This window comes from Nerophis ophidion, linkage group LG12 (genome assembly GCF_033978795.1).
Source record: "Nerophis ophidion isolate RoL-2023_Sa linkage group LG12, RoL_Noph_v1.0, whole genome shotgun sequence".
NCBI lineage: Eukaryota > Metazoa > Chordata > Actinopteri > Syngnathiformes > Syngnathidae > Nerophis > Nerophis ophidion.
The window spans coordinates 34610272-34682360 of record NC_084622.1 but is presented as its reverse complement, the minus strand read 5'-3'; the positions used below and the strand labels follow the sequence as shown (position 1 = coordinate 34682360).

Here is a 72089-nt window from a genome sequence, read left to right as displayed (position 1 = left end):
AGGCCCTCAGCTTGCTTCAAGGCCTCCTCGCCGCTCGGCACTCCCGACACCTCCTTCCACAGCTGCTGGTGGTCCTTAGTCGTTCTCGTCATCGCTGGCGAGGTGTTTTCTCTCCTCTAAGGTTCCTCCCAGTCAGGAAGGAACAGGTCTTGGATGCGACTTTGACCCTGACCCTCTCGGCGGGTGGAAGGGAATCTGGAGTGGCGGGCTGTCATCCTTAAATCTGCACAGAGGAAATGGCACACAAATTCTGCATTTTGTAAAATACCATTTTGGTCTCACGCTGATTCCTCCTTCCAAGGGAGCTGCTGGTCCGGGGACGGGCTGCTCTGTATGCAGTTCATAGGGTGAAAAATTCGAAAGCGCAAAAACAGTTGTATTCAGGGACATTCGAATGATCATTAATGCTAATGGCAACATGTCAATCAAATTACATTTGGTCTGTGCCCAGTTTTTTAGCCAATTTGTTTTGATGTTCTGGTTCATCCTTTCAACTTTACCTTGGGACCAAGGATGATAAGCTATTTTCCAGTCCGAGAGCCTTTTCGGCAAAGGCTAAGTGAGTATTTACTTTTAAATGTTGCTGTTGTTTGACGTAATCTTTTTTGGGGAAAATATGTCGGGGTATTAGGTATTTACCTTGTACCATTGATCATATCAATTAATTCTAAAACTCGACGCGCTCAAACTCACCTCCTCCCCCCTCTGTCCCTGGAAAAGGGACAGTGCCCTGCTTAGGCTGCTGGCCCTGCGACCCGACCTCCGATAAGCGGAAGAAAATGGAAGGATAGATAAGTCATTAACTCATATGATTTCCGAAAAGGAATTCTCATACACACCCGTAATTTGGACAAAACTTTACAGATTAGCGGGGAAAATACGGGGTGGCTGGTGAGTGGGAGTAATGATCAACTTTTTCAAGAGAGGGAAAATGAAAAATCAGACTTGCAGGTGCATAGACAATTCTTATTAAGTTACACATATATATATATATATATATATATATATATATATATATATATATATATATATATATGTATATATATATATATATATATGTACCAACAATAAAACTGAATCACTCCACATCTAACACACTTTTCAACATTCTCCAATACACACACATTAAAAGAAAATAGAAACCCACCCCATTTTGAACTCTTAATAACCATTATGCACGCGTGCTTTCTGTGGAACGACCGTCTCTTCTGAACGCAGTCATTTGGCTCATAATACGGTGATGATCTTGCCTAGCGGAGCAAACTCTACGTTACCACCCTGACCAACACGGCACACAGCCCAAAGCTCCTTAGAATCACTGGTCATCACCCGACGCCTCTACAGCCTTCGTGTTTCATCAGTTCCAAACAGTTTTCACCAGAGATCAACTGTATTCAGCCCGATCTCCATCCGTCTAACCGCAGCCCACTTTATCAGTATGCCGGGACAAAATATAATCTCAGTCAATCTCCCTTCTATCGGAGTCACTGAAAAGGTCACTGGAAATGGGCTTTTTCCGCTACAGCTCCCCCAAGACAGATGTGTCGCACATAAATAAACTTTTCAATACTTTTTTATAGTCAAATGTACCCCCAGCTTGTTAAACATGCCCTTACTTTAGCTGTATCCAAAACTAGCCTGGTGTACTTGCAGAAGAAGAAGAACTAGGTTAAGAAATGTTTTTGTCTCGAATAGTTCGACACTTCCTAAACCACCACAATCCTATTTAACAGTTCCCCTTTATCGTTAAAACAAAAACCACAAGTTTTTTTTATTCATAGACAATTAATGTTAGTGTTCAAACAAACACACGGACAATATGATCACATATAAATATCAATCCAATCCAACAATACACACCTCATTCCAGGTTGTTTTTGGGAGAGCTTGACTAAACCCATTTTTGATCAGAAAATAGGTTCAGAATTTAGTCTCACCAGTCCCGACCATCTCCAGACAGACAGTTTTTACACTTCTAAGAATAATTGCTTACCTTTGGTGCACCGTGAAAACCTGTGTGCCCCGAGAGACCCAGGTCCTGGATGTTGACCGCAGCGCTCTTACCCAGATGTTCATGATGCCAATTTTATGTGGTGGAAAAATCATCCTGTACATGACGCCAATTTTATGTGGTAGAAAAGTCGGGTATTGAACCCAGGGCCTCATCCTGTTCGTGACGCCAATTTTACGTAGTAGAAAAGCCAGGAATTGAACCCGGGGTCTCATCCTGTTCATGACGCCAATTTTATGTGGTGAAAAAGTCCAAATCTTAAGCAGGAACAATAGAGAGTTTGTTAGAACAGTTTTATTTACTCATAATCAGATGGTACAAAGTTGGATTGAATCAATGTTTACACAGACAATTTCTCCAGAGACGAAAGATGGTGGACCCTCGTGAAAGGATTTAAAAAGAGCGCACACCAGGCTTGGTCTTCCCTTCTTATTAATACGCTCCCTGATGGCCTGATTGTAGCATAACAACCCATGCAACTGTCCAATGTTCAACTATCACCCCACAACAGAACCAGCACTTGGTCAGATTGACTTGTCCTCTTATGTCGTGACCCTCCCAATGCATTCAGTTTAGAGGTAACCCTAGGACAGAAATTTTCCTCTACATTACCTCAGTAGAAGCATTTAAGTCCCATCATCAGGGACGGCGTGGCGCAGTGGAATAGTGGCCGTGCGCAACCCGAGGGTCCCTGGTTCAAATCCCACCTAATACCAACCTCGTCACGTCCGTTGTGTCCTGAGCAAGACACTTCACCCTTGCTCCTGATGGCTGCTGATTGGCGCCTTGCATGGCAGCTCCCTCCATCAGTGTGTGAATGTGTGTGTGAATGGGTAAATGTGGAAGTAGTGTCAAAGCGCTTTGAGTACCTTGAAGGTAGAAAAGCGTTATACAAGTACAACCCATTTATCATTTATTTATTTATCTTAAAATGTTATTTGTATACATTAGCTTTTAAATAGATCCCCTTTTTAGACCAGTTGATCTGCCGTTTCTTTTCTTTTTCTCCTCTGCCCCCCTCTCCCTAAAGGAGGAGGTGCGGGGGGGGGGGGGGGGCACAGGTTCGGTGGCCATGGATGAAGTGCTGGCTGTCCAGGATCGGGACCCAGGATGGACTGCTCGCCTGTGTATCAGTTGGGGACATCTCTGCGTTGCTGATCCATATCCGCTTGGGATGATCTCCTGCTGGCTCCACTATGGACTGGACTCTCACTGTTATGTTGGATCCACTATGGACTGGACTTTCATAATATAATGTTAGACCCGCTCGACATCCATTGCTTTCAGTCTCCCCTAGGGAGCGGGGGTTTGCCCACATATGCAGTCCTCTCCAAGGTTTCTCATAGTCACTGTCATAGACGTCCCACTGGGGTGAGTTTTTCCTTGCCCTTATGTTGGCTCTGTACCGCGGATGTTGTTGTGGCTTGTGCAGCCCTTTGAGACATTTGTAATTTATTGCTATATAAATCAACAATGATTGATTGATTCAATATTAATGCATTATGTTGTATTCAGACCAAAGTCTTTGTACAGAGAAGATACTGTATTATTTTGCTCATCACTGTGGAGGTCTTCCTCCCGTTGGTTCACCTGATGCCGACAAACCCCCACGATTACCCGGATATCTGGTGTTTGCATTGTCTTTTTATTTGGCAGCGCACTAACGCTAGGCAAAACACACCCAACTTTATAGTTTCCGCTCTGCGACTTTTCAGTCTCTCTGGTCTTCTTTTTGTCTCACAATGTCCAGTGCGCGTCTGCTCAGCAATTCCAACTCCAACAACTGTGTCTCGGCCCGGCCGCTACTAATAAGCATGGCAGGAGATTGGATAATTAATGCCAGCTGGGTAATCCAATCACCTGCCAGCTGTGCTTCGAGGCCGGTCCTTACACACCCCGCTCCTGCAGACCACGCCCACCTTCGCAGTCACTTTTAAACATTTTTTTCTTCTATGTCCCACTCTCCCTTGTGGAGGGGGTCTGGTCCGATCCGGTGGCCATGTACTGCTTGCCTGTGTATCGGCTGGGGACATCTCTGCGCTGCTGATCCGCCTCCGCTTGGGATGGTTTCCTGCTGGCTCCGCTGTGAACGGGACTCTCGCTGCTGTGTTGGATCCGCTTTGGACTGGACTCTCGCGACTGTGTTGGATCCATTGTGGATTGAACTTTCACAGTATCATGTTAGACCCGCTCCACATCCATTGCTTTCCTCCTCTCCAAGGTTCTCATAGTCATCATTGTCACCGACGTCCCACTGGGTGTGAGTTTTCCTTGCCCTTATGTGGGCCTACCGAGGATGTCGTAGTGGTTTGTGCAGCCCTTTGAGACACTAGTGATTTAGGGCTATATAAGTAAACATTGATTGATTGATTGATTGATTTCTGTTTTTGGACAATATAAACTTTAACACATGTACACATGTTAGTATCATCGATGTGATCACAGTTACAGTGTCAATCAAATATAAACGCTTCAAACCAGTGTTTTTCAACCTTTTTTGAGCCAAGGCACATCTTTTTCATTGAAAAAATCCAGAGGCACACCACCAGCAGAAATCATTAAAAAATGAAACTCAATCATCAATCAATCAATGTTTACTTATATAGCCCTAAATCACTAGTGTCTCAAAGGGCTGCACAAACCACCACGACATCCTCGGCAGGCCCACATAAGTGCAAGGAAAACTCACACCCAGTGGGAGATCGGTGACAATGATGACTATGAGAACCTTAGAGAGGAGGAAAGCAATGGATGTCGAGCGGATCTAACATGATACTGTGAAAGTTCAATCCACAATGGATACAACACAGTCGCGAGAGTCCAGTCCAAAGAGGATCCAAGACACAGCAGCGAGAGTCCCGTTCACAGCGGAGCCAGCAGGAAACCATCCCAAGCGTAGGCGGACCAGCAGCGCAGAGATGTCCCCAGCCGATACACAGGCGAGCAGTACATGGCCACCGGATCGGACCGGACCCCCTCCACACGGGAGAGTGGGACATAGAAGAAAAAGAAAAGAAACGGAAGATCAACTGGTCTAAAAAGGGAGTCTATTTAAAGGCTAGAGTATACAAATTAGTTTTAAGGTGAGACTTAAAAACTCAGACAATAAAAAGTTCTTATCGCAATTGTTGGACACTCAACCATAATCAAACATGCATCACTATAGCTGTTGTCTCAAAGTAGGTGTACTGTCACGACCTGTCGCATCAGGCCATGACTTATTTGGAGTTTTTGGCTGTTTTCCCGTGTGTAGTGTTTTAGTTCTTGTCTTGCGCTCTGTGGAGAGACGGAGCCGAGGAGCCGACAGCAGGGTCGGACAAATGCCGGTCCCACCCGCAATGGCGGCCAGGAGGCGGGGCGTGCGGCGGAGAGAGGAGGCGGGACGAACTCAGAGCGACGCTCCAGCCAGCCAAGTCAGGTGCGTTCACAACACACCTGTGCTCAATCTGCTCATTTGTTGATACGGCACAAAAGAGGGGAAGGAGGAACGATCGGGGAGGAGTAGGTGAGGACACGGCGGCAAACCGACAACGAGCACAACGATCAAGGACGAGAGAGTGAGATGACGACCCCCCGCAACGGACGCAAACGCCGGACGCCGAAAGGAGTGCAGCGGCGGCAAGCAGGAAGAGCCCGCGCGCTGAAAAGTGACTTTGATTGATTGATTGATTGATACTTTTATTAGTAGATTGCACAGTACAGTACATATTCCGTACAATTGACCACTAAATGGTAACACCCGAATACGTTTTTCAACTTGTTTAAGTTGGGGTCCACGTTAATCAATTCATGGTACAAATATATACTATCAACATAATACAGTCATCACACAAGTTAATCATCATAGTATGTACATTGAATTGTTTACATTATTTACAATCCGGGGGGTGGGATGAGGAGCTTTGGTTGATATCAGAACTTCGGTCATCAACAATTGCATCGACAGAGAAATGTGGACATTGAAACAGTGTAGGTCTTATTTAGTAGGATATGTACAGCCAGCAGAGAACATAGTGAGTTCACATAGCATAAGAACAAGTATATACATTAGAAGTACATTTGAGTTGTTTATAATCCGGGGAGATGGGATGTGAATGGAGGAGGGTATTAGTAAAGGGTTGAAGTTGCCTGGAGGTGTTGTTTTAGAGCGGTTTTGAAGGAATATAGAGATGCACTTACTTTTATACCTGTTGGGAGTGCATTCCACATTGATGTGGCATAGAAAGAGAATGAGTTAAGACCTTTGTTAGATCGAAATCTGGGTTTAACGTGGTTTGTGGAGCTCCCCCTGGTGTTGTGGTTATGGCGGTCATTTACGTTAAGGAAGTAGTTTGACATGTACTTCGGTATCAAGGAGGTGTAGCGGATTTTATAGACTAGGCTCAGTGCAAGTTGTTTTACTCTGTCCTCCACCCTGAGCCAGCCCACTTTGGAGAAGTGGGTTGGATTGAGGTGTGATCTGGGGTGGAGGTCTAAAAGTAGCCGGATTAGCTTATTCTGGGATGTTTGGAGTCTAGATTTGAGGGTTTTGGAGGTGCTGGGGTACCAGGAGGTGGCCAGAAGAAGACAGGTTTATTGAACTAATAAACACCAGTCAAACCTGCTATGATGCGTCTTGTGACCAGTGTCACGGCAACCCACACGGGGACGGCGGCTGGGAGTCCGCCACACGCTCCTATTTTGGTGGCTTTTTCTCTTTTTTTGGGGTATTTTCCTGGAGCAGTTTTATGTCTTCCTTTGAGAGCTATTCGAAGCACCTTCTTTTGTTTTGCTATCTTTTTGTCATGTCATGTACGGATGTACTTGGTGGACACCATCTCTGCTCCACACGCTGTAAGTTTTTGCTGTCGTCCAGCATTCAGTTTTTGTTTCGTTCTACATAGCCATCCCTAAGCTTTAATGCCTTTTCTTAGGGGCACTCACCTTTTGTCTATTTACTCACCTCTTGTCTATTTTTGGTTTAAGTATTAGATACCTTTTTACCTGCACGCTGCTTCCAGCTGTCGCCTGCATATTGTGATCATGACAAACCATTGTCGTCTCACACGACGTGTTACGGACATCTACAAAGCAATTAGCTACCGGTTTTCACCTACTGATATGGTATGGTATAACATGGTTACTCTGCCGAGCTCTAAACGGCACCAACACTCAACAACGGCACATTATTTGCAGATTACAAGTATTGCTTTGTAAAAAAATATTTTTAACCCAAATGGGTGGAACTGCATAATCTCCCACGGCACACCAGACAATACCTCACAGTGGTTGAAAGACACTGCTTTAAACAGACCTTTTGCGGGCTTTATAGTAGACATAGTAGACAAGGGACGGCGTGGAGCAGTGGGAGAGTGGCCGTGCGCAACCCGAGGGTCCCTGGTTCAATTCCCACCTAGTACCAACCTCGTCACGTCCGTTGTGTCCTGAGCAAGACACTTCACCCTTGCTCCTGATGGGTGCTGGTTGGCGCCTTGCATGGCAGCTCCCTCCATCAGTGTGTGAATGTGTGTGTGAATGGGTAAATGTGGAAGTAATGTCAAAGCGCTTTGAGTACCTTGAAGGTAGAAAAGCGCTATACAAGTACAACCCATTTACGTATTCATATTACAGGGTTCTTTGTGTGTTTATTTGACAACAGGAGCTTGACACCCCTGTGCTGTGTGGCGGAGACTGCATGTTACTGAGTCTTCTTGTCTTGTTTACTTGTATAGGTATGTCCATTTTGTTCATTGTAATTGACCTGACGTGTATTGAAAATTAGTTTTTGTTGATAATAACAGCTATAGTAGTCATGTATGTCAGTTTGCGCCAGTCAGACTGAGAAGAGGAGCTTGAAACCTGTGTACTGTGTGGAGGAATCTGCATCTTTCTTAGCCTTATCTTATCTTGTTAATTTGTACAGACAAATCCACCATCCGGGTATCTTTAAAAAAGCAACCAGTCGCCAGTCGTGGTACGGGTATTTTCCTCACACAACAAAGAACGTACAATACAAGGGTACAAGTGCATCCAACAAGAAATTAAACTAATAAAGACAATGCACGCCCGTTTCAAGGATTGGTCGGAAGATCGACGTCAGTTCGTTCATCAGGAAATGCTGCACCCATCTTTTTGGCAATTTAACAGCATCTTGGGGGTGAGGTACTGATGTTAAATTGATTACTACAGATTGATGTGATTATCCAGTTGTTGTCTTTTCTATTTAACCATTCAGATTGATTTTTTTTTTTTACATTTTAATATTGTTTCATTTTGTTTTTTTGTGTAGTGAGTGACTGTAATATGGCGGAGGGTTACACATATTTTGTTGAGGGTGAAGGTGAAAATGCTGGCGTGACTGTTGAGTACCAGTTTGGTGTGGAGAGGGGGTTGTTTACCCAACCCTTAGAATCCAGAACACCAGAGCCTAGTTTCAGAGCATTGTACACCCCACAGTTTACCTCTACACGTTATGTAGATCGTGCCATGCCAAGCCAAGTCAAGCAAAACCCAGACTTAGGCTCACACATTACACAGTTAGCTGTAAAGCTTGGTGAGACTGACAGGAGCACTCTCGAAAACAGCCAACACAGATGATGTTGCCTAATGTCAAAGTTATCATGCAGTCGGATGCAAAGGAGCCTCAGGTATTCAGGGATGATAGCTTAGACAAATTCACAGTTCATGAGTGAGAAAATGTCATGGCTCTGTACCTAAAGAAGCCAGCTATTCCAGTTCATGAGCATTCACATAGAAGTCCTGTCACGGATCTATTGACCACACTGAAAAACCCCATATGAATTTTAATATTCTCAAACAACAGTTCATTGAACTGTCACACTCAAGAATGCCCTTTACAATACACTGCCCATGCCAGGTGAAGATCCTATGGAATACTAGATTAGGCTAAACAAAACAGTTAATGTGGCAGATGAATGTCTGAAAAGACAGGGTCGCAACATTGATGACCCAGGTCATAAAGTCAGCATCATGTTTATCAAACACTGACCGGCATGTGAAATCCAGGAGAGGCTAGATGAGCACATGCAGGATAAGAAAGCTTGAACTGCTACTATCAGGCCACCTAAGCCGAGCACAGTAGAGCACAAAGTCCATTCCTGGTGTCATATAACCTTAGCTGATAATGTACGAGTACCAAACACCATTGTGTCGTCGGTGCCATGGCAAAGGTTAGGGTTAGGGTTAACTCTAACCCTAACCCTACCAATGACTACTGTTAGTGTTGACAATGACTGTATAAAGGGCTTAGTGAGCCTGTGTTAGATTCCGGTGATTGACGCACAATACCTATTGCTAGTCAAAATCCAGCACTCCGTCCTACGGGTAATGTCCCCTCGGGTCAACCGGTCTTACCGGCTGCTCCACCGACGTGGGCCCTACTCAGCTGGATGGCGAGGCGATGAGCCTAGTTCTACTACCCTGGGATGGTCCCGGTGGTCCGGCGTCTGTCCTTCTTCCTTCCGTGGTCCCCCCGGCAGAGTAGCCTATCTCCTAAGGCCAGGTCTAAATCACGGATCCCGCCGTTTATGGGTAGCTCACCTCTAATGAATCTTGGCTCTTGTTACTGACTAGGTTAAATTCGGGGGCTAGGATATGTAAAAGCCCTTGCAGGACATATTGTAAGTGGACTGCGTTAGAGTGACCCTTCAGAGCTAGGTGGTGGACACGTGAAAGCCCTAAAACATTACTTCTAGGACGAGGTGGTAAACAGGGACATGAAATTATTCTAGTTTTAGATGATGCTTTTTAATACAGGTTCAATAGCGTAAGCCTTGCACAACGTCAATAAATCATTCCAAATAATCATCAATAATCAAAGAATCATGGTTAAAATCATTGCAATAAATCATTCGTAATAACAGTTGAGGGGGGTCTTACTGTGCCAGGTTCTTCAGGGGATGTCGGGAGTGTTTCCAAAAAGAGGAGAGCTCGCATCGATTCTCATAAATCGGAAAAATCAAAATCAAGTCGGTTAACCGAAAACTACAAAAACCCCAAAATGGGAAAAAGTGCTTAAATTGGGAGGCTGTATCTAATGCAGCCTAAAAAGAGACTATCCCCAAAAATGGGAAAAATCCTGAATCAAGTCACAGTAAACCAAAAACTACAAAAACCCCAAAATGGGAAAAAGTACTAAAATGGGATACTGAGGTGTCAATAAATCAAACGCGTTAAAAACCCGAAAAGTGTCCCTAAAAGGGAAGGAATCGAAGCAAGCTTTCCAAAAAGGGAAAAAGTCTAAAAGTGTTCAAAAATGCAATTTGGAGAAAGCCAGATGAGTCGCCCGGCCCGGCGATCACATCCAGCTTTCGGCTGCGAGACAGAAGAGGGGAGGCCAAAAAGGAGAAGTGGTGGTGGCCGAGAGCCAAAGCCCGAGCGGCCAACGCCCTGCGTCCTCGGCTGGACAGAGCGAAAGTCTTGTTCCCCTTTTGCCTTCGTCGCAGGGGGAGATCGGAAATGGAGGAAAGTCTCTTCTTAGTCGAATTGAGTTCTGTTTGGAGAGCTGGGAATGTTCTTTTCAGTCCAAGCAGTTCAGAGGTCTTTCCTGTGGTCCATTCGATGCAACGTTGAAGAACGAAATCCCGTATAATAGCGAATTCAACATTGCTATATACCTTCGGTTTCGGGGTGGTTACCCCGTTGCTAAATCATTGCTATGGAGATACAACTCATGGCATTATTCTCATCAATACATTGGTTGTTACACATGTGACTCTTGCACCAACTCCCCATTGGCTCAGTATACTTGTTGCTATCCTAAAACTGGCTGCATCCGGAGTCTTTCGGACTCTTGCCCAACATCCCGTTATTCCCCCACATCAGCACACGCTGTGTCACGTCAACCTCCGCTACCGCGTGATGTTTATGGCTCCAAAAACATGTTCCTCATCAGTATCCTGTCACAACAAGTTCCTCCTTACTGCCTTGTGGCTGAGAAGGTTTTTTTTTCATTACACTTGTGCTGAGAAGGTTTTAACTAACGCAGACGGTTGTCTAGAGTAGCCTTCCACTTTGCCATACCTGAATGTTGGTCAAAGGTCACCTATCCTTTTCACATGTTGATTTATACATTTGATTATTTATACATCATCACCTTTTGTGAGTACTATCACAGATACAGTTTACATAAGCGATTACATTCCTGGCCTTCATTATACACCAGTGGGGCCCTACGGTCCAGCCTTGCTTCTAACCCCTAAAGCGGGGAAATACGCGGTTGAATAGGTCCTCTAAAGGGGGGTTTCTACTTATTTTGACACCTGTTAAACAGACCAGGTATGCAGCATACACAAATATCTGCCAACCCTTGGGCTCAAGTCAGAGTGCCTCGCTCCTTTCAAAAAGTTTGCAGGGTTTGTGGGGCATCTGATCAATCTACATTGTCTCACTGCAGGTGGTAGAACAGGTGTTTAAAGTACTTATGGCCAGGTCACTGGAAGAAGGACTGCCATAATTAGACCAATAGTGGAAAGACCCACCAGTTAAACAAGAAAACCAACACCTGGAGAAGGGTGGTGGGGGTATTGTGGATGAACTCCTCACTAATGTACATGACTCAGTTCGTTTATATGAGGGCTGCTGTGCCAAAGCACCTGAGGGGATCCAAATAGTAGCTCAAGCCAAGCAGAAGATCCAAGCTTGTCAGCATGACAATCACATTTTAGGCTGAAATATCATCAAATGTCTAATTTGAGTCCTAAAGGGTGATGATGACTACTAAAACATTGCATCCAGACCTGTGTATCAACCTGATCCCGATATTGAGCATTTCTTATCGATGTTTACCAATCACGAGCACTGGAGAAGGAGTGAGGCTCCTGAAAAAATTGGCACAGTCAAGTTCACCCAAGCAGTGACACTCCTACCCAGGCATGAAGACTTAGTTTTGGGCAGACTCCCGACTAATGCGCCTATGTCACCTGGAAGCAGAGTTGTTATACAGCCAACCAACTCCAAAAGCCATGCCACAAAGTGTCCTGTTGGGTCGTCTTTTCACAATTCTCTGGGGTGATAGATGGGTGCCTGTGACAGTTGTCAACCCATCTGACAAATCTATCATGCTGAGAAGAATGATAGCTTGGCAGTCAAAGACCTACATGTTTTTCAAAGTCTACATGTAGCTACAGAGAAACAATTAGATGCAAAATATAAGAAATCAGACATTATGATACAGCAATCTTATTCAGGAAACAAAAACCTGACACATTAAATCAGAAACCTGACACCTTGTACAGTCCCTGTACTGCTGGTCAGTTGGCTGAAGGTTTGTCAGAGGTGGGCCTAAATTACATCAATATAGACTCATGTCAGGTCAGTGATTACTGTAGGTCTCGGCACACACAGCTACCAACTAAATACTAAGACATTTTTTCCAAGCACTCATTAGACTGCGGTGATGTCAAGGGATACGAGCAGCGCATTGATCTCACCGGTAATCGGCCTTTTTGCTTACCACACAGGAGGGTATGCTTCGCCACTGGTCATGGTGTGGAAAAAGACGGTGGGTTGCGGATTTGCACTGATTTCAGGTGGTTGAAGGCCCAAACCTTAACGGACACCCATCCCTTGCCACACCGGTCTGATTGTCTGGCTGCTTTTTCTTTTTTGGCAACTGCCTCTTTAGCACAATGGAACTCACTTCTGACTTTGTTAACATCCCGATGCACGAAGATGACAAGAGGTACACAGCTTTCACAACCCCCTTCGACTGCATAAATATGATTGCATGTCGCAGGGACTGTTAACACAGTCCAGTGTCCTTTGTGAGGATAGATAATTAGGATCTGTCCAGACTCAACACAGTGTTTCAGAGGTTGCGTGAGAACAGCTTGAAACCTGTCCCTAAGAAGTGTGTTGCCTCTGTCACGATCCGTGACTCGGATCGTTAATGGTTTTGCCCTTTTTATGTCTTTGTTCATGTTTTGTTTCTGGACTCTGCCGATCCTTGTTTGAGCACTTCCTTGTTTGTGTTAGTCACCATGGGAACGTGTTCCTCCTCACGGGCTCCTGTCACACACCTGTTTCTAATAATTATTTGTGTATTCAAGCCCACCTGGTTCCTTAGTTCGTCCTCGGTCCATTACTTGCTTTTCGCAACACGTCACGTTTTGTATCCTTGTGCCCTCGATTATTTTGTGCTAAGTTCCACCTCAGCTTCACGTGCGTGTGGCACGTCGTTTAATGTTTTCTGTTTCCTGCTACGTTTTTAGCATTAGCTTTCCGTGCATTGGCACGCGCTTTGTTTTTCCCCTTTTTTGCACCTGTGTTCTTTTGTTTTATTATATTAAAACGTATTCTTACCTGCAATCCTGCTGACTGGTAGTGTGTGCATCCACGAAGTGGCAACTCCGCGCAACAAGTGCGCCGAACGCGTGACAGCCTCTGAGTCTGAAAAAAAAAGGCGTTTTTGGGCATTCACGATCTGGCAGGTCATCAGGGTCAGGACTGCACTCTCTTACTGGCAAGGCAGTGCTTTTACTGACCTGATATGGAGAGAGATGTTAGGGCACATGTCATGTGCTGTCAAAGATGTGTGCTTGGGAAGTCTCTGGAAACTGCTACTCGTGCACCTCGAGAAAGCATTAAGAGCTCTGCCCCATGATTTACATGATCATTATTCATCATACTCAGTTTCCTCTCACTTCGAAGCGTAAGGTCGAGAGCCTTTAGTGCGTCGGTATCCAATCCATTCCACTTGTTCACGTCACTTCCTGTTCGGAGTTTGCGCGCGTCTGACTCTGTAGTTTAATGATCACTTTGTGCCAAACCAGCACATCTTCTATGCTATTTTTGTACTTTTTTTGTACTTTTTCGTCTTCACTGTGTCACTGTGCCGTGACACTGCTGTCTATGTCGATCGGTGCTGCGGGCTAGCACACCGAAGCCGGCTAGCATTAGCAGCCTGATATACAGGTGTGGATTTATTGTGTTGCTGGATGCTTGGGCATATAGACCATCAGAATGCCTCCACCAAGGAAAAGATCCAACAAACCTGGGTAATGAACTGAAAGATCTTCATCAAACTAAATGGGACGCAGGAAGAGAAAAATAGAAGATTTTGATAAGTCTTGACATTGACGCAGTACTTGGTATCAATGTAGCTTTGTGACTTTGACATGATCTCAATGCTACCCACACCAAGAACACACACCACACCAAGTATTGATATGGACATGTTACAGAAGATCCTACAACATAAAAAAAAAATGGAAATGTGTGAGTATCAAGAGCAAGCCACAACAGCGACTGATATGGAGATAGACCCTGATAAGATTTTTTTCTCTGCAATTGTAAAAAACTTTAATTATTTTACCTGTGAACAACATGAAAACAGTGTAAAATCAGAAGATAGTCCGTCAATAATACATTTCAATAGTCGAAACATGTACACTAACTTTGAGGCTATCAAGAATTATTTGAAATAATTTAGTAATTCAAGACTTAAAGGTATGCTAGAGCAGTGGTCCCCAAACACCGGGCCGCGGCCGTGGCCCGATTGGTACCGGGCCGCAGAAGAATGTTTTATTCATTTTTATTTAAAAAAATATATATATATTTTTTATTTTTTTATTTTTTTTTTATTTTTTATTAAATCAACATAAAAAACAGAATACACACTTACAATTAGTGCACCAACCACAAAAACCTCCCCTTTTCATGACAAAAACGTCCCTTTTTCATGACAGAGAAAAAAAAATAAAAATAATAATATTTCCATTTTATCTAGTAGAATTGAATGATTAATGGTATCAAAGGCTTTCTTTAGAGCAATAAAGATACCAACTGCATATCTTTTATGCTCCAGTGCATTAGTCATTTCTTTAATAGCTTCAGTTATCGCCATTTAGGTTGTTCTTTTGGACCTAAAGCCATACTGACCGTCATTGATTATATGATGCTTCTCAAGAAAAGATTCAAGTCGAGAGTTAAATAGTTTCTCTAAGATTTTTGAGAACCGAGGCAAAAGAGAGATTGTTTAGTAATTGGTGAAATCATGTTTGCTGTCACTTTTGAAGAGCGGAGTTACCTTAGCCATTTTCATTTGACTTGGAAATCGGCCAGTCTGGAATGATAGGTTACATATATAAGTTAAAGGTTTTACAATATTCAGTATAACTTTTTGAACCAATATCATGTTGATATCATGGCAGTCAGTGGAGCACTTACCTTTACACTTCCGCACAATGTTTGTCACTTCCTGCTCATTTGTAGCTGAGAGGAAGAATGACCAAGAATTGTGTTCAATAGTGGATTTTGTAACTCCATTGTCTGGGATATCAACAGCCAACTTAGGACCATTTACAAAAAAAACTCTTCACTACATTACTCATGTTATAATCTTCACTGTTTTCTTCAATAAAATAATCAGGATAAGTTAACTATGAATATCCTTGTTTGATTAGACTGTTCAAAACATCCCAAGTTCCTTTTATATTGTTTTTGTTTTCATATAGTTTTTTTTAAATAATATAAGCATTTGTTTGTTCTAATAATATCAGTTAATTAAATTTTGTACTTCTCGTATCGTTGTTCGACTTCTTTTGTTTTTATTTTGATGAACAGTTGGGAGAGACTGTTTTTGTTTTTACAGGCATTAATTATACCTTTTGTGATCCTAGGGCTATTTTGATTTTTTCATTTTATAAAATATTCTTTCACAGGGCAGTATGTATTATGCAGGGAAGTAAAGATGTCTAAAAAATGACAAAAAGCACTGTCCACATTTAGTTCTCTGTAAACTGAAGTCCAATCCTGAACTGCTAAACTATTGTTTTGGGCACAGATAGTTTCCTCAGTTGTTATTTGTTTAAAGATGTTTGCCATAGTGTCTTTGGTTTTCTTGAGATGAGAGTCGTATAAAGTAAAAACAGGTAAATGGTCAGTGATATCAGATATAAATAGGCCACTGGTGTATTGATTTGCCATAATGTTAGTAAAAATGTTGTGGATGATTGTGGCACTATGTGTTGTTATTCTGCTTGCTTTAGTTATAGTTGGATAAAGAGACAAGCTGTACATTGTGTCAATATGTTTTTGCTTGGTTGAGTTTGACAAATCAATGTTAAAATCAATCAATCACCACAGATAAATATGGTTTTATGGATCACAGAGGAAAATAGTTTAGCCATCCAATAATTGAACGTTTCTATGCTTGAACCAGGTGCCCGGTATACACATCTCATGAAGATATTTGTCTTTTTGTCATTTAGGATCTCCACTGTTAAACATTCAAATAATCCATTGACTGCTATGGTCATCCATCCATTTTCTACCGCTTATTCCCTTTTGGGGTCGCGGGGGCGCTGGCGCCTATCTCAGCTACAATCGGACGGAAGGCGGAGTACACCCTGGACAAGTCGCCACCTCATCGCAGGGCCAACACAGATAGACAGACAACATTCATACTCAAATTCACACACTAGGGCCAATTTAGTGTTGCCAATCAACCTATCCCCAGGTGCATGTCTTTGGAGGTGGGAGGAAGCCGGAGTACCCGGAGGGAACCCACGCATTCACGGGGAGAACATGCAAACTCCACACAGAAAGATCCCGAGCCTGGATTTGAACCCAGGACTGCAGGACCTTCGTATTGTGAGGCAGACGCACTAACCCCTCTGCCACCGTGAAGCCCTGCTATGGTCATGTTTTTTAAAACTTTAACTTTATTAATTTGTAATTATTATATATATATATATATATATATATATATATATATATACATATATATATATATATACATACATATATATATATACATACATACATACATATACATATACATATATATATATATATATATATATATATATATATATATATATATATATATATATATATATATATTTGTTAGCCGAAGTTTTGTGCTTGTGTGCCCCTCCTGTCCTTAAAAGATAGTGACGCCCCTGAGTCTCAGAAAATAAAGTCTCTGCTGTGCCTTTTTAATGGTCACTGAGGTGTTCGCACTCCACGAGCGTTCCTCCTCGATCCGGATGCCCAGGAATCTGAAGTTAGAGACCCTCTCCACATAGTCCCCGTTGATGTACAGTGGTTGGATACTTTCCGTTTTTTTCTCTCCGGAAGTCCATGATTAGCTCCTTCGACGTGTCACCGATTCTGTTCATAACTTTTATGGGCAGAATTTCTAGGCGCAGTCAAGGCGTTGAGGGGTTCCGGTTTGGTAACCGCAGGATTAGGTCTCTGCTTTTTGCAGATGATGTGGTCCTCATGGCTTCATCTGACCGGGATCTTCAGCTCTCGCTGGATCGGTTCGCAGCCGAGTGTGAAGCGACCGGAATGAGAATCAGCACGTCGAAGTCCGAGTCCATGGTTCTCGCCCGGAAAAGGGTGGAATACCATCTCCGGGTTGGGGAGGAGACCATGCCCCAAGTGGAGGAGTTCAAGTACCTAGGAGTCTTGTTCACGAGTGGGGGAAGAGTGGATCGTGAGATCGACAGGCGGATCGGTGCGGCGTCTTCAGTAATGCGGATGTTGTACCGATCTGTTGTGGTGAAGAAGGAGCTGAGCCGGAAGGCAAAGCTCTCAATTTACCGGTCGATCTACGTTCCCATCCTCACCTATGGTCATGAGCTTTGGGTCATGACCGAAAGGATAAGATCACGGGTACAAGCGGCCGAAATGAGTTTCCTCCGCCGTGTGGCGGGGCTCTCCCTTGGAGATAGGGTGAGAAGCTCTGCCATGTGGGAGGGACTCAAAGTAAAGCCGCTGCTCCTCCACATCGAGAGGAGCCAGATGAGGTGGTTCGGGCATCTGGTCAGTATGCCACCCGAACGCCTCCCTAGGGAGGTGTTTAGGGCACGTCCAACCGGTAGGAGGCCACAGGGAAGACCCAGGACACGTTGGGAAGACTATGTCTCCCGGCTGGCCTGGGAACGCCTCGGGATCCCCCGGGAAGAGCTAGACGAAGTGGCTGGGGAGAGGGAAGTCTGGGTTTCCCTGCTTAGGTTGTTGCCCCCGCGACCCGACCTCGGATAAGCGGAAGATGATGGATGGATGGATGGACGTGTCTCCATCAGCCACAGCGAGGTTGTTGGATTTGTTGCCGGTGAAGTGCTGCACCCTCTGCAACACCTGTCTTGTGTTGTTGCTGCTTAGGTGTCCCTCTATTCTCTTCTGGTATGCTGTCTTGGCCTCTCTGATGCCTCCAATTAGGCTGGCTCTGGCAGAACTGTACTGTGCCCCATCACCACAACTATCGGCCTTGTTTCTCTCCTTCAGCAGGGTCCTGACTTCACAAGTCATCCAGGGCTTTTGGTTTGGATAGACCCGGATGCGGTTCTCGCTCATAGCAATATCCGTGCAGAACTTGATATAGCTCAACACAGACAAAGTGTAGTCCTCCAGGTCCTGCTGTTCAAAGATGCCCCCACAGTTTGTTCTTTCAAAGCAATTCTGGAGCTGTTGAGAGGCACCCTCAGGCCAGATTTTAACAGTCTTAGATGTCAGGGGTGCACTTTTCCTCAGGGGGGTGTATGCTGGGATTAACAGCACTGACAGGTGGTCGGACTGGCCCAGGTGTGGTAGTGGCTGTTACTCTTGATATTAGAGCAGTGTTTTTCAACCACGGTGCCGCCCGTGAGATGCAGTCTGGTGTGCTGTGGGAGATTATCTAGTATCACCTAGTTGGGTTAAAAATATCGTTTGCAAAGCAGTAATTATAGTCTGCAAATTATGTGTTGTCGTTGAGTGTCGGTGCTCTCTAGAGCGGGAGGCACTGTGCAGGTAAAAAGGTGTCTCTGTCACACCTATGGATCTTGTTTTGTCATGTTATGTTTTTGTTTTTGGACTCTTGTTTCCCGTTTTACACTTCCTGGTTTTGTTTTTCCATAGTAACCCATTAATTTCCACCTGGTCTCCAAGTCACGCCCAGCCCTCAGTCCCACACCAACTTTCATTCTCCATGCCTATGATCACCTGCCACGCACCTTGCTATTTTTGCCTCCTGGTTTTGTTGTCACAGTAAGTGTTTTGTTTTAGTTGTTTATAGTCATGCCATCGTGCTGTTTCTGTTCTTAGTTCATTCATGCCAATCGAGCAAGTGTTTTTGTTTCCTGTTTATATTTTGTAGCCAAGTTTGATACCTCCTTGTGAGCGCCCTTAGTTTGTTTATTTTTGTATTCAGAATCCCTAATAAAACATCATGTACCTTAATTCACGCCTGGCTCGTCCTGTAATCCCGCTGCGTCGAAGGAGCACACTCAATCCATGTCCTAGCTTGACAGAAAGTTCCCAGCAGAAAAACTCCTTCGCAGATGATAATTTGGACGAGGCTTCGTTGGCGGTGCTGCGCGCTATGGAGGAGGAAACGCTCCGCTATTCCTCCATGGTGCTCAAAGAGATGATGTGGGGGCCAAATGGTAAATTGGTGCCAATAACATCCATTTGGTCCGAAGATGACGCCATGCCGTCTTCCCGGAAGCGTCACCCTCAACGAAGGACGTTGGGGAAGGCTTCCAGGTGCGGAAAGGAAGCGTCGCGCCAGCAAGCTCCTCCCACTCAGGGCGGAAGTGGACCGCGAGCTGCCCGGACTCTCCACGACAACGTCACGCCACCGTCAACAGCCATCACAGACCAGGATTTTTTTTTCTAAACTTTCACAGTTAATCACCCATCTCCAACAGAAGACTCAGACCCCATAGCAATAATACATCATTACCAAAAAATGATTTTGAACATTAGAGCACATGAATCACAGCCATCCAAAGTTCATGCCACGCCCCCCAGGACTCAAGCCCTCCCCAAGCCACAATTTTTTTTTTCTGACCAAACCAAGACAATCAATGAAAAACAAAAATATGGACAACGTAAAGAGGAAGATTCTGCCCTCCTCCTCACCTTCCTCCACCCTCCCCAAAATACTTTTCCAGCTCACGTTGAGAGTGTCTGGGAGTCACTCCTTGAGGGGGGGGCTGGGGCTGGGAGTTTGTTGGTTGATTCTCCCCAGTGTATTACCAAGCCAGAGCGACCAGCAAGTTCCCCACTTCCAGTTTTTCAACCTGCCAAGCCACAGCGGCCAACACGGCCACCTCCCCCAGTCTTTCAGCCTGCTAAGCCGCAGCTTCCAGCGAGGCCACCTGCACTAAGACCAAGTCCACGTCCAGCTCCAAGACCAAGTCCACGTCCAGCTCCAAGACCAAGTCCACGTCCAGCGCCAAGACCAAGTCCACGTCCAGCGCCAAGACCAAGTCCATGTCCAGCGCCAAGACCAAGTCCACGTCCACGTCCAGCGCCAAGACCAAGTCCACGTCCTGCGCCAAGACCAAGTCCACGTCCAGCGCCAAGACCAAGTCCACGTCCAGCGCCAAGACCAAGTCCACGTCCAGCGCCAAGACCAAGTCCGCGTCCAGCGCCAAGACCAAGTCCACATCCAGCTCCAAGACCAAGTCCACGTCCAGCTCCAAGTCCAAGTCCACGCCACCAAGTGCCCCCAGTGGCAGCTCCAAGTCTAAGTCCACGTCCAGCTCCAAGTCCAAGTCCACGCCAAAGTCCAAGTCCACGCCGCCAAGTGCCCCCAGTGGCAGCTCCACGTCGAAGCCAAGCGCCGCCAGTGTCAGCTCCACGTCGAAGCCAAGCGGCGCCAGTGTCAGCTCCACGTCGAAGCCAAGTGCCGCCAGTGTCAGCTCCACGTCGAAGCCAAGTGCCGCCAGTGTCAGCTCCACGTCGAAGCCAAGTGCCGCCAGTGTCAGCTCCACGTCGCCAAGCGCCGCCAGTGCCTGCTCCACGTCGCCAAGCGCCGCCAGTGCCTGCTCCACGTCGCCAAGCGCCGCCAGTGCCTGCTCCACGACCAAGTCCACGACCAAGTCCACGTCGACCGCCAAGTCCACGTCCACGTCGACCGCCAACGCCGGCCACGATGATGACGCGCCCGCCTCCTTGTTGGCCACGGATGTGGTTGCTACGTGGTCGTCCGCCACGCCCTCCTCGTCGGCCACAGTTGTGGCTACTACGTGGTCGTCCGCCACGCCAAGGGGGTCGGCCACGGATATGGCCGTTCCCGGGTCGCCCACCTCGGTCCTCCACGCGTCGCCGCCACCTGACCTTGCCCCGTTGGATACGGGGACACGTGGTTTGGCGATCCACCGCTATGTCCCCCTCCCGCCCTCCCATGACTCTCGATCATAGTTTTGTTTTGTTTTTTGTTTTTGGACATCTGGGAGCTGTCTTTAACGGGGGGGGGGGGGGGGGGGGGGGGGGTTCTGTCACACCTATGGATCTTGTTTTGTCATGTTATGTTTTTGTTTTTGGACTCTTGTTTCCCGTTTTACACTTCAATCAATCAATCAATCAATGTTTACTTATATAGCCCTAAATCACTAGTGTCTCAAAGGGCTGCACAAACCACCACGACATCCTCGGTAGGTCCACATAAGGGCAAGGAAAACTCACACCCAGTGGGACATCGGTGACAATAATGACCCAGTGGGACGTCGGTGACAATAATGACTATGAGAACCTTAGAGAGGTTTTGTTTTTCCATAGTAACCCATTAGTTTCCACCTGGTCTCCAAGTCACGCCCAGCCCTCAGTCCCACACCAACTTTCATTCTCCATGCCCATGATCACCTGCCACGCACCTTGCTATTTTTGCCTCCTGGTTTTGTTGTCACAGTAAGTGTTTCGTTTTAGTTGTTTATAGTCATGCCATCGTGCTGTTTCTGTTCTTAGTTCATTCATGCCAATCGAGCAAGTGTTTTTGTTTCCTGTTTATATTTTGTAGCCAAGTTTGATACCTCCTTGTGAGCGCCCTTAGTTTGTTTATTTTTGTATTTAGAATCCCTAATAAAACATCATGTACCTTAATTCACGCCTGGCTCGAAGGAGCACACTCAATCCATGTCCTAGCTTGACAGTCTAATGCTTAAGCCAAAAGTAAACAGAAGGTGAGTGCCCCTAAGGAAAGACATTGAAGCTTACGGAAGGCTATGCAGAACGAAACTAAAACTGAACTGGCTACAATGTAAACAAAAACAGAATGCTGGACGACAGCAAAGACTTACTGTGGAGCAAAGACAATGTACGTCCAAACATTACATGACAATCAACAATGTCCCCACAAAGAAGGATGAAAACAACTGAAATATTCTTGATTGCTAAAATGGTAAATGTGTTATACTTGCATAGCGCTTTTCTACCTTCAAGGTACTCAAAGCGCTTTGACACTATTTCCACATTCACCCATTCACACACACTGATGGCGGGAGCTGCCATGCAAGGCCCTAAGCACGACCCATCAGGAGCAAGGGTGAAGTGTCTTGCTCAAGGACACAACGGACGTGACTTGGTTGGTAGAAGGTGGGGATCGAACCAGGAACCCTCAGGTTGCTGGCATGGCCACTCTACCAACCACGCCACGCCGTCCCCAAAACAAAGAAGATGCAGGAAATGTCGCTTAAAGGAAGACATGAAACTGCTACAGTGAAATACCAACAAAAAAAGAGAAAAAGCCACCAAAATAAGAGTGCAAGACAAGAAGTAAAACACTACACACAGGAAAACAGCAAAAAAGTGAAAATAAATCATGATGTGATGTGACAGGCGGTGACAGTACACCTACTTTGAGACAAAAGCTATAGGGATGCATGCTTGCTTATGCTTTAAGGCAGGGGTGCCCATTACGTCGATCGCGAGCTACCAGTCGACCGCGGGAGGTGTGTCAGTCGATCTCCAGCCAGGCTTTTAAAAAAAATAGACCTAAAAATTAGTGATCATCTATCTTCACCAAGACGTCACTTAAATGACATTCACGGTACCGGAGGGTCTTGTGAGATGACGCTGGCTGCTGCAAGATCATTATTATGAAAATATGACCGAGAGGAAGGCGAGAAACACTTTTTATTTCAACAGACTCTCGCGCCGTACCTTCCGTCAAAACTCTAAAGGCCGACTGCACATTTCCTATCTTCACAATAAAAGCCCTGCTTCCTGCTGCCTGCGCTAACTAAATACAGAGTCTCGGAAAACTGGCGTGCACAAGCGATCCCTCAGAAAGCTGGCGTGCACATCACTTGTGCACGCCAGCTTTCCGAGACTCTTATTTTGTTAGCGCAGGCAGCATGAAGCAGGGCTTTTATTGTGAAGATAGGAAATGTGCAGTCGGCCTTTAGAGTTTTGACGGAAGGGACAGCGCGAAAGTCTGTTGAAATAAAAAGTGTTTCTCGCCTTCCTCTCTGTCATTTTTTCATAATAATGAACTGGCAGCAGCCAGCGTCATCTCACAAGACCCTCGGGTGCCGTGAATGTCAATCAAGCAAGCTACGGAATTTGCCGCCAATGTTTTTCTTGTAAAGTGTATGGAAGCTGGATGAATTAGATGCCAAAAACCAACCACTTTCATGTGGTATTGTACAGAAAGGACAACTTTTTTTCTCCTCCATTTGAAAATGTGAGCGTTATCATCATTACTGTCTGATTCCAATCAATGCAAGTCATCAGAATCAGGTAATACACCAACTTATATTCTTGTCTTTGTGAAAGAAAGACATCTATATGTGTTACACATGCTTGTATTATCATTAAACACATTTAACTTGTTTACAAAAATGTCTCTTTCATAAATAAATAAATATAAATGATATATATAAATGAGGTAGATCCCCTCGAGTTGGTCAATTGAAAAGTAGCTCGCCTGCAGAAAAAGTGTGGGCACCCCTGCTTTAAGGTCATATCCAACAATTGCGACAACCACATTTTACTGTTAAGTGAGTTTAAATTTTAAATAATTTCTGCTGGTGGTGTGCCTCCGCATTTTTTCAACGCAAAAAATGTGCCTCAGCTCAAAAAAGGTTGAAAAACACTGTATTAAAGCATGCCTTGTCCGAAGTGTTTTTTCTCCTAGTTGCACATTTAATGTGCTGGTGGAATTTAGGGAGCACAATTTTCAGTTCTGCATGATTAAAGTCCCCAGCAATGATGTGCACTGACTCAGGATGCACGCTTTGTTGACTGCTAATGGAGTCATGTAACATCCTGAGGGCCTTACTAGCATTAGCAGCCAGTGGTATGTAAACAGCCGTTGGTATGACAACGTTAAACTCTTGTGGAAGGTAGATAGGCCTGCATTTCACAGTAACGTACTCCAGATCTAAAGAGCAGTGACTGGTAACATTCTGGGTGTTGGTGCACCAGCTGTTGTTGACATAGATGCATAGCCCCCCTCCTCTGCTCTTACCGGAGTCTTTAGTTCTGTCATGCCGCTGTGTTGTGTGGCCTGCCAGCTCGATAGCCGTGTCCGGGATGAGCAGAATGCAGCTGTACCCGACGATCTTATTTGTCACAATCTGCAGCTTGAGCTTGTCCAGCTTGTTGGTGAGGGATCTTGTAAATAGGGCTGGGCAATATGGACTTTTTTTAATATCTCAATATTTTTAGGCCATATCGCGATACCCATCCATCATCTTCCGCTTATCCGAGGTCGGGTCGCGGGGGCAGCAGCCTAAGCAGGGAAGCCCAGACTTCCCTCTCACCAGCCACTTCGTCGAGCTCTTCCCGGGGGATCCCGAGGCGTTCCCAGGCCAGCCGGGAGACATAGTCTTCCCAACGTGTCCTGGGTCTTCCCCGTGGCCTCCTGCCGACCGGACGTGCCCTAAACACCTCCCTAGGGAGGCGTTCGGGTGGCATCGTGACCAGATGGCCGAGCCACCTCATCTGGCTCCTCTCGATGTGGAGAAGCGGCGGCTTTACTTTGAGTTCCTCCCGGATGGCAGAGCTTCTCACCCTATCTCTAAGGGAGAGCCCCGCCACACGGCGGAGGAAACACATTTCGGCCGCTTGTACCCGTGATCTTATCCTTTCGGTCATGACCCAAAGCTCATGACCATAGGTGAGGATGGGAACGTAGATCGACCGGTAAATTGAGAGCTTTGCCTTCCGGCTTAGCTCCTTCTTCCCCACAACGGATCGATACAACGTTCACATTACTGAAGACATATCGCGATACACGATATATATATATACATCTCGATATTTTGCCTTGGCCTTGAATTAACACTTGATACATATAATCACAGCAGTATGATGATTCTATGTGTCTACATCAAAACATTATTGTTCATACTCCATTAATACTGTATATGCTCGTTTTAAACTTCCATGCAGAGAAGGAAATCACAACTAAGTCAAGTGACCAAAAGTGTATTTACTAAACAGTTATTAAAGGCCTACTGAAATGAGATGTTTTTATTTAAACGGGGATAGCAGGTCCGTTCTATGTGTCATACTTGATCATTTCGCGATGTTGCCATATTTTTGCTGAAAGGATTAAGTAGAGAACATCCACGATAAAGTTCGCAACTGGAGAAAAGCCCTGCCTCTACCGGAAGTCGCAGACGATGACGTCACAAGTGTGGGGGCTCCTCATATATTCACATTGATTTTAATGGGAGCCTCCATCAAAAACAGCTGTTCGGACCGAGAAAACGACAATTTCCCCATTGATATGAGCGAGGATGAAAGATTCGTGTTTGAGGATATTGATAGCGACAAACTGGAAAAAAAAAAAAAAACGCGATTGCAATCGCGTTGCATTGAGACGGATTCATATGTTTTTAGAGACATTTACTAGGATAATTCTGGGAAATCCCTTAACTTTCTATTGTGTTGCTAGTGTTTTAGTGAGTTTAACAGTACTTGATAGTCGGAGGTGTGCGTCCACGACCGGGTGTTGACGCGCAGTGTCTCAGGGAAGTCGACGGCAGCTGTACGGGAGGCACAATTGGAATGAAGAAAATCCAGCATGGACAACAGAGAGATAAGTCACTATTTTTGTCTCCTCGAAGAAAAAAAATACTTCTTAATCTACGATTTGGACTCCCTTGAACGACCCTGGCATGTGAACGGGCTGTTCTGAAGATAATCTCCCGAGGACTCTTCATAGATGGACGCTTTTGACCTTCCTTTTTGTCAACAACACCTGTAGCTGAACTTTATCGGCCTCAGGCATACAAAATCATTCATCATCTCTCCCAAAGTTATTTGGGTATATACGCACACACATGACCCCCACCCTTGAAATCAACGCCTTCACCACTGATTAATTCCTCTGGGGCTGTGGATGGCTGAGCAGCGCTATACAGCGGCAGCAAGTCTCCTCAAACCCACCCCCTCCCTCTGTTGCAAGTGGTGTGACATACGTACTATGTCTAATATGTGTGCTATGCTATGTGAGTTTTTTTTCCTTGGACTTAGTCTGGACCACTCCTGAGGGTCTAGCCTTAGACTGATATATTTGTACTCCCCCTCCTCTCACCCAATGTTACCCTTTTCTCACCTATTTAAGGAGCGCCGTAAAAATGGCTGATCTGTTGGCGGTCCTGTCTTGTCTCCCTGTAACGTATGTCTGCTCTTGGCGGGACTTGTACCAAAAAATCAATCTCATTGTACTTGTGCAATGACAATAAAGATCTATTCTATTCTATTCCATTCTAAATTGAACTCTGTCTCTGCATGATTCCTTGCTTCTTGTCTGATTAATAGATGTCATCAGTGTTTGAACCTGACACCTGCATTACTGCAAATTTGGCCATATTTTGAAACGTTCAGAGACAAAATATGGCTCTCATAACATTTTTTTTTTTAATGGGATGGAGTTAATTCATACACTTTTAAGAAAAATATATATTTTTTAATTCAAACCATTTATCATCACCAAAGTATAAGTTACTTCTTGCCTCGACCACATTTCCTTGACACTTACAAAGATCTAAAGAAGAAAAGATTAGAGGCAGATCACGTCTTCAAATCTGGAGGGGTCCACACATTTAGCATTAATCTATGAAAGAGGAAGGCGCTGGCTGTGGCAAACCCGCTGGAACAGATCATGACAGGTTGTTTATTTTTTGAATGCCTTGTCTTAAGCTATGTGCACATGGATACAATTTATCAAATTAAAAGTCTAACCCAAATTTAAAACTTTATGTAAACATGCCATTTTGGAATATTCTGACCCGATTAGACACGTTTGGATCATAATTTCATTCCGATCGAAACAGGTGGTTTATGCCGACAGTCATTCAGATTGGACCGAATGTACAGCAGAAATCACATTTCATTCAAATAGCAAAAAGTTTAATCATACATCCATCCATTTTCTACAGCTTGTCCCTTTCAGGGTCGCGGGGGTTGCTGGAGCCTCTCTCAGCTGCATTCGGGCTGAAGGCGCAGTACACCCTGGACAAGTCGCCCCCTCATCGCAGGGCCAACACAGATAGACAGACAACATTCACACTCACATTCACACACTAGGGCCAATTTAGTGTTGCCAATCAACCTATCCCCAGGTGCATGTTTTTGGAAGTGGGAAGAAGCCAGAGTACCCGAAGGGAACCCACGCATTCACGGGGAGAACATGCAAACTCCACACAGAAAGATCCCGAGCCCGGGATTGAATTCAGGACATTCGTATTGTGAACCGCTCGCCTATGTATCTTGGGGACATCTCTGCGCTGCTGATTCGCCTCCGCTTGGGGTGGTTTCCTGCTGGCTCCACTTTGGATGGGACTCTCGCTACTGTATTGGATGCACTTTGGACTTGATTTTCACGGTTACGTTAGATCCACTATGGATTGAACTTTCACAATATCATGTTAGATCCGCTCGACATCCATTGCTTTCGGTCCCCTGGGGGAGGGGAATGGGGTTGGTTGCCCACATATGTGATCCTCTCCAAGGTTTCTAATAGTCATCATGGTCGACGTCCCACTGGGGTGAGTTTTTCCTTGCCCTTATGTGGGCCCTACCGAGGATGTCGTTGTGGTTTGTGCAGCCCTTTGAGGCACTTGTGATTCAGGGCTATATAAATAAACATTGATTGATTGATTGATGATTGATGCACATGCACTAACCCCTGTACCACCGTGCTGCCCAGCTAAATAATCAATGTCTGGATTTAATATTTGAATATAAAATAGAAAATATGAGGAACACAGTTTGTTTTCGTTATGTTGTTTTTTTTTCAATTCTTATTTCACCATTAAAAATCATTCATGATATATTATTACAAGGGTGTATTGATAGTTTGATTCAAAACAGATTATTTTGAACTTCTTTGCAAGTATTTTATAAATATGCATTTTCAACCGGATAAATATATACATATATTTATTTTGTTTTGTTTCGTTTGTTTGCCTAAAATGTACATGCAATTTGTATTAATACTTTTCTTATTTCATTCTCCCAGGCTCGAAAAAGAATCGGTGAGCAGTCTCGTGCAAAGTCAGCATGTTTTTTTTTTTGGCCCGGCCCCTCCTGCCCATGCGCGGTGACGTCATTCACAGTCCGCCTGTAAACTCTCCTTAAAGTAGTGGAAGTGAAATGAGAGAGTGCGATAGTTTCTCACACCACTCAAATTGTATCCAGCTCGTCTGGAAGACATGGAATCTTCGTTCAGGTAAGAGCTGCTCGGACTCTGCATCTTGTTGTTTATTCGTCAAGGAAGTTACGGCTTGTGTAAGCAAATAGAGCGTAAGAATATTAGTGATGATCGAAGCGTAAAAGGATTAACATCACTAGGTGTTGCAGAGATAAGTCGCCGTAAGGCAACACTCGCTTCATTCGAGGAGATCAGCTTGAGGGCACCGACATCTACAAAGCAGGCGGCACAACAAGTGAAATGATGAATTTTATAATCGTTTTATAAAATACATGTATACATACAAATACATATATTTTCTCATCGACGGTGATCTTGCTCTTTTGCGAGCCGGGGTCGCAAGCAGCACCACGGACAGCTACAGGGCCGACCCCGGCTGCGTGACGTCATAAGGCTGTTTTTGTTTACAACACTTTACCATCAAGGATGATCCTTATAGCGCGTATAAAGTTCTCTTTTTTACGCCATTACAGATTATTTTAGTAGGTTGATGTACTGGCACAATTTAATAAAATCCAACATAAAAAGTTGAATGAGAAAAATCACGTCCAAGCATACTTGCCAACCTTGAAACGTCCGATTTCGGGAGGTGGGGGCGCGGCCGGGGGTGTGTCGTGGGCGTTTTTGGGGGCGTGGTTAAGAGGGGAGGAGTATATAGCTAGAATTCACCAAGTGAAGTATTGATATGTATGTATGTATGTATACATACATACATACATGTGTGTATGTATGTATGTATGTATGTATACAGAGGTGGGTAGAGTAGTCAGAAATTGTACTCAAGTAAGTGTACTGTTACTTTAGAGATTTATTACTCAAGTAAAAGTAAGGAGTAGTCACCCAAATAATTACTTGAGTAAAAGTAAAAAGTATGTTGTGAAAAAGCTACTCAAGTAGTGAGTAACTGAGGAGTAACCTGTTCGTTTAATGGTGACGGCAACAAATAATGCACAAAAACATAAAAATAGCAACGTGCAAATTCAGAGCCAGGAATATCTCTTAAGCAACTAAAACAATAATATATATTAAATAATAATACATTAAAATAAAAAGAAATTAAGGCAAATTGAGCGCCATAGGCTCAGTAGGCATTGATTGATTGATTGATTGAAACTTGTATTAGTAGATTGCACAGTACAGTACATATTCCGTACAATTGACCACTAAATGGTAACACCCCAATAAGTTTTTCAACGTTAATCAATTACTTAATAAATGACCAAGTCGAGGTGATCTACCTCATATATACATATACATACACACATATCATATATATATATATACATACATACCTTTTATATATACAGTATATAATTGATATTTATTTATTTTGCCGTTTTTGTTGACATATAAAAGGTGTTGTAATGAATATACATGCATCTTTAACATATAGATTCCTATCTTTCATGAAGACAAGAATATAAGTTGGTGTATTACCTGATTCTGATGACTTGCATTGATTGGAATCAGACAGTATAGTGCTGATAACGTCCCGGTTTTCAAATGGAGGAGAAAAAAAGCTCCTCCTTCCTGTCTAATACATCATGAAAGTCGTTGGTTTTTGGCATCTTATTTGTCCAGCTTCCATATTCGTTTTTATACACTTTACAAGAAATACATTGGCGGCAAACTCCGTAGCTTGCTAGTTTGTTTGAGCTGGCTTTCGGAGACTCTTATTTTGTTAGCGCAGGCGCGATGGAGCGGCGCTTTTATTGTGAAGACAGGAACTGTGCGATCAGTCTTTAGGCCTTTGACGGGAAGTACGGTTGAAATAAAAAGTGTCTTTTCTCCTTTACACTTTTGATTGATTGATTGAAACTTTTATTAGTAGATTGCACAGTACAGTACATATTCCGTACAGTTGACCACTAAATGGTAACACCACAATAAGTTTTTCAATATGTCGGGTTCTACGTGTGACGGTCACGTGACCACCTGGCTCTGTTTGATTGGTCCAACGTCACCAGTGACTGCATGTGATTGGTGAAACGCGGGCATGCGTAGTTCCTACTTTGAATGCGTGTCTGACAAAATCAAAACAAAAAAAGCGTGCATTAACAGATCGATTAAAAAAAAGTAGCGAGTAGCGACCCGATTGCAGATAAATGGAGCGGAGTAAAAGTAGCGTTTCTTCTCTATAAATATACTCAAGTAAAAGTAAAAGTATGTTGCATAAAAACTACTCTTAGAAGTACAATTTATCCCAAAAGTTACTCAAGTAGATGTAACGGAGTAAATGTAGCGCGTTACTACCCACCTCTGTATATATATATATACATATGTATGTATGTATGTGTATATATATATATATATATATATAGTGACGTGCGGTGAGGTTCATGGCTGGTGAGGCACTGACTTCATCACAGTCAGATTTATAAACATATGAACCCATGTTATGGACACTCGGGTGAAGAGAGGGGCGGAGCTTTCTACCGATCACCACCTGGTGGTGAGTTGGCTGCGATGGTGGGGGAGGATGCCGGACAGACCTGGGAGGCCCAAACGCATTGTGAGGGTCTGCTGGGAACGTCTGGCAGAGTCTCCTGTCAGACAAAGTTTCAATTCCCACCTCCGGAAGAACTTTGAACATGTCACGAGGGAGGTGCTGGACATTGAGTCCGAGTGGACCATGTTCCGCACCTCTATTGTCGAGGCGGCAGATCGGAGCTGTGGCCGCAAGGTAGTTGGTGCCTGTCGGGGCGGCAATCCTAAAACCCCTTGGTGGACACCAGCGGTGAGGGATGCCGTCAAGCTGAAGAAGGAGTCCTATCGGGTCCTTTTGGCTCACAGGACTCCGGAGGCAGTGGACAGGTACCGACAGGCCAAGCGGTGTGCAGCTTCAGCGGTCGCGGAGGCAAAAACTCGGACATGGGAAGAGTTCGGGGAAGCCATGGAAAACGATTTCCGGACGGCTTCGAAGCGATTCTGGACCACCGTCCGCCGCCTCAGGAAGGGGAAGCAGTGCACTTTCAACACCGTGTATGGTGCGGATGGTGTTCTGCTGACCTCGACTGCGGATGTTGTGGATAGGTGGAAGGAATACTTCGAAGACCTCCTCAATCCCACCAACACGTCTTCCTATGAGGAAGCAGTGCCTGGGGAATCTGTGGTGGTCTCTCCTATTTCTGGGGCTGAGGTCGCTGAGGTAGTTAAAAAGCTCCTCGGTGGCAAGGCCCCAGGGGTGGACGAGATCCGCCCGGAGTTCCTTAAGGCTCTGGATGCTGTGGGGCTGTCTTGGTTGACAAGACTTTGCAGCATCGCGTGGACATCGGGGGCGGTACCTCTGGATTGGCAGACCGGGGTGGTGGTTCCTCTCTTTAAGAAGGGGGACCGGAGGGTGTGTTCCAACTATCGTGGGATCACACTCCTCAGCCTTCCCGGTAAGGTTTATTCAGGTGTACTGGAGAGGAGGCTACGTCGGATAGTCGAACCTCGGATTCAGGAGGAACAGTGTGGTTTTCGTCCTGGTCGTGGAACTGTGGACCAGCTCTATACTCTCGGCAGGGTTCTTGAGGGTGCATGGGAGTTTGCCCAACCAGTCTACATGTGCTTTGTGGACTTGGAGAAGGCATTCGACCGTGTCCCTCGGGAAGTCCTGTGGGGAGTGCTCAGAGAGTATGGGGTATCGGACTGTCTTATTGTGGTGGTCCGTTCCCTGTACGATCAGTGCCAGAGCTTGGTCCGCATTGCCGCCAGTAAGTCGAACACATTTCCAGTGAGGGTTGGACTCCGCCAAGGCTGTCCTTTGTCACCGATTCTGTTCATAACTTTTATGGACAGAATTTCTTGGCGCAGTCAAGGCGTTGAGGGGTTCCGGTTTGGTAACCGCAGGATTAGGTCTCTGCTTTTTGCAGATGATGTGGTCCTGATGGCTTCATCTGACCGGGATCTTCAGCTCTCGCTGGATCGTTTCGCAGCCGAGTGTGAAGCGACCGGAATGAGAATCAGCACCTCCAAGTCCGAGTCCATGGTTCTCGCCCGGAAAAGGGTGGAGTGCCATCTCCGGGTTGGGGAGGAGACCCTGCCCCAAGTGGAGGAGTTCAAGTACCTAGGAGTCTTGTTCACGAGTGAGGGAAGAGTGGATCGTGAGATCGACAGGCGGATCGGTGTGGCGTCTTCAGTAATGCGGACGTTGTACCGGTCCGTTGTGGTGAAGAAGGAGCTGAGCCGGAAGGTAAAGCTCTCAATTTACCGGTCGATCTACGTTCCCATCCTCACCTATGGTCATGAGCTTTGGGTCATGACCGAAAGGATAAGATCACGGGTACAAGCGGCCGAAATGAGTTTCCTCCGCCGTGTGGCGGGGCTCTCCCTTAGAGATAGGGTGAGAAGCTCTGCCATCCGGGAGGAACTCAAAGTAAAGCCGCTGCTCCTTCACATCGAGAGGAGCCAGATGAGGTGGTTCGGGCATCTGGTCAGGATGCCACCCGAACGCCTCCCTAGGGAGGTGTTTAGGGCACGTCCAACCGGTAGGAGGCCACGGGGAAGACCCAGGACACGTTGGGAAGACTATGTCTCCCGGCTGGCCTGGGAACGCCTCGGGATCCCCCGGGAAGAGCTAGACGAAGTGGCTGGGGAGAGGGAAGTCTGGGTTTCCCTGCTTAGGCTGTTGCCCCCGCGACCCGACCTCAGATAAGCGGAAGATGATGGATGGATGAACCCGATAGAGTATTTTATTCACCATTTGATTGGCCGCAGTTAACGGGTTATGTTTAAAAGCTCATACCAGCATTCTTCCCTGCTTGGCATTTAGCATAAAGGGTTGGAATTGGGGGTTAAATCACCAAAAATGATTCCCAGACGCTACTGCTCACTGCTCCCCTCACCTTCCAGGGGGTGAACAAGGGGATGGGTCAAAAACAGAGGACAAATTTCACCACGTCTAGTGTGTGTGTGACAATCATTGGTACTTTAACTTCATGTAGATGGTACTTTAGCTATAGCTAGTATAGTAGAAGTTCTCAATATTTGGGCTAATCAGAAGTCTAGATTACGACTCGGAGAGAGTAGTACAGACACAATTAAATACTTTAAATGATACTGGTGTTAGGAGCAGAATTAGATGGAACCCAAGGATGCAGAGACGGATTGTTTGTAGACAAAAAGTTCTTCCTTTATTCTGGGCGGAAGGAGGATGTAGCCACAAAAAACATAAAGCGATGGTGGAGCCCAAAAACACACCATAAAAACTACTTAGATAAATACAAAAACTAAACCAAAAGCGCTAGTAAAGACTAGGAATAATACAGACAGATAAGATAAAAAACAAACTAGTAAAGTACAAAAATAAATCTCTAGACGAGGCTAGGAAACATACTTCAAGAATGAAGTAAAACAGAAACAAAAAATAGTAAACTGAAAGCGCTAGTCGGAGCTAGGTAAACAGGCAAACCTGCAAGATGCACGAGCAAAAACACGAGGGTTTAGCAAGTGAAACGAGAAACACAGTCATGCGTGACGAACAGCAGTTACGGGCCGTAAGCACCCAGTAAATAAAGGCACTCAAATCAACCTCAGGTGTGTTGGATTGACCAGCGTCAGCTGCACTCCAGACTGTGGATGAGAGAGAGAGTCAATCTGATGTGCAGATCGATTACAACAGAGATCCTGAAACTTAAGTTTACCACAACTGATGTTATTTAAACATGTACAGTGCAACAACTAGTGGACGGACATTAATAGGAATGGCCATTCAAAACAAAAGAAAAAACAGAAAGGAATCTCAACAAACAATGTTGGTTTAGTTCAGGTAATTCATAAAAAGTAATATCAAAAGTTCTTCAAGTTTATAGGAGCCATATGAGACTGATCGCAGTCCATATGTGCATTCGCAGTTCATACAGCCACACAGTGTTGTCACTTTGACAGGTGACAACGGCAGTGGTCATTCATTTTCTTTACTGTAGCATAAAAAATGCAGATGGCCTTAAAACGCCACGATACTCAGTCACCATATTAAAGTACCCAGAATAAAGACTCGACATAAATATAGATTCAATCGGATTAGAAACATTGGATGAAACTGGATTAAAAACCGATGCTAACCGTCCATTGAAAATACATGGGTACGGCTAGTAACTACTATTAGCAAACAGATAGACTTACCAAGTCAGCGTAATATCTCAACATCGACACACTCTTTCGTCGCAACTCGGCCCTGATGGTCGGCACCTATAAGTTTACAATTAGTTGTAAAATGTTGGACGGTTGTTTTTACGATGTGCAGGCAAACGACAACTTTAAACCCAACTCTACATGCCCCTAAAGCTGACCAACATGCCGGATTGTAGTCAGCTGGAGGCGTGTCTTAATGAAATTAAACAATGGATGTCCACTAACTTTTTGCAACTCAACGCCAAAAAAACGGAAATGCTGATTATCGGTCCTGCTAGACACCGAACTCTATTTAATAATACAACTCTAACATTTGACAACCAAACAATTAAACAAGGCGACACGGTAAAAAATCTGGGTATTATCTTTGACCCAACTCTCTCCTTTGAGTCACACATTAAAAGCGTTACTAAAACGGCCTTCTTTCATCTCCGTAATATCGCTAAAATTCGCTCCATTCTGTCCACTAAAGACGCTGAGATCATTATCCATGCGTTTGTTACGTGAAGTGAATTATATTTGTATAGCGCTTTTCTCTAGTGTCTCAAAGCGCTTTACATAGTGAAACCCAATATCTAAGTTACATTTAAACCAGTGTGGGTGGCACTGGGAGCAGGTGGGTAAAGTGTCTTGCCCAAGGACACAACGGCAGTGACTAGGATGGCGGAAGCGGGAATCGAACCTGCAACCCTCAAGTTGCGGGCACGGCCGCTCTACCAACCGAGCTAAAACCGCCTCGACTACTGTAACGTATTATTTTCGGGTCTCCCCATGTCTAGCATTAAAAGATTACCGTTGGTACAAAATGCGGCTGCTAGACTTTTGACAAGAACAAGAAAGTTTGATCACATTACGCCTGTACTGGCTCACCTGCACTGGCTTCCTGTGCACTTAAGATTTGACTTTAAGGTTTTACTACTTACGTATAAAATACTACATGGTCTAGCTCCATCCTATCTTGCCGATTGTATTGTACCGTATGTCCCGGCAAGAAATCTGCGTTCAAAGGACTCCGGCTTATTAGTGATTCCCAAAGCCCAAAAAAAGTCTGCGGGCTATAGAGCGTTTTCCGTTCGGGCTCCAGTACTCTGGAATGCCCTCCCGGTAACAGTTCGAGATGCCACCTCAGTAGAAGCATTTAAGTCTCACCTTAAAACTCATTTATATACTCTAGCCTTTAAATAGACTCCCTTTTTAGACCAGTTGATCTGCCGTTTCTTTTCTTTTTCTTCTATGTCCCACTCTCCCTTGTGGAGGGGGTCCGGTCCGATCTGGTGGCCATGTACTGCTTGCCTGTGTATCGGCTGGGGACATCTCTGCGCTGCTGATCCGCCTCCGCTTGGGATGGTTTCCTGCTGGCTCCGCTGTGAACGAGACTCTCGCTGCTGTGTTGGATCCGCTTTGGACTGGACTCTCGCGACTATGTTGGATCCATTATGGATTGAACTTTCACAATATCATGTTGGACCCGCTCGACATCCATTGCTTTCCTCCTCTCCAAGGTTTTCATAGTCAGCATTGTCACCGACGTCCCACTGGGTCATTATTGTCACCGATGTCCCACTCAGTATGAGTTTTCCTTGCCCTTATGTGGGCCTACCGAGGATGTCGTAGTGGTTTGTGCAGCCCTTTGAGACACTAGTGATTTAGGGCTATACAAGTAAACATTGATTGATTGATTGATTAAAACATACCGGTTTCAGATGTCCCCATGCAGGCCTGGCCGAGTAGCGAAAGAATGATGTCTGGGATCACTAGCTCCCTCTACAACCAGGAGGCCGGATTACTGCGTGCCTCACACAGTGCGATCTTCGCAGCCTTTTTATGATTGCCCAGCACAAGAAATACGTTACACACATACAGTTGTTGACAAAATACACTGTACATTATATACCTCAGCTAACTAAACTATGGAAATGTATAATATAATTCATATAACAATACGGCCTCACTGCACAGCAGCAAGCAGTTAGCCGAGTCATTGCCATGGTGACGGGGAGGCTCAACTGGCTGCTGACTCACCGCAAGTCCATCCATCCATCCATTTTCTACCGCTTATTCCCTTTTGGGGTTGCGGGGGGCGCTGGCGCCTATCTCAGCTACAATTGGGCGGAAGGCGGTGTACACCCTGGACAAATCGCCACCTCATCGCAGGGCCAACACAGATAGACAGACAACATTCACACTCACATTCAGACACTAGGGCCAATTTAGTGTTGCCAATCAACCTATCCCCAGGTGCATGTCTTTGGAGGTGGGAGGAAGCCGGAGTTTTTTTGCAATGTTTGGAAAAAATTTTTATTTGTTATAATGAAGTCCTTATTTTCCATGAGCGCCACATATCTATTTTGTTTAGGGCTGGGCAACGATTAAAATGTTTAATCGAAGTTAATCCCACTATTTCTCTGATTAATCACGATTAACTGCATTGTATACGCAAAGCCCAATAATGAATTCAAAAGTATTGTGTAGTGCACCTTTATTGGAATATTCTCCCACATGAACAAAATCGCCAAAACATTTGTTGTGCAAACACAATTTAAATCAGTCCTTGTTAAACAGTAGCAGTTAAATAGCATATTTTATGAAAATCAACTCAAAAAATGTAAATACAAACATTTAAGCTTATTGCCACTGCCAGGGTATTTAAGTTATCATGTTTGTTATGGAAAATAAATATAATCTACATACAAATCTCTGAGCCACAATCATAACATCTGAACAGGCAATTTCTGAGGTAACAGAAGAAACATTTTTTTTTATCAGGGATCTTATGTTTAAAAAAACCTACATTATAGGTAGTGGGCTGTTTTAGGGAATTTTTGATCAAATTACCTGTAGTAGCAATATTACTAATGTTGTGTTTATTCTGCGTAGTGCACTTAAAATAATTATGACCATATCTAGGAATTGATATGATGGGAATTTTCCGATTGTTTGCTTGGTGCTTTGATAAACTGAACGCATATACATGGTACTATATTGTGATGTTATGAGCCAGGGAAAAAAAGAACTACCCTACCCAGCATGCAACAGGTATAGGTTGTGTCGCCATGACATCATCTTGTATGTTGTGATATGCACGCTCTGAAAGCAAACGTTAAGAACTCAGCCAACACGCCTCGTCTGCATTATTCATAAATAGACAGACAACACATATACTCCGCTGCTTCACAGGCCGCTGGATGTAGCCGGCAAAGTATTCCCATGCTAGCTAGCCGGTCTAGCAAGCACGCGTCATTCAGTCCAAAACGGCCCGATCTATCCACATCCAGAATTGTCTGGCGGTCGTAAGTGATCCCGTAGTGACCACGCTGTAAGCCAGCCATGAAATTTGCAGAATTGTCCGGTATTTTTGCCAAATGTTCCATCTTTACCAACAGCCCCTAGACGCCGAAGTACATCCGGGCGACGCCATCTTGTTAAGAAAAGGCGTTAATAAAATAAAAGCATGTAAACAACATACGCAAATGTGCGATAAAATAATTGTCGGCGTTAATAGATTGATGAGTTAACGCGTAATTAACTCATTAATTTGCCCACCCCTAATTTTGTTTAATCAAGAACATGTACATTATATATACACTCTGTATGTATATTTAGATATGTATGTGTATATATATATATATATATGTATATATAGTGTAGCTGAGATAGACACCAGCGCCCCCGCGACATTTTTTTAATCAAGAACATGTACATTATATATACACTCTGTATGTATATTTAGATATGTATGTATATATATATATAAATATACATACAGAGTGTATATATAATGTACATGTTCTTGATTAAAAAAATGTCGCTATATATATATAGTGTAGCTGAGATGGACACCAGCGCCCCCCGCGACATCAATCTCCAAAGGATATCACCACATGGGCTCAGGAACACTTCAGAAAACTATTGTCACTAATTACAGTTTGTCGCTACATCTGTAAGTGCAAGTTAAAGCTCTACTATGCAAAGCGAAAGCTATTTATCAACAACATCCAGAAACGCCGCCGGCTTCTCTGGAACCCGAGATCGTCTTAGATGGACTGATTCAATGTGGAAAAGTGTTCTGTAGTCTGACGAGTCCATATTTCAAATTGTTTTTGGAAAAATTCGACATCGTGTCCTCCGGACCATAGGGGAAGCGAACCATCCAGACTGTTATCGACGCAAAGTTCAAAAGCCAGCATCTGTGATGGTATGGGGGTGCATTAGTGCCCAAGGCATGGGTAACTTACACATCTGTGGAGGCACCATTAATGCTGAAAGGTACATACAGGTTTTGGAACAACATATGCTGCCATCTAAGCGCCGTCTTTTTCATGGACGCTCCTGCTTATTTCAGCAAGACTGTCAGGTTCGTCCCTGACAGTTTGGTTATGTTTAAATTTTTTCCTCTGCATTTGTCTTTGTTTCTTCTGTGTGTGTATTATTTCCTGTCAGCGCTCTTATTTTGTCTGTTTCCTGTGTTCTCCCTGGGCGCTGTTTCCCCTTAGCTGCGGCTGATTGGCACTTGGCCACACCTGGCGTCAATCAGCCCACTCCTATTTGAAACTGCCTTCCCATCCAGTCTTTGTTGGATTAATGTCGCTAATACCTGTCGCTACTGTCGTGTCGTGTCTATATCAGTTCTACTTGTCGTTCCTACTGGTCTTGTCATTACAGCGTAGTGTTAAGCTATATTTCTTAGCTGTTTGTAGCTTACTGTTTTTTGTTCCCTGCTTCCAGTTTGTTTTCATATTACAAGTAGCGATTTCTGTTTCCTGCTCGCTACCTGCTAATTTCCACGTTAGGCTCGTTTTCTTTTAGCTCCCATGCTAGCTCTTTTAGTTTGTTATCTGCCTCGTGCGCGTCTTTTGTTAGTACCCTTTTTTTTGTTCTTGTTCTAGTATTTTAATTAAATCATGTTTTCCTATTCTATGCCCGCTTCCTTTTCTGCATCTTGGGATTCGTCACAAACTTAACTCTGACAAAGACAATGCCAAGCCACATTCAGCACGTGTTACAACAGCGTGGCTTGGTAAAAAAAGAGTGCAGGTGATTTCCTGGCCCGCCTGCAGTCCAGAGCTGTCTCCCATCGAAAATGTGTGGCGCATTATGAAGCATTGAACGACTGAAGCTCTACATAAAACAAGAATGGGAAAGAATTCCACTTTTAAAGCTTCAACGTTTAGTTTCCTCAGTTCCCAAACGTTTATTGAGTGTTGTTAAAAGAAAAGGTGATGTAACACAGTGGTGAACATGCCCTTTCTCAACTACTTTTGCACGTGTTGCAGCCATGAAATTCTAAGTTAATTATTATTTGCAAAAAAATATATAATGTTTATGAGTTTCAACATCAAATATGTTGTCTTTGTAGTGCATTCAATTGAATATGGGTTGAAAAAGATCTGGAAATAATGGTATTCCGTTTATATTTACATCCAACACAATTTCCCAACACATATGGAAACAGGGTTTGTAAAACTGAAAGGGAAGGAAGAAGTCCGGCCTCACTTGTCCTTAGCTTTTTAGAAATGTGGCCTCTAAAACAATTCAGTTGAAAATCCCTGATGTAGAATATCTCAAGTAAAAATGTATTGGAAATGACCAATCTCTATTCTGTGGTACTTAATATAGTACATTATATAGCTTTACGAGACCACTTTTAAAACTGCGTGATTAAGGTTGCACAATGTAGCAACTCAATTAACTAGCAACACACTAAACTCCCAATGGTACCAAACAACATTCGCAGACACATTTTCACAATTATTTGTGCGTATTAAAAAATAAATCCATGTGTAATTAAAATTCACTATTGATTGTGGTCAAATGTTTGTATACATGAATATAAGTGTTCCTTTATTAGTTACAGTATATAATAATAATCATTACATTTCCACTTGCTTTATAATCCAGTTATGAGGACTACAAGGAGACCGCAGACTGGTTGCTGGCCCATGCAAACAAGCAGCCGAAAGTCGCCGTCATTTGTGGGTCGGGCATAGGCGGCCTTGCTGACTTACTGGAGGACAAAATAGTTTTTCCTTACCAGAACATTCCACGTTTCCCGACTAGCACCGGTATGTTTTTTTTTTTTTTTTATAGTTTTTTTTTTACAAATGGCAAAAAATGTGTCTTTATACTGTTTGTATGCTGTGCAGTGACAGGCCATGCTGGTCAACTGGTCTTTGGGAAGCTGCAGGGCCAGGAATGTGTCTGCATGCAGGGCCGATTTCACTTCTATGAAGGCTACAACCTACAAACTGTAAGTGCTTGTGCAGAAAGGTTTTAGTAATTATACATAATAGTCCAACAAATGGATTTGAAATCAAAAAATATAAAAATGTTGTTCTGGCACCGTCATCATTATACCTCTGAGAGGTATTGTTTTCATCCCCTATTATAAGGATTGCCTTAGGCATGACCTACACCAAGAGGCTTATTTCGTGAGCTAGAACCAGAGCTGGGTAGACTCACCATAGGTCCTCTTTTGAAGGACTGTGCGGGGGGTTTCTTTAATGCCTCAAATGTCCGGCGTTTTGTGTCAAGGTCGCGTGTATTTTTTAATGTACGTACAGGGTAGTGATGGGTCCGGCAACACCGATGCATCGGCGCATGCGTCGAGCTCATAGAGCAAAACCCTAACCCTGCGTCACCGCTTTTAGAAAGTCACGTGACCGATCATGAGCTGTTTCGGTTACGTGACCAATACGCGACCTGTGTCGCAGAGAAGACTGCGCGCCAAACTGTGTTTATAAGGAAGCGCATCTGTCAACGAGATGCTACTGCCGACAGAATCGTCACACTTCTGTCGTTGGTCATTTGTAATTTATCGTCGTCGGAGATCATTTCCGCCTTGTGGGAAAATTTTGATCATACATCAGAAAAAAAGGTATTTGTGTTCATTTCCTTGTCGTTTCATCCTGTTCTCACAAAGTTTCTACTCAATCTGTTAGTAGGGCTGTAACGGTACGTGTTTTTATGTTGAAACTTTCGGGAGCTCATTTGGGAGAGTGGAGGGCTATAGATGCTCATGCTGAGTTCCTTAGGACAGTGGTTCAAATCCAGCTCGATTACATTTTTACCATGAATTGATCAACGTGGACCCCGACTTAAACAAGTTGAAAAACCTATTCGGATGTTACCATTTAGTGGTCAATTGTACGGAATATGTACTGTACTGTGAAATTTACTAATACAAGTTTCAATCAATCAATCAATCAACAGTGCGTATTCGGAGCGTATGTAAAGAAAAGAAAAACAATTCTCAGTCCACAAGGGTTGGCGGTGTTTGCTGCTAGAGGGGTGTATAAAATAGTCAGGAATTGTCATGAATACAAAGGATTATGGGTATTTGTTGTGTTGCGTTTATGTTGTGTTACTGTGAGGATGTTCTCCCGAAATGTGTTTGTCGTTCTTAATTGGTGTGGCTTCACAGCGTGGCGCATATTACTAAGAGTGTTAAAATTGTTTATATCACAACCATTAGTGTACTCTGTGTCACCCAGTATGCCTTGCAGTCGTGTGCATGTTGCCACGGAAGCCACACACAACATGATGCTGGACAGAAAGCCCAAAAAAAGTCTGCGGGCTATAGAGCGTTTTCCGTTCGGGCTCCAGTACTCTGGAATGCCCTCCCGGTAACAGTTCGAGATGCCACCTCAGTAGAAGCATTTAAGTCTCACCTTAAAACTCATTTGTATACTGTAGCCTTTAAATAGACTCCCTTTTTAGACCAGTTGATCTGCTGTTTCTTTTCTTTTTCTTCTATGTCCCACTCTCCCCTTTTTTCCTCCTCTCTAAGGTTCTCATAGTCATTATTGTCACAGACGTCCCACTGGATCATTATTGTCACCGATGTCCCACTGGGTGTAAGTTTTCCTTGCCCTTATGTGGGCCTACCGAGGATGTCGTGGTGGTTTGTGCAGCCCTTTGAGACACTAGTGATTTAGGGCTATATAAGTAAACATTGATTGATTGATTGACAATCAAATCGTACATGCTGTAGAAGGCGACGAAGCCAATGGCTTCATAGCACGCCCTAATACTTATTATCCGTGTGACTACCGGCAGTCATTCAGGAAAATAATAGCGTCTCCTATTGTCTTCTTCGCTTTAATGACACGGGTCTTAAATGGCTCTTTGAATGTTAAAGGATACCGATCCCAGAACCATGTATACCAAACATGTCCGGATGGTTCAACCGCCACCCGCCCAAATCTAATTAAAATCAATTTTTTTGTCATGTCAACCGCCCGACCCGCGGTTTATCTGGGTCACTGGCCGAGAGTGGAGGTGGCTGTCTTGGTTGCTTTGTTGGGTCTGTTTCTGTCTCTGACCATGCTCCCTCCTCCCCAGCAGACGATGGCGTGGAACACCGCAGAGGCCACCACAGTGGATATGTTTATTTTACTTTTTATTCATAGCTGTATGTAGAAGTGTCTGGTTGTATCTGCTGCTTTAATGTCTTTAATGTCCTCTGTGTTCTTTGATGTTTGATGTTTCCCTCTTACACACATGGAAGAGGGATGTGTACCATGGTTATGAGTTGTTTTTTTATTTTTTTATTTTTTATTTTATTTTATTTTTTTTTATTTTTTTTTTTTGTTTTGTTTTTTTTTTCCCTTGGCCTCAGTCTGCACCTCCTCTCCAGGGCCCAGGCAAAGACCGATTTTTTAAATTTTATTTTAATCTTCTATTTTAATCTTTGTTTAATCTTTGTTTACCTTTATCTCATCTTTTTTGTAAGGGGCGCTGGAAGCCGGCAGACCCGTCAGCGATCCTGTTCTGTCTCCCTGTAATGTTTGTCTAAACTTGAATGGGATTGTGCTGAAAATTTTAATTTTCCTGAAGGAACTCTCCTGACGGAATAAATAAAGTACTATCTAATCTAATCTATCCGCGGACTCCACGGGTGCGACCGCAAACCGCGCATCTCTAGTATGCATACAATTTTTTTACAATATTTCTTTTAAGGTTTTCCAGAACACAGTATATAATGTGAGAAATAACAGGGCAATGCATACAGTATGTTTATCATTTGTTTTCAAAACGCTTACAAAAATGTGGGACCCCAAATATTTACTGTGGGACCCCATTTTGAAAATTCCTAGCGCCAACACTTGTGTCAACAGAGGAGAAAACATGCTTTGTTAAAATAAATATATTATTTATAAAGCAATTGCCAAATTTTCACCTAGTCCTGTCCTTGGCGTGTTGCCCGCCTGCGCTTGCATATATGTGTCCTCTTTTTGGGATTTCAGAATATGGTCAGCCTATTTAGGTGTTCACTAGGAAACATTTGGACATGCTACCTAGTGTTCGGAGGTAGCACGTGTGTAAACCTCACTCCATGACACCTTCAAAGTTTGTCCACGACTCAAGTTGACGACTTAGTCTTGGCTCGATGACTAGCGCTCTTGCATTCTTATTTGACAAACCCAGGTTTTCACGGGCTGGACCAGGCAGGTTACGTGTATATACAATTCCTTGTTACATGTAAATATTATGGGGCCTGATCCACTAAAGGTTTACGTGTATTAAAACACATACAGATTTAATAGCTGCTGATCTATTAAGGTTTTGTGCAGAGGAGTTAGTTTCTTCAGTGAACAAAACAAGAGAGCACAATCCATTTAGAGCAGAGGTCACCAACGCGGTGCCCGCGGGCACCAGGTAGCCCGTATGGACCAGATGGCCTGTTCTAAAAATAGCTCAAATAGCAGCACTTACCAGTGAGCTGCCTCTATTATTTTTTTTTATTTTATTGATTTACTAGCAAGTTGGTCTCGCTTTGCTCGACATTTTTAATTCTAAGAAAGACAAAACTCAAATAGAATTTGAAAATCCAAGAAAATATTTTAAAGACTTGGTACTCACTTGTTTAAATACATGAATTTATTTTTTTTACTTTGCTTCTTATAACTTTCAGAAAGACAATTTTAGAGAAAAAAAATAAAACCTTAAAAATGATTTTAGGATTTTTAAACACATATACCTTGTTACCTTTTAAATTCCTTCCTCTTCTTTCCTGACAATTTAAATCAAGGTTCAATCATTATTTTTTTTTTTATTGTAAAGAATAATAAATACATTTTAATTTATTTCTTCATTTTAGCTTCTGTTTTTTCGACGAAGAATATTTGTGAAATATTTCTTCAAACTTATTATGATTAAAATTCCCAAAAAATATTCTGGCAAATCTACAATATCTGTAGAATCAAATTTAAATCTTATTTCAAGGTCTTTTGAATTTCTTTTAAAATTTTTGTTTTGGAAAATCTAGAAGAAATAATGATTTGTCGTTGTTAGACGTATAGCTTCGTCCAATTTGTTTAATATTCTAACAAAGTGCAGATTGGATTTTAACCTATTTAAAACATGTCATCAAAATTTTTAAATTAATCTTAATCAGGAAAAATTACTAATGATGTTCCATAAATTCTTTTTTCAATTTTTTCAAAAAGATTCGAATTAGCTGGTTTTTGTCTTTATTTTTTTCGGTTGAATTTTGAATTTCAAAGAGTCGAAATTGAAGATAAACTATGTTTCAAAATGTAATTTGAATTTTTTTTGTGTTTTCTCCTCTTTTAAATCGTTCAATTAAGTGTTTTTTTCATCATTTATTCTCCACAAAAAAAAAAATCCTCAAAAGGAAAAAAAAAGGTACGACGGAATGACAGACAGAAATACTCATTTTTTATACATATATATATATATATATATGTATATATATATATATACATATATATATATATATATATATATGTATATATATATATATATATATATATATATATATATATATACATATATATATATACATATATATATATATATATATGTATATATATATATATATACATATATATATATATGTATATATATATATTTATATATATATATATATACATATATATATATATATATGTATATATACACATATATATATATATATATATATATATATATATATATATATTTATATATATATATATATATATATATATATATATATATAGATGTATTTATTAAAGGTAAATTGAGCAAATTGGCTATTTCTGGCAATTTATTTAAGTGTGTATCAAACTGGTAGCCCTTCTCATTAATCAGTACCCAAGAAGTAGCTCTTGGTTTTAAAAAGGTTGGTGACCCCTGATTTAGAGTGTCTGTCTTCATGCATACGCTAAATATTTGCTGATCTCCAGAACGCTCAGAATACTGGGAGAAGAAGTTGCAAATATAAACGATCAAGATTGATTTGTAAACTGTTCTGCGGATTGATTTGTAAACTGTTCTGCGGTTGCCTTTTTTTGGATCTATATTGAGTACAACCAGAAAGAATCTGCAAACTGGCAGTTGCGCAGAAATGGCTGTGACAAAGGATTGCGGTGCAGCTCCATCCTGCATACACTATATTGCCAAAAATATTTGTCCGTCCATCCAAATGATCAGAATCAGTTGTCCTAATCACTTGGTGTATAAAATCAAGCACTTAGGCATGAAGACTGTTTCTACAAAAATTTGTGAGAGAATGGGCCACTCTCAGGAGCTCAGTGATTTCCAGCGTGGAACTGTCATAGGATGCCACCTGTGCAACAAGTCCAGTCGTGAAATTTCCTCGCTCCTAAATATTCCAAAATAAACTGTCGACTTTATTATAAGAAAATGGACGAGTTTGAGAACAACAGCGACTCAGCCTCAAAGTGGTAGGCCACGTAAACATACAGAGAGAGGTCAGCAGATGCTGAAGCGCATAGTACAAAGAGGTTGCCGACTTTCTACGCTGTCAGTTACTACAGAGCTCCAAACTTCATGTGACCTTCCAGTTAGCCCTTGTACAGTACGCAGAGAGCTTCATGGAATGGGTTTCAATGGCCGAGCAACTGAATCTAAGCTATACATCACCGAGTCCAATGCAAAGCGTCGGAGGCAGTGGTGTACAGAGCGTCGCCACTGAACTCTAGAGCAGTGGAGACGCGTTCCCTGGAGTGACGAATCACGCTTTTCCATCTGGCAGTGAGTCAGGGTTTGGAGGTCGCCAGGAGAACGGTGTTAGGGTCTTGGTCTGGGAGAGTGGCCCCAGGATGCAGGGACGGGAGACAAGGTGGAATTACAAAAAATGAAACATTTTAATGAGACAAAAGGGATAACTAAGGGCGATGGGGCAGAAGCACACACCATGTAACCTGGACAAAAATAGGTTCCTCAGTGGTCGGCTGGAGAAAAGGCCAGGCGCACTGAGCAGGGCAGGAGTCCAACAAAAGAATCCCCTTTTAACTCAGGGAGACTGGGAAATAGGCAGAGAAGAGGTTAGGGAATTCAAGAATAAATAGCTACAACATACCAGGTCTGGTGAGGTCAAGAAGGCGCATAGACCTCCTTTTTAGACCAGTTGATCTGCCGCTTCTTTTATTTCTCCTATGTCCCCCCCTCCCTTGTGGAGGGGGTCCGGTCCGATGACCATGGATGAAGTACTGGCTGTCCAGAGTCGAGACCCAGGATGGACCGCTCGTCGGGACCCAGGATGGACCGCTCGCCTGTATCGGTTGGGGACATCTCTACGCTGCTGATCCGCCTCCGCTTGAGATGGTTTCCTGTGGACGGGACTCTCGCTGCTGTCTTGGATCCGCTTGAACTGAACTCTCGCGGCTGTGTTGGAGCCACTATGGATTGAACTTTCACAGTATCATGTTAGACCCGCTCGACATCCATTGCTTTCGGTCCCCTAGAGGGGGGGGGGGGGGGGGGGTTGCCCACATCTGAGGTCCTCTCCAAAGTTTCTCATAGTCAGCATTGTCACTGGCGTCCCACTGGATGTGAATTCTCCCTGCCCACTGGGTGTGAGTTTTCCTTGCCCTTTTGTGGGTTCTTCCGAGGATGTTGTAGTCGTAATGATTTGTGCAGTCCTTTGAGACATTTGTGATTTGGGGCTATATAAATAAACATTGATTGATTGATGCACAAGGGTGGTTCAGGATAGAATAACCAGCAAGGCCAAGCTGTCAGTTACGAGCCTAAATACAGGCAGGCTAATTGAGAGCAGGTCTGAGTTGGGCTTGGCCCCTTTGTTCCAGTGAAAGGCTCTTTGAATGCTCCAGGATACCAAACCTTTTGGACAATTCCATGCTCCCAACCTTGTGGGAACAGTTCGGAGCGGGCCCCTTCCTCTTCCAACATGACTGCGCACCACTGCACAAAGCAAGGTCCAGAAACACATGGACGACAGAGTCTGGTGTGGATGAACTTGACTGGTCTGCACAAAGTCCTGACCTGAACCCGATAAAACATCTTTGGGATGAATTAGATTGGAGACTGAGAGCCAGGCCTTCTCGAGCAACATCAGTGTGGGACCTCACCAATGCACTTTTGGAAGAATGGTCGAAAATTACTATAAACACACCTCGCAACCTTGTGGACAGCCTTCCCAGAAGAGTTGAAGCTGTAACAGCTGCAAAAGGTGGACCGATATAATATTGAACCCTATGGGTTAGGAATGGGATGGCATTTCAAGTTCATATGTGAGCCAAGGCCGGTGGCCAAATAACTTTGGCAATATAGTGTATGTTTTCCAATATGGACTGTCAAGAACACAAATATTACACATACTGTCTATTCAGCAATATCATTATACAAATGTATAGCTGCTAGATGACATAAGGGGCTGAATTAAACAATTGACAAAAACTATTTTAGTGTTTGCTGTTTTTTTTTTTTTAATGGTGTCATATCGGAAATGTAGTATGGTAACATATTTCCAACAAAAAAAAAGGCTTACAATTTGCATTTTCTTTGCGTATGGATCATTCCAGACACTGTTTCGAAACACGAATACGCTGCGGTGTTGTGATGACCTACCGTCATCGTGCTAGAGATTGTTTGTTGTCTCCATTACGATTCCATATTGCAGAAAAAGTGGTACGGATTATAGATGTGTGCTTTTTGTTCAACATTGCAAGACCCCACAGGTCAGAGCATGATGACATGAATGTGGACAGAAAATGTTGTTTCCATAGGCACGTAATGCCGGTAGTATGTGCAAAACCTTCATTTAAATAGGTCGGTCCGCGCCACATTTGCACTTCTTATCAATTCGTACCTGCAGTCTTAGTGCTTGATTTTAGGATCTTAGAAGATCAGGCCCTATGTCTTCTTAAATAGGGGTAAAAATTATTGGTAATTTATCATTCTAATTCTTTACAGCTAAATGTGTCACCAGTGCTTCATTTTGGTAACTGTGGATCTAATAAGGGCTTCACGGTGGCAGAGGGGTTAGTGCGTCTGCCTCACAATACGAAGTTCCTGCAGTCATGGGTTCAAATCCAGGCTCGGGATCTTCCTGTGTGGAGTTTGCATGTTCTCCCCGTGAATGCGTGGGTTCCCTCCGGGTACTCCGGCTTCCTCCCACTTCCAAAGACATGCACCTGGGGATAGGTTGATTGGCAACACTAAATTGGCCCTAGTGTGTGAATGTTGTCTGTTTATCTGTGCTGGCCCTGCGATGAGGTGGCGACTTGTCCAGGGTGTACCCTGCCTTCCGCCCGATTGTAGCTGAGATAGGCGCCAGCGCCCCCCGTGACCCCGAAAGGGAATAAGCGGTAGAAAATGGATGGATGGATGGATGGATCTAATAACGAGTTCCTCTTGTTTATTTCTGAACTGGAACCTCAGCTTAATCACAGTCTTCCTTCCTCAAGGACAGGGGTGTCAAACGTATGGCCCGTGGGCCAGATCAGGCCCGCCAACAGGTTTTATCCGGGCCCGCGAGATGGGTTTGCTAAGTTTAAAAAGGGGCAAACATTTTTGAATTAGTTAATACATTGGTTGAGAACAAGTTGTAAATTATATTAATAACATTCTGTAATTTGATTTTGATCTCATCATTCATTTCATCTTCTGATGGATAAAAACTTAACGGCAATAAGAGCATTTTAAAAGTCTGCCACTCTCAATTCCACCTATCTGACTGATTAACATTACCACATCATTTATTCAGAGAGTACTATTAACGGCAACATGTGAGTGTAAAAAAAACAAAAACATGATGTTTTTTACATTTTCAGAATGCGTTTTGTCTATTTTTAAACAAAGAAAACAATCTGAAGTTGTCTTTATTTTTAAGTTATCGAGCCATGATTTTACAGTCCCACTGGATGTGATTTTACTAATGTTGCAAAACATCTCTTCTAGCTTCTTGTCGACCTTTCTAGCCTTGCCCCTGAAGTTCTTCAATCGCTCTTTGGTCTTGAGTTTAGTGGTCGTTTCTGTGCAAGGTGTCTTTTATACACATATTTCTTTTATTTTCAGACTTTTGTTTAGATTCTGCTACTCTGTTAAATATACAAATTTGATTGATTGATTGATTGATACTTTTATTAGTAGATTGCACAGTACAGTACATATTCCGTACAATTGACCACTAAATGGTAACACCCGAATAAGTTTTTCAACTTGTTTAAGTCGGGGTCCACGTTAATCAATTCATGGTACAAATATATACTATCAACATAATACAGTCATCACACAAGTTAATCATCATAGTATGTACATTGAATTATTTACATTATTTACAATCCGGGGGGTGGGATGAGGAGCTTTGGTTGATATCAGAACTTCAGTCATCAACAATTGCATCAACAGAGAAATGTGGACATTGAAACAGTGTAGGTCTTATTTAGTAGGATATGTACAGCCAGCAGAGAACATAGTGAGTTCACATAGCATAAGAACAAGTATATACATTAGAAGTACATTTGAGTTGTTTATAATCTGGGGAGATGGGATGTGAATGGAGGAGGGTATTAGTAAAGTGTTGAAATTGCCTGGAGGTGTTGTTTTAGAGCGGTTTTGAAGGAATATAGAGATGCACTTACTTTAATACCTGTTGGGAGTGCATTCCACATTGATGTGGCATAGAAAGAGAATGAGTTAAGACCTTTGTTAGATCGAAATCTGGATTTAACGTGGTTTGTGGAGCTCCCCCTGGTGTTGTGGTTATGGCGGTCATTTACGTTAAGGAAGTAGTTGGACATGTACTTCGGTATCAAGGAGGTGTAGCGGATTTTATAGACTAGGCTCAGTGCAAGTTGTTTTACTCTGTCCTCCACCCTGAGCCAGCCCACTTTGGAGAAGTGGGTTTGATTGAGGTGTGATCTGGGGTGGAGGTCTAAAAGTAACCGGATTAGCTCATTCTGGGATGTTTGGAGTCTAGATTTGAGGGTTTTGGAGGTGCTGGGGTACCAGGAGGTGCAAGCGTAATCGAAAAAGGGTTGAATGAGAGTTCCCGCTAGAATCCTCAAGGTGCTTTTGTTGACCAGAGAGGAGATTCTGTAGAGGAATCTCGTTCTTTGTTTGACCTTTTTGATCACCTTGGTTGCCATTTTATCACAGGAAAGATTAGCCTCTAGAATGGAACCTAGGTAGGTGATCTCATCCTTCCTGGTGACAACAATGTCACCCACTTTTATAAAATATTTGCACAGTTTATTGTTTACCCCTCTGTTCATGAATATAAAATGTGTCTGTGTCTGTAGGTGACGTACCCTGTGCGAGTCTTCTCCCTGATGGGGGTGGAAAATCTGATTGTGACAAATGCAGCGGGTGGACTCAATGACAGCTACAGTGTCGGTGACATTATGCTCATCAAAGATCATATTAACCTGCCAGGTTTTTGTGGACAGAATCCTCTGATTGGGCACAATGATGACAGGTAACCCCAATCATCATTATCAAGTTAACAATGTTAGAGCCGGACTTTAAACATGTACGCTCTCACACTAGCGTATCTTACATAGCTTATTTATAGTTCAACTCTCATCTATTTTCCCTTGGCAGTTTTGGAGTGCGTTTTCCTTGCATGTCAGACGCCTATGACCGTGACCTGAGAACTTTGGCTATTCAGACTGCACAAGAACAGAACTGTGGCAGCTTCCTGCAAGAAGGGGTTTACTGTATGGTTGCTGGACCCACATATGAGACCATTGCAGAGTGCAAGGTTCTGCAGAAGTTTGGGGCTGATGCTGTTGGTGAGTGCAGAACCCTCATGCTGTCCTCAAGAGAAAAACTATAAGTATAATGTGTAATATTATCATCAAAATGCAATCAATTGATGACTTGTCAAGCTTTCAGTTTAAACATGTTTTTTTTTTCACTGATTACAGCTTTATTTTTAGGTTTACTACAATCATTTTTGGGATGGAAATGTGATATTTCTAAGTATTTCATTAATTGTCCTTAAACAAGTTACAAGCTAAAAGGATAATTTCAAGCTAAAAGGATTTTATCTTAAAAAGATTGAATTCAACCCTAAAATTTTATTGCGCTATACATATCATACATGTTTTTTTCTATGATGATGTAATTGTTTCAGATAAACAGTAACGGTAAATGTGTTATACTTTTTTATATCATTCTACCTTCAAGGTAATCAAAGAGCTTTAAAGGCCTACTGAAACCCACTACTACCCACCACACAGTCTGATAGTTTATATATCAATGATGAAATATTAACATTGCAATACATGCCAATACGGCCTTTTTAGTTTACTAAATTACAATGTTTAATTTCCCGGGAGTTTTGTCTTGAAAACGTTGTGTAATGATGACGTGTACGCAAGACGTCACGGGTTTTAAGGAAATATGAGCGCCGCACACACACACAGCTAAAAGTCGTCTGCTTTAACGGCATAATTACACAGTACTTTGGAGATCTGTGTTGCTGAATCTTTTGCAATTTGTTCAATTAATATTGGAGAAGTCACCGTAGAAAGATGGAGTTGGGAAGCTTTAGCCTTAAACCACACAAACACACGGTGATTCCTTGTTTAAAATTCGTGGAGGTGAAACTTTACTATGGATCAGAGCGCGGTCAAGCAAACATGAATCACGACAGAATGTCAACCAGCAGTTTTCGGTGAGAAAATATTGGTAAAAAGTCGCTTCTTACCGGAGAAAAGCTGAGCTTGTGCCGTCCATAAAGCTGCCGTCGACTCCCCTGAGACATTGGCGTAAAGACACCCGTGGACGTACACCTCCGACTATCAGGTACTATTTAACTCACTAAAACACTAGCAACACAATAGAAAGATAAGGGATTTCCCAGAATTATCCTAGTAAATGTGTCTAAAAATATCGGAATCCGTCCCAATGCAATCACGTTTTTTTTTGTTAACTTTTTTTTTTAATCATTTTTTTTTTCTAGTCCGTCGCCATCAATATCCTGAAACGCAAATCTTTCATCCTCGCTCAAATTAATGGGGAAATTGTCGTTTTCTCGGTACGAATAGCACTTTTTGTTGGAGGCTCCCATTAAAATTAATGTGAGGACGTGAGGAGCCCCCACACATATGACTTCATCATCGGCAACTTCCGTTAGAGGCAGGGCATTTCTCTTAACACCGAAAGTTGCAAACTTTATCGTGGATGTTCTCTACTAAATCCTTTCAGCAGAAATATGACAATATCGCGAAATGATCAAGTATGACACATAGAATGGACCTGCTATCTCCGTTTAAATAAGAAAATCTCATTTCAGTTGGCCTTTAATCGTTTTCTGACTGCAGAGACTTTTTAGAAATCCTATTACCTCTTTAGTCCCCGGGGCGTTTTTCGTCGTGTTCCGACATACGGGCCCTCAGATTCCTATAACCATTTTAGCTCCTACTCTGAGGCAGGATCCAAACTCAGTCATCGATCAATGAAAAGTTAATTTATATAGCCCTTAATCACAAGTGTCTCAAAGGGCTGCACAAGCCACAACAACATCCTTGGCTCAGATCCCACATCATGGCAAGAAAAAACTCAACCTAATGGGATACAATGTGAAAACCTTGAAGGGGACCGCAGATGTGGGGAACCCTTCCTCGCCCGGGTGACCGGTGCAATGGACGTCTAGTGGATCTAGTTAATAGCGTGAGATTCCAGTCTTTAGTGGGGAAGGCAGGGGATCAACTTGAGTAGAGACAAGTCAGCAGTGCAGAGATGTGCCCAACTGATGCACAGGAGAGTGGTTCAACCCTGGGCCCCGACTTTGAACAGCTAGCGCGTCATACTGTATGTAGTCACCTAAGGAGAGGGGGGCAGAGCAGAAAAGAGACGCCAGATCAAATGGTCTAAAAGGAGGGTCTATTTAAAGGCTAGAGTATACAAATGAGTTTTAAAATGGGACTTAAATATTTGTTTCTACTGAGGTAGCATATCTAACTGTTACCGGTAGGGAATTCCAGAGTAACAGAACCCGAATAGAAAACACTCTATAGCCCGCAGACTTTTTTGGGGCTCTGGGAAATAAAATAAGCCGGAGTTCACAGAATCTAGATTTGTAGGTGGGACATATGGTACAATACAATCAGCAAGATAGGATGGAGCTAGACCAGGCCTGGGCAATTATTTTGACTCAGGAGCCAAATTTAGAGAAAAAAAATTGTGTCTGGGGCCCGGTTTATATATTTTTAAGAAAACTAATACAAAACCTCACAATAAAGTCTGATTGAATGCTAAAAATGTTATGACAGACCGCCTCAAAACCGGAATGGAATTTTATCTTTTTCTATGAACGATAAAACCTTGAATATTGACAACATATTAACGTCTTACCCCTTCTCAAATTGACATATTTTACGTTAAAGCCAAATGCAACAAACTCAGCGAAATATGAACGTGATGGGTAAAGAAACAAAAAACATCTACAATCTTATATATGTGATACATCACTAAGATTTTGAACTTTCTTGTAAAAATCTCCTTCCAGGTCTGTCCCTGACACCCACATTTCAGGCTGGCCGCACTGGAAACACTCAGTGGAAAAGCTTCCCACCTACACTGCTTGGTGCCTCGTCTGACCTGCTGTGACGTAGATTACCATAGTAACTAGTAGGGTTGTACGGTATACGGGTATTAGTATAGTACAGCGATACTAATGAATCAAATTCAGTACCATACCACCTCTGAAAAATACCGGTCCACCACACCCTAAGATTTTTTGTTAAAATAAAGCCAATAATGCAATTTTTTCAAGTCTCATTTATTTAGAAAAGTATCGAAAAGTTCCGAAAAGTATCAAAATATTATTGGTATCAGGACAACACTAGTGACTAAAATATCATGCGAAAGCACAGATTCCAACCATTGAAATATGTTGTATCGGTCAAGACTTATGGTCATTTGAAAACATCACTGCACATCATAATGGCTGGTACACTTTCCATCTTAAAGATCTAAAAAAAATATTTGGGAATGTCCGGTGGGCCAGACTGAAAAGCCTAACAGGCCGCACGTGGCCCTCGGGCCTTAATTTGCCCGGGTCTGAGCTAGACCATTTAGTATTTTCTACGAAAGTAGTCCCAAACTGAGTCCCATAGGAACTAAAATACATGGATGTTTGGTGATTGGTTGAACTGATATGCTGCGCCCCTTTTGGCTCATCCTAGCCACAACACAGACCCGCCATTTTTAAAAAAGTCCCACAGAGTTGTTTCTGAGATCGCAACAGCAACAGAAAAAATGCACAGCGTTTGAAATATCCGTATTTTGTAATCTGCTCAATACTAACAGTCAAATACCGCCCGGAATGTTTACTTATAGGATAAGTAGGCCTTTACAATCAGCACATTCGGTAATTTATAATAACAAGTGACTTACTAGTCACCTTCTTCATCTGTGGCTCGATGCTATCCTTTCGTCTTCCACAAAACGAAGAAATATCGCCTGTTGCTGGATTCCTCTTCCATTAACGTTAGACAGTAAGGGACCCTTTGGGACTGTGTGACAAGGGGTGGCACTTTCGTGACCTCTGTGGTGCTTTTTTTGTGGACTTCTGGATCTTCCTCCCGGGAGCCTTTTGGCCATGGAGACCAGCTGCTGGGTCTCTGCTACACCAGAGTCTGTTTGGAGGGACTGGAGGAGATGCGGATGAGGGGACAGGGCTGCGGAGCTAGCACTGAGCGCTGGGACGGAGAGGCTCCGCGGTGTCTTGACTGGGTAAGCAGGTGTCGGACACCTCAGTCTCCTTGGACGTATCCTCGCTCATCCATGCGGACTGGAGTCGGCTGTCTTGGTTGCTTTGTTGGGTCTGCTCCTGTCTCTGGCCATGCTCCCTCCACCCCAGCGGACGATGGCGTGGAACACCGCAGAGGCCACCACAGTGGATATGTTTCTTTTACTTTTTATTCATAGCTGTATGTAGAAGTGTCTGCTTGTATCTGCTGCTTTAATGTCTTTAATGTCCTCTGTGTTCTTTGATGTTTGATGTTTCCCTCTTACACACATGTAAGAGGGATGTGTACTATGGCTATGAGTTGTTCTTTTCTCTTGGCCTCAGTCTGCACCCCCACTCCAGGGCCTAGGCTAAGACCGATTTTTTATTTTTTTATTTTATTTTAATCTTCTCAATTTTTTTTTTTCTCCCCCCCATTTGTTTACCTGTATGCCATCTTTTTTGTAAGGGGCGCTGGAAGCCGGCAGACCCGTCAGCGATCCTGTTCTGTCTCCCTGTAATGTTTGTCTGATCTTGAATGGGATTGTGCTGAAAATTGTAATTTTCCTGAAGGAACTCTCCTGACGGAATAAATAAAGTACTATCTAATCTAGTCTCTGAGGTCTTCTTTCTTGCTTGTGTTGTTTCTCTGTTCACTTTTGCGGGCGGGTTGAGGGTTGTTTTGCAGTGGTTGGTGAGGCGCTAAAGTAGAACGTCACGGGTCGCAGGCGGCTATGCGTCACACATGTTTCTTACCAAGGTCCCCAGCATCCCGAGCCATGTGCGAACGTGAAAAGGAAAACTCTCGAAGGGTAGTTCCTATAACTAAAATCGAGTGGGGTAGTTCTTAGAACTGTGTCCCGAGAACTAGTATATGCCAATACGGCTTTTGACATAATTTCTACATTCACCCATTCACGCATCCACATTCACAAACCATGAATGGATTTACGTGGACCCCGACTTAAACACGTTGAAAAACTTTTTCGGGTGTTACCATTTAGTGGTCAATTGTATAGAAATGTACTGTGCAATCTACAAACTCCGTTTCCATATGAGTTGGGAAATTGTGTTTGATGTAAATATAAACGGAATATAATGATTTAGAAATCATTTTCAACCCATATTCAGTTGAATATGCTACAAAGACAACATATTTGATGTTTAACCTGATAAACTTTTTTTTTCTTTGCAAATAATCATTAGCTTTAGAATTTAATGCCAGCAACACGTGACTAAGAAGTTGGGAAAGGTGGCAATAAATACTGATAAAGTTGATGAATGCTCATCAAACACTTTTTTGGAACATCCCACAGGTGTGCAGGCTAATTGGGAACAGGTGGGTGCCATGATTGGGTATAAAAGCAGCTTCCATGAAATGTTAAGTAATTCACAAACAAGGATGGGGCGAGGGTCACCACTTTGTAAACAAATTGTTGAACAGTTTTAGAACAACATCTCTCAACGAGCTATTGCAAGGGATTTAGAGATTTCACCATCTACGGTCCGTAAAATCATCAAAATGTTCAGAGAATCTGGAGAAATCACTGCCCGTAAGCGATGATATTAAGGACCTTTAATCCCTCAGGCCGTACTGCATCAAAAACCGACATCAGTGTGTAAAGGATATCACCACATGGGCTCAGGAACACTTCATAAAACCACTGTCAGTAAGTACAGTTGGTCGCTATATCTGTAAGTTCAGGTTAAAACTGTACTTCTGCAAAGCAAAACCCATTTATCAACAACACCCAGAAACGCCGCCGGCTTCGCTGGGCCCGAGCCCATCTTAGATGGACTGATGCAAAGTGGAAAAGTGTTCTGTGGTCTGACGATTCCACATTTCAAATTATATCTGGAAACTGTGGACGTGGTGTCCTCCGGAACAAAGAGGAAAATAACCATCTGGATTGTTATAGGCGCAAAGTTCAAAAGCCAGCATCTGTGATGGTATGGGGGTGTATTAGTGCCCAAAGCATGGGTAACTTACACATCTGTGAAGGCACAATTAATGCTGAATGGTCCATACAGGTTTTTTTTTGCAAATAATCATTAACTTTAGAATTTAATGCCAGCAACACGTGACTAAGAAGTTGGGAAAGGTGGCAATAAATACTGATAAAGTTGATGAATGCTCATCAAACACTTTTTTGGAACATCCCACAGGTGTGCAGGCTAATTGGGAACAGGTGGGTGCCATGATTGGGTATAAAAACAGCTTCCATGAAATGCTAAGTAATTCATAAACAAGGATGGGGCGAGGGTCACCACTTGTAAACAAATTGTTGAACAGTTTTAGAACAACATTTCTCAACGAGCTATTGCAAGGGATTTAGGGATTTCACCATCTACGGTCCGTAAAATCATCAAAATGTTCAGAGAATCTGGAGAAATCACTGCCCGTAAGCGATGATATTACGGACCTTTAATCCCTCAGGCCGTCCTGCATCAAAAACCGACATCAGTGTGTAAAGGATATCACCACATGGGCTCAGGAACACTTCATAAAACCACTGTCAGTAAGTACAGTTGGTCGCTACATCTGTAAGTTCAGGTTTAAAACTCTACTTCTGCAAAGCAAAACCCATTTATCAACAACACCCAGAAACGCCGCCGGCTAAGATGGACTGATGTAAAGTGGAAAAGTGTTCTGTGGTCTGATGAGTCCACATTTCAAATTATATTTGGAAACTGTGGACGTGGTGTCCTCCGGAACAAAGAGGAAAATAACCATCCGGATTGTTATAGGCGCAAAGTTCAAAAGCCAGCATCTGTGATGGTATGGGGGTGCATTAGTGCCCAAAGCATGGGTAACTTACACATCTGTGAAGGCACAATTAATACTGAATGGTCCACACAGGTTTTTGAGCAACAATTTTGTCATCCAAGCAAGGTTATCATGGGCGCCCATGCTTATTTCAGCAAGACAATGCCAAGCCACATGTCACAACAGCGTGGCTTTGTAGTAAAAGAGTGCGGGTAGTTTTCTGGCCCGCCTGGAGTCCAGACCTGTCTCCCATCAAAAATGTGTGGCGCATTATGAAGCGTAAAATACGACTGAAGCTCTACATAAAACAATAATGGGAAAGAATTCCACTTTCAGAGCTTCATTAATTAGTTTCCTCAGTTCCCAAACGTTTATTGAGTGTTGTTAAAAGAAAAGGTGATGTAACACAGTGGTGAACAAGCCCTTTCCCAACCACTTTGGCACGTGTCGCAGCCATGAAATTCTAAGTTAATTATTATTTACAAAAAAAAATTCAAATTTTGAGTTAGAACATCAAATATCTTGTCTTTGTAGTGCATTCAATTGAATATGGGTTGAAAATGATTTGCAAATCATAGTATTCCGTTTATATTTACATCCAACACAATTTCCCAACTCATATGGAAACGGGGTTTGTACTAATAAAAGTTTCAATCAATCAATCAAACACTGATGGCAGGAGCTGCCATGCAAGGCTCTAACCACAACCCGGGGGGGACATGTCTCGCTCAAGGACACAACGGACGTGACTATGATAGCGAGGGTCGAACCAGGAACCCTCAGGTGGCTGGCAGGGCCGCTCTACCAACCAAGCCACGCCGTCCCAGTAGTATCCTATACAAATAGTGTTTCACAAAAGGCAATACAATCCTCACATTTCAGAAAGCATTTTATCCTATTTTCCGAATTTGTACAATCTGTACACTGACTAATCTAAAGTGTATCCAAGTTTTATTGTTATAGCATCTTCTCCTGTTAAGATAACTGCGATAAAAGATGATTGCTGAAATGGGAGCAGTGTACTGTACCCGCTTTTGTCCACCTTGATTAAACATTGATCAACCCAGCCTAACCCCCTCCTCCCACCACATCCCACCTCCCTGGATTGTAAATAACCAAATGTAAATAATCAAATGTATATACTTGTTCTTATGCTTTCTGGACTCACTATGTTCACTGCTGGCTGTACATATCCTACGAAGTCAGACCTACACTGTCTCAATGTCCTTTTCTCAGATGATATAATTGTAGACGACTAAAGTGCTGATATCAACCAGACCTAACCCTTTCACATCCCACCGCCCGGATTGTAAATAATATAAATAATTTAATGTATATACTCTGATGATTAATTTGTGTGATGACTGTATTATGCTGACAATATATATTTGTACCATGAATTGATTAACGTGCAAACAGACTTAAACAAGTTGAAAAACTTATTGCGGTGTTACCATTTAGTGGTCAATTGTATGGAATATGTACTGTACTGTGCAATCCACTAATACAAGTTTCAATCAAATTGATTTAGTCTTCTCCTCTCTGAGCTGCTACCTTACCGTGGTAGAGGAGTTTGCGTGTCCCAATGATCCTAGGAGCTATGTTGTCTGGGGGCTTTCATGCCCCCTGGTAGGGTCTCCCAAGACAAACAGGTCCTAGGTGAGTGATCAGACAAAGAGCAGCTCAAAGACTTCTATGGAATTACAACAAAATGAACTCAGATTTCCCTCGCCCGGACACGAGTGAGAATCAGCACCTCCAAGTCCGAGTCCATGGTTCTCGCCCGGAAAAGGGTGGAGGAGACCCTGCCCCAAGTGGAGGAGTTCAAGTACCTAGGAGTCTTGTTCGCGAGTGAGGGAAGAGTGGATCGTGAGATCGACAGGCGGATCGGTGCGGCGTCTTCAGTAATGCGGACGTTGTATCGATCCGTTGTGGTGAAGAAGGAGCTGAGCCGGAAGGCAAAGCTCTCAATTTACCGGTCGATCTACGTTCCCATCCTCACCTATGGTCATGAGCTTTGGGTCATGACCGAAAGGATAAGATCACGGGTACAAGCGGCCGAAATGAGTTTCCTCCGCCGGGTGGCGGGGCTCTCCCTTAGAGATAGGGTGAGAAGCTCTGCCATCCGGGAGGAACTCAAAGTAAAGCCGCTGCTCCTCCACATCGAGAGGAGCCAGATGAGGTGGTTCGGGCATCTGGTCAGGATGCCACCCGAACGCCTCCCTAGGGAGGTGTTTAGGGCACGTCCAGCTGGTAGGAGGCCACGGGGAAGACCCAGGACATGTTGGGAAGACTATGTCTCTCGGCTGGCCTGGGAACGCCTCGGGATCCCCCGGGAAGAGCTAGACGAAGTGGCTGGGGAGAGGGAAGTCTGGGCTTCCCTGCTTAGGCTGCTGCCCCCGCGACCCGACCTCGGATAAGCGGAAGATGATGGATGGATGGATGGATGATTTAGTCTTTGACCAGTCTAGAGACATCATGATTGATTCAGTTAAAATGTAAAAGGTGTACATGAATAAAATGCTGAATCATATGCACTAAGTGAATGATACAGCATTTAGAAAAGCTCTCATCTCATTTATGTTCATCTTCCAGGTATGAGCACAGTCCCAGAAGTGGTGGTGGCTCGCCATTGTGGCTTGCGTGTCTTGGGTCTTTCACTGATCACCAATAAGGTTGTGACAGAATATGACAGCAACAAGAAGGCAAACCACGAGGAGGTGCTAGCGGTTTCCAAGCTCCGAGCCCAAGACCTCCAGAGGATTGTCAGACACATTGTCGCAAAGATCTAGCGCCTTGAATCCAAATCTGATGGCACGAGAAGAAGAGACTCCAATATTTTGCTATGGTAATGAGATCAGTCATATCCTGTTCTTCAATTAGTGTTCATTCATTTTGGTTAGGTCAATTGTAAACAGCGATGTAAGAAAAAGGAAAACAAGAGGGCACTTAAAGTTTGGGTAATGGCAATCATTGGCAATCAGATCATACAATACCAATACAGAAAACCCATCCATCCATTTTACATTGTAATCATTTGAATTGATTAAGATCAAATAAGAATGATAATAATAATACTTTATTAACAACACCACACTGCAAAAACAGAAATCTAAGTAAGAATAAATATCTCAAATAAGGGTGATATATGCTTGTTTTCTGTCTGATAAGATAATTCTTCTCACAAAGCAGATATATGTTAGTGTTTTACTTGTTTTAAGGGTTTTGGTCCTGAGTGATCTCAGTTAGATATTACAGCGTGTTGCTGAGATTTTATGACCTATATTGAGTAAAACATGCTTGAAACTAGAATATCAACTGTTGCAACACTCACAAGTATAAAACTACTTTTTAAAAGTAATAATTTCTTATTTCAAGCATGAAAAAAAAACATGACTTTGACACAGTTGTATCTCATAACTAAAACAGATGACAGCCGAATGGACTTTGCTTTTTTATTTTCAATGAAAAAATAGAAAACACGTACTCATATAGTAGTACAGATGGCACAGTACAGTAGAAGCATTTAAGTCTCACCTTAAAACTCATTTGTATACTCTAGCCTTTAAATAGACTCCCTTTTTAGACCAGTTGATCTGCCGTTTCTTTTCTTTTTCTCCTATGTCCCACTCTCCCTTGTGGAGGGGGTCCGGTCCGATCCGGTGGCCATGTACTGCTTGCCTGTGTATCGGCTGGGGACATCTCTGCGCTGCTGATCCGCCTCCGCTTGGGATGGTTTCCTGCTGGCTCCGCTGTGAACGGGACTCTCGCTGCTGTGTTGGATCTGCTTTGGACTGGACTCTCGCGACTGTGTTGGATCCATTATGGATCGAACTTTCACAGTATCATGTTAGACCCGCTCGACATCCATTGCTTTCCTCTTCTCCAAGGTTCTCATAGTCATCATTGTCACCGACGTCCCACTGGGTCATTATTGTCACCAATGTCCCACTGGGTGTGAGTTTTCCTTGCCCTTATGTGGGCCTACCGAGGATGTCATAGTGGTTTGTGCAGCCCTTTGAGACACTAGTGATTTAGGGCTATATAAGTAAACATTGATTGATTGATACAGTAAACTGACTATTTAAACATTTCCCATGTGACATTTCAAACAATTTTGAAAAGAAAGAGTTCATGCACATTCAGAAAAATTCTTCAAAATTACAATAGAAATAAAATTGGCCGCACTAATTGACTGAAAGATCACGCACTTGGCGCTTTTATAAACAATATGATTTGCCTGAGCGGCTAAGAGACCCTGAGAATAACAAGCAGTTGCCTTGTTGCCTTTCCATTAAGAACAATAAATTAGTTTTTAGTATAAGTTTGCTGGTTTCAAGAAATGTAATGCCGAGCGCATATCATTATGTCAAGATAATGGCACTAGCATTTACTTAATTTAAGAATATTTTTACAACATATTGAAGAAAAAGTTCTCTTTCACTTGTTATTAGTGAACATATACATATTTTAAAGTATTTTTGGGTTCATTGAGGTTAGCTAATTTTAATGGGATTAGAAAGTCTTGACAAGCCAATTTTTTTTGTTCTATGGGCAGATAATTTTGCATAGTTTAAATAAAATACCTCAAATTTTTGTATTTTTTGTCTTGTTTTTGAACACTGACTTTTTGCAGTGCAACATATATTACATTTCAACCACTACTGACTTAAGACTTGAATCTGGTCCCAAGGCGCCACACAGTGGCTGCCCTCTGTTCCTTATTGAGTATTAGGACAACTGTCATGTAAAATGAATGCATATAGTACAACATATCCTAAGTGCCGAGCACTTTCTCAATCTGTCATTTATAAAGCGACTGCATTGAGCTTGTCTTCTCAAATAACTATGTTTAAAATTGTATTTGTTTGTTTCTGATGATATGACTTTTCCCTTGGCCCAGTCCATGAGGTGATTGTTGCTCCTGCAGTGGTCTGTTATAGCACTTTTTTATCTTCTTCTGCAGGTTGTTTTTCCAGCCATCCATCCATCTTCTTCCGCTTATCCGAGGTCGGGTCGCGGGGGCAGCAGCCTAAGCAGGGAAGCCCAGACTTCCCTCTCCCCAGCCACTTCGTCTAGCTCTTCCCGGGGGATCCCGAGGCGTTCCCAGGCCCGCCGGGAGACATAGTCTTCCCAACGTGTCCTGGGTCTTCCCCGTGGCCTCCTACCGCTTGGACGTGCCCTAAACACCTCCCTAGGGAGGCGTTCGGGTGGCATCCTGACCAGATGCCCGAACCACCTCATCTGGCTCCTCTCGATGTGGAGGAGCAGCGGATTTACTTTGAGTTCCTCCCGGATGACAGAGCTTCTCACCCTATCTCTAAGGGAGAGCCCCGCCACACGGCAGAGGAAACTCATTTCGGCCGCTTGTACCCGTGATCTTATCCTTTCGGTCATGACCCAAAGCTCATGACCATAGGTGACGATGGGAACGTAAATCGACCGGTAAATTGAAAGCTTTGCCTTCCGGCTCAGCTCCTTCTTCACCACAACAGATCGGTACAACGTGCGCATTACTGAAGACGCCGCACCGATCCGCCTGTCGATCTCACGATCCACTCTTCCCCCACTCGTGAACAAGACTCTTAGGTACTTGAACTCCTCCACTTGGGGCAGAGTCTCCTCCCCAACCCGGAGATGGCACTCCACCCTTTTCCGGGAGAGAACCATGGACTCGGATTTGGAGGTGGTGATTCTCATTCCGGCCGCTTCACACTCGGCTGCGAACCTATCCAGGTTGTTTTTGTGTTCTGGTAAACTTTGCAACAGTCTCCTTCTTACATTTGTTTTTCTGTCCTTTTTTTTCGGGTGCTGAAAGATCGTCCGGTCTTTCCGCTATTAGTTTTATTCCATGATTTGCTTGGGATTTCATAGATGACGTCACATTTTCTATACTGTGTTATTGTGTCTTTTGGGTGTACCAGTTGTTGTCGTAGTTTTTTGTGGTCTATTACTGCTGTGTTTATTTAAAACTGTTTCATGGTGCTGCAATTTAAACACACTCATACTGAAGGTCCCATCTGCATTTCACACCCTCACCACGTACCCAATCATTGAACAACCTCTCATATGCAGCTGGTGCTCCCAAATAGTTATTTGCCTTCACATGAACAAATTGTCAGCGATGTATAAACAAAACCTTTAACAATGCATTTTTGGGGCAAAGGAAACTCGAGTCTTACAACAGGGATCTTTTTATTGCAGCTTTTTGTTTTCCTTGGCACTCAGTATATTCTAAGAGTATGATTATAACTGAGATATATTTGTCAATATTGCACTTATTTGTGTTGTCACCTAACTGTCACGCCTGTAAATCAGTTTTATGTTTGATCATGTTTATGTTTTGTTTTTTGGACTCTTGTTTCCCGTTTTGCACTTCCCGGTTTTATTTTGGTTTCCATAGTTACGCATTAGTTTCCACTTGGTCTCCAAGTCACGCCCCTTCTCATCACCATACCCATTATTTAAGTCATTTGTTTTCTGTACCTCGGCCTGGGAACTTTGCATTCTACTTCCTGCTTATGCTGTACTGCTTGCTACATGCTGCTCCTACCTTCATGCCATGCTATTTGGTTTTGTCCACGTCAAGTAAGTTTTTGTTATTTCAGCCATTGTGCTAGTTTTGTTTATAGTTCATTATTCATGCCATCGAGCAGGTGTTTTGTTTCATGTTTGTATTTTGTGGTGTAGTATTAGTACCTCTTTGTGAGCGTGCTTTGTTTGCTTATTTTTGTATTTAATGTTTAATAAATTAATCGTGTACTCATATTCGCGCCTGGCTCGTTCCAAATATTCTCTGCATCGAAGAAGCAAAACTAATCCAAGTCATAGTCCTGACACTAATAGAACTAAGATGAGAATTCACGTACAGATAGCTTCACATACCAATGTTAAATACATTGGAAATGGATCAAAGTGGGCTCCTTTACCCATCAATTGTTTTTATTCCGCCTTCAATGGAACACGTTTGGGCAACCCTGTCCTAGAAACCCTGAAATATGGTGCACAATTTTTGTCTATGTTGTACAGATTTGCTATTGTCGTTTTCAAAGACTGTAAAGTTTAACTACAAATCAAAATATATATGTTATTGAATCAAACTTATTTATATAATTACTGACAAAAGCATTCAGTTTGTATTAATCCTGAATTGTCTCTGTGCAATAAAGCATTGATCTAAAAGAAACAGCACTGTTACATAAATCATTTTTATAAGAGGATTGTATTTAATAATGACACACCAAGAGACTGCACTGTAATATCTGGATGGTTATGCAAAGGCTTGCAGTTTTCACTCACCTCAATGCTGACCTAGTAACTCCTGCCAGATCCCTTTGACCGTTCCATTCATTAGAGCCAGAAAGGTCTGTGAAAACATTTATCAGCAGTTCACTGCTTGAAATGGATTGGACTGTATTATGCTAATGTGGGTTTTGAAAGGGAATCCCTCTCAATAAAACCAACCATCAATCAGAATGTTACCTCTAAATGTCAGTATTTGTAAGATGCCTATAAACTTGTCTCAACTCTATCATATTTGTATTCTAGCAATAGCATTCAAATGTACAAGATTGTAATAAGATAGATAATCCAATAGTCATGCAGTTTTATGATTTTCATATTAAATGTAGCAGTAAATCAATCAATCAATCAATGTTTATTTATATAGCCCCAAATCACAAATGTCTCAAAGGACTGCACAAATCATTACGACTACAACATCCTCGGAAGAACCCACAAAAGGGCAAGGAAAACTCACACCCAGTGGGCAGAGAGAATTCACATCCAGTGGGACGCCAGTGACAATGCTGACTATGAGAAACCGTGGAGAGGACCTCAGATGTGGGCAACCCCCCCTCTCTAGTGAAAACTAGTGAAAAGGGTACTAGTGTTGGGTTTTAAATTAGTAAAAAAGGTTGGCAGTGGTCATATTTACCAACGTATCCTGTAGTATCTGTGTGTGCGCATTTGAGGGGCGATGCTGATGTATTTGGCGAGTGCGAGAGCTGGGGGTTGCGAGTTTGACAGAGCTGGATTGTGTGTGTATTGAGTCTCTGAGCGTGAGTTGTTTGTGTGTTTTGATTCGCTGTGTCTGAGCGTGCATCTCCTTCTCGATCAATCAATCAATCAATCAATCAATCAATGTTTATTTATATAGCCCTAAATCAAAAGGGCCTCAAAGGGCTGTACAAACCACAACGACATCCTCGGTAGGGCCCACATAAGGGCAAGGAAAAACTCACCCCAGTCAGACATCGACCATGATGACTATGAGAAACCTTTGAGAGGACCACATATGTGAGCAACACCCTATCCCCCCCCAGGGGACCGAAAGCAATGGACGTCGAGTGGGTCTAACATAATATTGTGAAAGTCCAATCCATAGTGGATCTAAAGTAACCGTGAGAATCAAGTCCAAAGTGGATCCAATATAGTAGCGAGAGTCTCATCCAAAGTGGAGCCAGCAGGGAACCATCCCAAGCGGAGGCGGATCAGCAGCGCAGAGATGTCCCCAACCGATGCATAGGCGAGCGGTTCATCTTGGGTCCCGACTCTGGACGAGCGGTCCATCCTGGGACCTGATTTTGGACAGCCAGTACTTCATCCATGGCCACCGGACCGGACCCCCTCCACAAGGGAGGGGAGGACACAGGAGAAAAAAAAAAAGAAATGGCAGATCAACTGGTCTAAAAAAGGGGGTTTCTTTAAAGGCTAGAGTATACAAATGAGTTTTAAGGTGAGACTTAAATGCTTCTACTGAGGTAGCATCTCAAACTGTTACCGGGAGGGGATTCCAGAGTTCTGGAGCCCGAACAGAAAACGCTCTATAGTCCGCAGACTTTTTTTGGGCTCTGGGAATCACTAATAACTTCTTCACTGCAAAGCATTACATTGGTATCAGAAGTGCTCCGGTTTCAACCCAGAGTCCAACCCCATTGTGGGGAGAGGATGTTTGGCGACTTCAGCGCCCGCATGAAAGTGGTGGTACGAGTGTGCGGTAGATATGCCGAAAGCAGCTTGCGTCAAACAGGGATGGCATGTCACCAGCATTACGTGCAAAATGGACAAAAACACCGCCATCACGGATCTATGTCATGACGCAGCAGCGAGAGCGCTGCCGCCGAACATGAACCAACATTGTGGCGCCCATCAGTTGGTGTGCGACACATTGAGAACATTAAAGTTTTCAGGAAAAGGAAACTGGGAAGCTTATAAAATACAAATTGAACTTGTGGCATATAAAGCAAGCTGGACTGAGGAGGTGAAAGTCATACAGTTGGCTTTATCAATGCTGAACCCAAAAAATGACTTGATAACTGCGCTGCGAGTTTAAGCACCGTGACAGACTGCCGGGTGGGTCGCTTCACTGCTTTGCTCATAGGATAGAGAGGCTGGGTCAGCGTGCGTATGTTGTCATGCCACAATGAACTGATACGTGATCAAATCATCCAAGCTCTTAAACTAGGTGAACAGAACTTGTTGGTCCAGCTCGCCCACCCCACAACCCTGGCAGATGCGCTCGAACTCGCCATGGAGAGAGGGCTTGCCAATGGGGCAAAACTAAAAAAAATCTTTCCGCATAGGGCGAAACAAAGACCGGTGTGAGTGGAGGAGCTTGTGTGCACACGACAGACCCGCTCAGCTCTGTACAAGAGAAAGAAGGGCAGCCGAGCGTACCGTGCTGTCTGCTGGGGTTGTGGACAATATTCCTATCCACTGCGGCATTATACAAATAGAAAGGACTAGCAGGATAATGGGAGCGGATCCATGTAGCCCCGACAATAGAGACCCTTTTAGCTCGTTACCAAGAGCTGCAGCTTTCGAATGACGATACTGTTGTGACTGTAAACTGGACAGAGGTGGGGGACCCCTGTCATGTTCTTGTGCAGATTGGGAATGTGGCCAGCATAGCCCTGGTGGATACTTGAACTTCGGCCACTATTATGAGACTGGACATTGTTCCGGTTGGAATCGTGCAAGAATAACTCTCAAAAGACTGAAGACAGAGACTGGCAAAACGGCCCAAAAGAAAGGCAAAGCAACATTCATGTTCATTATTGGCAGCTTGTCGGCAACATTTTCTGTTTGGGTGGCCGATGTAAATGACCCCTGTATACTTGATTGAGACTTTTTGAAATCCACAATATGTATAGAAGACCTGGAATATGCAGTGATTTTCCTGCCGACTGGCAAGCAGGTTGTTTGTTGAGCTTCCCCACTTAACAAATTCCGGCCTTGTTCTTCCGACAATATAATCATAATGGGGGACTTTAATATCCATATGAATACCCCATCAGACCCTCTGTGCGTTGCGCTCCAAACTATAATTAATAACTGTGGTCTTACACAAACCCATGCATCGCAACGGTAATACGATAGATCTAGTACTTGTCTGTTACACTTTGTTGGTGACGAACCCCAACATGCAGAGAAGGCGACGGGCATTGTGCCGGAAAACATAATTTAATGTCTATGAAATAGACAAAAAATACAAACCAGAAACTAGGTGGACAAACTAGAAATAGGAAACAGGGATCCAGCAAACAGGAACTAGGAACAAAAAGACAGCAAGCTACAAACAGCTACGGAATATAGCTTACCGCAACCGCATACAGCTACACTGACATCGACACGACACATAGGAACGACAATAATCCAGCGCAGAGGGGAGGACAAAGCAGGTGTAAATAACAGCTGGCTGAATGACGCCAGGTGTGGCCCGGTGCCAATCAGCCACAGCTGACGGAAAAAAGCACTCAGGGAGACAATCAGGGAATAACCCAAATAAGAGTGCTGACAGGAACTAAAGACAGGAAACAAAGACAAACACAGAGGAAAAACTAAGACATAGCCAAAGAGTCAGGGGCAAGCCTGACAGTAGCCCGCCTTCCCATAACGGATACCAGACGTTCTCAAAACCCTCCCCCCCTCAAAAAAAAAACAGTCCAAGGTCACAGAAGGGTAAAGAGAGGACAAGGAGGTGGGCCGCCAGGCCAAGTGTCCCTGCAACCAGCGGGGAAGAGTCAGGTGGCGACAGGGAGTTGAACTCCGCCGCAATTGGCGGGGCGGTCGCCCGTGAAACGACCACATTCGTGGCCGACAAGAGTATGGTGGCGCCCCCTGCTGCTGGCCCAACGGGGAGGATGGTGGCGCCCCCTGCTGCTGGCCCAACGGGGAGGATGGTGGCGCCCCCTGCTGCTGGCCCCCCGGAGTGCATGGTCGTGGAGCCCTCTGCTGCTGACCCATCGGAGTGCATGGTGGTGGCGACCTCTGCTGCTGGACCACCAGAGTGCATGGTGGTGGCGCCCTGTGCTGCTGGCTCACCGGAGTGCATGGTGGTGGCGCTCTCTGCTGCTGGCTGACCGGAGTGCAAGGTGGTGGCGCCCTCTGCTGCTGGCCCACAGGAATGCATGGTGGTGGCGTCTGCTGGCCCACCGAAGAAGATGGTGGTGGCGGCGTCTGCTGGCCCACCGGATTGTTTGGTGGCGTCTGCTGGCCCACCGGAGTGCGTGGTGGCGTCTGCTGCAGACCCACTTGGGCGAGAAGTAGCTGTGCCTCCCCAGCTGCACAGCTACTCATAGCCCCCCCCTCAAGGGACGGATCCCAGACGCCCCCCGAGAATCCAACATAGGACAGGGATGGGTGGGAGGGATTACAAAACGAGGCCAAGCTTTTTCTCGATTTGCCTATCAATTCTAAAGCTTTGTTAAGCCTCTCCGCCATGGAAATCTCTGCGGGGTTCGTACTAGGCTGGTTCATCACACTTTGTTGGTGACAAACCCCAAGATGCAGTGAAGGCGGCAGGCATTGTGCGGGAAAACATAATTTAATGTCCATGAAAAAGAGAAAAAAAACAAACCAGAAACTAGGACGACAAACTGGAAACAGGGAACAGGGATCCAGCAAACAGGTACTAGGAACAAAAAGACAGCAAGCTACAAACAGCTACAGAATATAGCTTACCGCAACCGCATACAGCTACACTGACATCGACACGACAGGTCGGAACGACAACAATCCATCGCAGAGTGGAGGACAATGCAGGTCTAAATACCAGCTGGCTGATTGACACCAGGGGTGGCCCGGTGCCAATCAGCCACAGCTGAGGAGAAAAAGCACTCAGGGAGAAAATCAGGGAATAACCAAAATATGAGTTCTGACAGGAACTAAAGACAGGAAGCAAAGACAAACACAGAGGAAAAACGAAGACGTAGCCAAACTGTCAGGGGCAAGCCTGACACTTGTCAGGGGTGTCACCACCTCCAAAGTCATGATTCTCCCGTACACTAAAGTAATGTCTGATCATTACCTTATACAATTTAAAGTTCTGACTCATTGTCAACAAGCAAATAATAATAATTGCTTTAGCAGCTGCAACATTAATGCTGTCACAACGATGACTCTTACTGGCCCCCTGCCTTCGGTAATGGCACCATTCCCAAATTATGTGGGCTCTATTGATAACCTCACAGACAACTTTAACCACGCCCTGTGCGAAACCATTGATAGTATAGCACCGCTGAAGCTAAAAAGGGCCCCTAAAAGGCGTACCCCATGGTGTACAGAATAAACTAGAGCTCATAATTTATTATGTAGAAAGCTGGAATGCAAATGGCGTGAAACTAAACTTGACGTTTTCCATCAAGCATGGAGTGATAGTTTAATAACTTATTAACGCGTGCTTACCTTAGCAAAAGCTAAATATTACTCAAATCTCATCCGCCTCAACAAAAACGATCCAAAATTTTTGTTTAGTACCGTAGCATCGCTAACCCAACAAGAGACTACTCCCAGTAGCTCCACCCACTCGGCAGATGACTTTATGAATTTCTTCATAGGAAAATTTAACTCATTAGAAAGGAGATTAAAGACAACGCATCCCAGACTGTATATACGACGGATACTGCCCTCCAAAATAGTCTCCCTCTTTTTGATGTAATAACATGAGTACTTTTTACAACATGTAAATGGGATAAAACAAACAACATGCTTACTTGACCCACTTCCTTGAAAACTTATCAAGGAGGTTTTTGTATTATTAGGTCCATCAGTGCTAAACACTGGCACTGTTCCCCTAACATTCAAAAAAGCGGTTATTCATCCTCTGCTCAAAAGACCTAACCTCGATCCTGGACCGGTGTCCCACCTTCCCTTTAATTCAAAAATACTCGAAAAAATGTTTGCACCGCAGCTAAATGAACACTTAGCGTCTAACAATCTCTGTGAACCCTTTCAATCCGGTTTCAGGGCAAATCACTCTACGGTGACAGCCCTCGCAAAACTGACTAATGATCTATTGCTAACAATGGATTCTGATGCGTCATCTATCTTGATCTTAGTGCTGCTTTCGATACCGTCGATCATAATATTTTGTTAGAGCGTATCAAAACATGTATTAGTATGTGAGACTTAGCCTTGTCTTGGTTTACCTCTTATCTTACTGACAGGGTGCAATGCGTCTCCCATAACAATGTGACCTCGGACTATGTCAAGGTAACGTGTGCAGTTTTTTTGTGTCTCCCTCTGTCTAGCATTAAAATATTACAGTTGGTACAAAATGCTGCTGCTAGACTTTTGACAAGAACCACCTGCACTGGCTTTCTGTGCACTTAAGATGTGACTTTAAGGTTTTACTACTTACTTATAAAATACTACACGGTCTAGCGCCAGCCTATCTTGCCAATTGTATTGTACCATATGTCCCGGCAAGAAATTTGCGTTCAAAGAACTCCGGCTAATTAGTGATTCCCAGAGCCCCAAAAAATCTGCGGGCTATAGAGCATTTTCTATTCGGGTTGCAGTACTATGAAATGCCTTCGCAGTAACAGTTAGAGATGCTAGCTCAGTAAAAGCATTT

At 43.5% G+C, this 72089-nt stretch overlaps 1 protein-coding gene across 2 annotated transcripts; it reads left to right on the top strand.

Annotated features, from left to right (window-relative positions):
* Positions 1-28300: 28300 nt before the first annotated feature.
* On the top strand, positions 28301-62827 carry pnp6 (purine nucleoside phosphorylase 6). Of its 2 annotated transcripts, none has more exons than XM_061917441.1 (6): positions 28301-28412; positions 40410-40573; positions 40655-40758; positions 51026-51201; positions 51327-51517; positions 60827-62827. In XM_061917441.1, the coding sequence occupies exons 1-6, from the start codon at positions 28396-28398 to the stop codon at positions 61021-61023; spliced, it is 849 nt and encodes a 282-aa protein (XP_061773425.1). In that variant the 5' UTR covers positions 28301-28395; the 3' UTR covers positions 61024-62827. The 2 variants fall into 2 exon arrangements, with proteins under 2 accessions (XP_061773425.1, XP_061773426.1); XM_061917442.1 differs by lacking the exon at positions 60827-62827 and adding an exon at positions 54241-56105.
* The last annotated feature ends 9262 nt before the right edge of the window (positions 62828-72089 follow it).

What these genes read in the sequence shown, in the direction of transcription:
- pnp6 (XM_061917441.1), top strand. An exon ending in AAGGCTACAACCTACAAACT is followed by an intron (nt 40,759 to 51,025) that starts GTAAGTGCTTGT and finishes CTGTGTCTGTAG; the next exon opens with GTGACGTACCCTGTGCGAGT. An exon ending in GTTTGGGGCTGATGCTGTTG is followed by an intron (nt 51,518 to 60,826) that starts GTGAGTGCAGAA and finishes TTCATCTTCCAG; the next exon opens with GTATGAGCACAGTCCCAGAA.